The 72,089-nt window shown below is 37.7% G+C and overlaps 3 protein-coding genes and 1 long non-coding RNA gene across 5 annotated transcripts in view; 3 read left to right on the top strand and 1 right to left on the bottom strand.

The window, feature by feature from the left end:
- LOC125471067 (protein CPR-5) overlaps positions 1-4,155 on the bottom strand; it is a 5,417-nt gene extending 1,262 nt beyond the window's left edge. Inside the window, exons 1-4 of the mRNA XM_048570937.1 lie at positions 3,667-4,155; positions 2,477-2,533; positions 2,053-2,088; positions 1,167-1,916 (exon numbers count right to left, since the gene is read on the bottom strand). Of these exons, the coding sequence (XP_048426894.1) occupies positions 1,167-1,916; positions 2,053-2,088; positions 2,477-2,533; positions 3,667-4,041 (1,218 nt within the window). The 5' untranslated portion in view covers positions 4,042-4,155. The remainder of the gene's footprint in view (positions 1-1,166; positions 1,917-2,052; positions 2,089-2,476; positions 2,534-3,666) is intronic.
- Positions 4,156-14,169: 10,014 nt separating this feature from the next.
- Positions 14,170-24,381, top strand: LOC103934789 (protein ACTIVITY OF BC1 COMPLEX KINASE 8, chloroplastic). Its single transcript, XM_048570936.1, has 21 exons — positions 14,170-14,789; positions 15,032-15,167; positions 16,259-16,425; positions 17,266-17,386; positions 17,563-17,663; positions 17,935-18,033; positions 18,675-18,785; positions 18,872-18,951; positions 19,056-19,125; positions 19,612-19,685; positions 19,785-19,854; positions 20,014-20,102; positions 20,560-20,684; positions 21,374-21,454; positions 21,830-21,890; positions 22,006-22,060; positions 22,151-22,249; positions 22,348-22,437; positions 23,063-23,122; positions 23,225-23,348; positions 23,896-24,381. The coding sequence occupies exons 1-20, from the start codon at positions 14,301-14,303 to the stop codon at positions 23,339-23,341; spliced, it is 2,295 nt and encodes a 764-aa protein (XP_048426893.1). The 5' UTR covers positions 14,170-14,300; the 3' UTR covers positions 23,342-23,348; positions 23,896-24,381.
- A 16,114-nt stretch (positions 24,382-40,495) lies between these two features.
- On the top strand, positions 40,496-46,622 carry LOC125471049 (probable inactive receptor kinase At5g10020). Its single transcript, XM_048570916.1, has 3 exons — positions 40,496-41,754; positions 42,051-43,718; positions 45,781-46,622. The coding sequence occupies exons 1-3, from the start codon at positions 40,809-40,811 to the stop codon at positions 46,356-46,358; spliced, it is 3,192 nt and encodes a 1,063-aa protein (XP_048426873.1). The 5' UTR covers positions 40,496-40,808; the 3' UTR covers positions 46,359-46,622.
- Positions 46,623-56,148: 9,526 nt separating this feature from the next.
- On the top strand, positions 56,149-58,851 carry LOC125471078. 2 transcript variants are annotated; one of them, XR_007253355.1, is made up of 3 exons: positions 56,268-56,470; positions 56,643-58,081; positions 58,547-58,851. It is a non-coding gene; the product is annotated as an uncharacterized LOC125471078 (long non-coding RNA). The 2 variants fall into 2 exon arrangements; XR_007253354.1 differs by lacking the exon at positions 58,547-58,851 and having other exon boundaries at positions 56,149-56,470; positions 56,643-58,221.
- The last annotated feature ends 13,238 nt before the right edge of the window (positions 58,852-72,089 follow it).

Below are 72,089 nucleotides of genomic sequence, written 5' to 3'. Positions count from 1 at the left end.
TCACCAATTAAGCAAAACCGAACTTTATCATCACGAAAGCTTTTAGTTAATGTAATCTTAAAACTTCAGGTGTCAAATGCTAACATAATAACATCAAAAACCTTGTCGTCCATCTTGAAAGCCACCCGAAACCTTGGGGGGGAAAACGTAGTTTATCCTAAAAACCAATACAACAGAATGCAATAATAATCAAACTTGACTAACCAAATTCTTAAATTCTAAAGATTTAAAAAGCTACATAGCTGAACCCTGAAATTATAGCTTTAAAAGAATAAAACCAAATGAAGTGAACCTAATTTCTTAGCTTGCGTCGTCTAATAAGCCCAACTAATCATAATTTTCTTTAGTACTGGTCATCGGATTGTCTTCCCTCTATAGTAAAATTAAATCCTAAATATTTTCCTATGAGATTTTCTCACATAGAATCAATTGATGATGTAACTCTATGAACAGTCCAAAGATCCAAAAATCTGAAGCCAATGAATAGTTCTGGCTGTTCTTGAAGATCTTTCTATGAACGCGACCAAGAAAGAGGTTGCTGCTGATTTTTCATACATACAGCTTAGTATGAGAGATTTATTTTTCCTACATACTGTGTCTCAGTATTTTTCCTACATCAACATGTAAACAAAAAGAGTGTAGCGGAGATGAGAATGCTTCATTGGATGTGTCGGCACACGAGAAACGACAAGATTAGGAATGAGGATATCTGAGGTAAATTGGGAGTAGCCGAAATTGAAGACAAAATGAGAAAGAATCGGTTAAGGTGGTTTGGACATGTGAAACAAAGACCTTCAGACACTCTGGTTAGAAGATGTGATTACGAGACAGGGGCTCAAGGCCAAAGGGTTAAGGGAAGACCTAGGAAGACTTGGAAAGGAACCCTAAGAAAAGACTTGGACTACTTAGATCTAACAGAAGAAATGGCACAAAACCAAGTGCATTGGTGTTCCAGGATTCATATAGCCGACCCCACTTAGTGGGGTAAGGCTTTGTTGTTGTTGTTGTGAAATGTGTCTTCGTATTCTCTCACATTGTAAACAATTTGCAACATCTTGTCAACAGGGTTATGTGTACTTGTGTAGGAAAGCCAAGTCATAACAGCACTGACAAATAAGTGAACCTTGTACCAAATCAGATAAAGCCAGAGAGAAAAAACGAAATACCTTTGTTGAAGGAGATGTACAGGATGCAGTTCCTTCTGTAAGTCTTTCATATGAATAGACATAAACACCATACATCAGGAATCCAGCCATGACAAGCAAACCAAAAACTAGACAGTCATTACACCTTCGAAGCAGCTCAGCATGTCTGATGTCTTCTAATTGACTCTTAAACTTTTCAGCTTTAAACGATTGCTTTGATATGCCCATAGCAAATTTTGATCTCTCCAGTTGATTAGAATCATAGTGGAGATCCAGTTGTGTCTCTTTCATCTTCATTTTTTGTATTGTAAGATTAAGCTCCAATGTTTTGAGGTCATTTGCACGGGCTTGCTCCATGACAGATTTTCCAATAGTTTTAAGAATAGACTGGTTGGTTCCAGATTCAGAAATCCTTGGGAAAACACAAGCCAACTGGTTTGTTTGCCCATGCAAAGAGAGCTCCAGATTAAGAGAATCTGTTAACATATTCTGCTGTACTTCGTCTCTATAATTTAAATGACCCAGGGTTGCATTAGTGTGGGGAATCTCTTCTGAGTGACAATCTTCTATAACAGAACTGCTTTCTCTTCTTAAACAATCATCATGCTCGTCATGAGGCACACGCAGATTTGACCTGTCCATGTTTTGGTGGCTTGAGATATATCCCCTGTTTTCTGTAGATGATTCCTTGATCGATTTTAGAGTCCTCAAGGTGCTTCCAAATGATTCTTCAAAGTTCCTGATAAAACAATCAAATGTGTTCCCAAAATCCTGTTGGCACATGGGCATTCAAGGAAGATAAATACCAGTTTAGCATCTAGGACCTGTGGGGCGTTGATTATGAACGACAAGAAGGAACTTCTAAAACCACTTTCAATGGATGAATCAGCAGTTAGGTCTGGCTTACATTGGCTAAAGATTCTCTGACAGCTGAAGCACATATCTGCATTACAGAAAGATTATATTAGTTGATTCCCTATTATCTAAATTTAATTTGAGAAAAAACAAAAAAACACTATATGAAGGATGGAGAAAAGAAAAGTTCAACCCCACCATTACAGACAGGCTTCACTTTTTGTGTGACAACAATTTCATCAATTGAAGTAAAACACCTCATATCACAAGCCAGAATGTCACTATAAGGGTAACTTGGCCATATGAACATGCAGTTTTCTTTAGTAGTAAACAAGTAACGGTCAATTACATGTCCGATGGACTAACTATAAATAGTGAAGTTTGAAAATGAAAGAAATTAAATACAAACAGATAACTGATGGTGTAAGGTAAAGCTTATTGTTGATGTAGGTCGTCTAGGATGGAAAGAAGAATACCTTAGCAAGATGATCAGACGACATCCCTGCACCTAGCTCACCATTCCTTTCCAGAATCTGGAATGAGAAAGCATCAAACCCAAATTGTCATTGTTTAATACTTACTCAGAATTACAAAAACTGGAAATGAAGCATAGAAGTTATCTCTGAAAGAACCACAATTAGCCAGATAGGAATCACCACGTGAAAGTAACAGCTGGAGGAAGAATGACCACATGAAACTAACACCAGAAAAACCCAAGAGGCAAGACTAAAGAAAAGAAATTAAAGATGAAGACCAAATGAATTTTCAAAAACACGAAAAATAAAATAATACCATGTGAATAAAATACTGTTTCAGCCATAAAGTAATAAAGCTAGAATATGTAAAACAAACACCAAGCACCTTCAACTGACATAGGATTTCTACGTTCAGCATGGACCACATCTGTAATTACATCCTCACAAATCCATTTCGCTGAAGCTTTACAGGACCAACAACACGATATCCACATTCATACGCAGGAGCATATTACTTAAGAAATAGAAGACAAAGATAATATACTCATAATCTATAATTCGTAAACACCAAATCACGTTTAAACCAGAAAAAGAATCGCTACATAAACAAATACCAACAAGCCGCAACCCCAGGCTAACCCAAATATGTTCCATATTTCCTTAAAGAGCGACAATTAACAATATTTTGTACATATAAATCCCCACCAGCCAATACCTATTTAACCACTGCCCATCAATCCTTGTAAAGAAGCTCATTACTATTAAACATGAAATCAAAAGACACAAACTTCATATCAACACAACATTGTGAACTACAAAAATAACGCAGCGTCGGCCACCAAATCCAAATCATCCACGATTCAATTTCAGAAACTAACGACATAATTCTTTGAATTAAAGCATAAACTCAGCTCACAGTTACCTAGCTACGCAAACTTCAACTGCATTAAAGCCCATTCCAGAGTCCAATAACAAAAAAAAATAAACTTCGAGAGAGTTGAAGAAGCCAAATCACAAACAACTAATGCTTAAATGTCACAACTTTTCCACACACACCAAAAACGAATGCCGAAATTCAACTAAAGATATAAAATTTATATGAACATCAATTAATTATTCGAAACCCGCAATTTCGCAAATCAAACACAGAACAAATACCCACCAAACAACCAAAATAGAAAAAATGTGACCTGGGCAACAAAAGCTGCAATTGACATCCCCAGCCGAAACGCAATCTCGTCTGCATTAGGGTTTCTTCGAGACGCCGTGGAAACCAACTTAGGGGTTCGGCGCTTGCCCGCCACGCGTGTTCCTCTGACAGACGAACCCGAAGATATTGAAGCAGAAGAAGAGGAGGACGCTGCAGAAGGGTCTCTTAATACCCTCTTCTTCGCCTTCTTTTTGTTCCTGCCGATGGGTTTTTCTGGGCTTGCATCACCCGGCAAAGAGTTTGGGACCGCCGGATTTGAAGGGTTGGGGTTGGCATCAACGGTGGTTGTGGTGGTGGTGTTTTCATGGTCTGCGGCGTCGGGTTGATCAGCGGGAACGGAAGGAGTGGAGTCCATGGAACGCAAGGAAAGGTGGGAAAGGGAGCAACGTTTCCTTCATAAATATTTGAAAAGTAGTCAGACCTTTCGATACGGTTGTGGTTTTTATTGGTTTATTCAAGCTACTTTTCCTATTTTTCTCTCCTTTTTCTTTACTTTTGGGTTTTAATCGTATTATTCTTTTCTGTTTTATCAACTATCAGTTTATTCCAAACTGATCAATTTCATTCCTCGTTATGTCTTGTTTCACTTCTCAAATTTGTTCTCGTCATCCAACATCATTAAAAAAACCTGTTAGGCCATCTCCAACCGAAAGGTTCAGAGGGTTGAAAATAGCCCGAAAGTGAAACATCATTAAAAAACCTATTAGGTCATCCAACATCATTAAAAAACCCGTTAGGCCATCTCCCTAAGTGGCTGGTTTTAGCTTTGTTTTTGGGCTATTTTTCCATTTCGTTTTAGTTGTGACACAACATAAACTCAATGGGCCTTGTGGACCAAAAACCTTTTTGGGGTCCCGAAACCCAAAACTAACTTAAACAGCCCAACACAAACCTTTGTATAATTAATCAACTAATTAATTAATCTTGACCATTCTCAATTAAACCATTTAATTGATTATCCGTCTCTTTTATATCTTCACATCCATCCTTACTCGGTGTACGATCCATTAGGTTCCATTTAGTGAGGTAGTAGGCGATTGTTACTCTTAACGATCGATTGTGAATTGAAACAACATTTCAATTCTCCCTTTGATGAAGATTAGTGTTTGCTAATCTTCAAAGCTTCCACAAACCATAGGTGACATCTAGCAGTATGTCATGGCTACCCAAGCTAAGTAAAAGTGGTTGGAGAACCTATCCAGTTACAATTGCCATGCAATACGGTCATTCTCTAATACAATACTCCTAATCACATTGTTTGAGTGATAGTTTGTTTCATGTTTATTATCCAATGTGATACTTCTCTATATGATTCAATTGAATATGATTTGGAACAAACTTCCTAAGTCATATTCGTATGCTTTGGCCAAAGACTCCCAAATCATATCTCAGAGTATTCTTCCTCCACCATGGAAGGTTAGAGATCCTTTGTTGTGCATTCATATGCCTACATGACTAGATAGCTTGACCCCAACTATGTCGTGGACACTCTCGATGGAATGCCCTTAACATGATCAAAGATCAAGGACGTAACCATTAGATATCTATGATGCCTTAGGTCAAAAGACTACTTTACATATTGCAACTTACGAGTTCTTACATGAGATGTATGTTCAAACTCCTTTTTTATCGTTGTTCAGTGTACTTAATTACCTTTTGAGCACCTATGTGCTTGTCTCAGCGTCCAACACTAAATGACATGGGACTAGTCATACTTACGCTTGAGTTAACATAACACATACTAACCTTAGTGGATTGTCAATGCCCAATTGACAATCCTATGACTAGGAACGTTTTAGGAATGAACATAAAAGAAAGGTCTCGTTAATCTAACTTACTTACATCATTTCTCTCTTAGATTAAATGCATTCTTTGGATTCCCTTATTGCTTAAACACATAATACAATAAATAGTGATTAACAATAAGCTTTGCCCTTTATTAAACATATAATAGTTTAACACAATAGTATTCCAAAAGCTATTACATCAAATGAGTGGCTTTGTGGGCATACTTCCAACAATCTCCCACTTGCAATCAAAGCCATATTCCCATGTATCTAATACCTATCTTTTCCATATGGCGGTCAAGTTGGATTTGAGACATTGGCTTCATTAGTGGATCTGCTACGTTATCGGCTGAGGCAACCTTGAGTATGTTGACTTTCACCTTGGCGACATATCTTCTAATGATATTAAAGCATTTGTCAAAATGCCTATTCTTTTGATGAGCCTTGGGTTCCTTGCCTTGAGATATCGCTCCACTATTATCACAATACAAGTTACTGGTGATGTAATGGTTAGAACCACTCCAAGTTCAGTAATGAACTTCTTCATCCAGAACGCTTCTTTGCCGACTTCAGCTGCAGTGACATATTCAACCTTTGTCATGGAATCAACAATTACAACTTGTTTATTGCTTTTCTAACTAACAACCTCACCATTCAAAGGGAACACATATCCAGAGTTGGAACTTCTAGCATCGACTTTAGATTGGAAATATGTGTCTATATAGGCTTCCACTTGCAACTCTGTCGCTCTTCCATAAACGAGGAACATGTCCTTAGTTCTTCTTAAGTACTTAAGGACCATCTTGACAGCTACCCAATGTTCTGATCCTGGGTTAGATTGATATCGACTAGTAATGCTCACAACATATGCGATATTAGGCCTTGTGCATATCATGGCACACATAAGACTTCCTATGGCGGAAGCATAAGGAATAACACTCATCTGCCATCTTTCTTCAAGAGTCTTAGGTCCTATGGATTTAGAAAGGTGAATTCCATGTCTCACAGGAAGAAAAGCTTTCTTAGATTGTTCCATCTGGAACCTATTTATCACCTTATCTATGTACATAGATTGGGATAATCCAATCAATTTTCTAGATCTATCACGATAGAGCTTTATCCCAAGCACATAAGATGCATCTCCCAAATCTTTCATGTGGAAGGTTTTGGACAACCACACTTTTACAGAAGAAAGTATTGCAGTGTCATTCCCGAATAGTAATATGTCATCTATATATAACACTAGGAATACAACTGCATCCCCAACGACCTTTTGATAAACACAATTGTCGTCTTTGTTTTGAGTAAAATTAAACAATTTGATTTCAATATCAAAACGAATGTTCCAGCTCTTGGAGGCTTGCCATAAATGGACCTCTGAAGCTTGCATACCTTAGTCTTTTCAAACTTGGACATGAAACCTTCAGGTTGAGTCATATAGAGCTTTTCCTCTAGGTAACCGTTTAGAAATGCCATCTTCATGTCCATTTGCCATATCTCATAATCATGGTACGCAACTATAGCAAGCAAAATCCGAATTAACTTAATCATGGCTACAGGAGAGAAGGTTTCTTTGTAGTCAATCCCTTCTCCTTACCTGTAACCCTTGGCTACTAGTCTAGCCTTATAAGTCTCCACGTTCCCATCAGCGTTTATCTTTCTCTTAAAGACCCATTTGTTTCCAACAGGTATTATACCTTATGGAGGGTCTACAAGAGTCTAGACCTGATTTTGATACATGGAATCCATCTCGGATATCATGGCCTTTTGCCATCTCTTTGAATCAATGTTGAACATTACTTTAGTGTAGTCTCTAGGGTCCTCTTGTGTCATTGTCACCTAGAAGGTGCAAGTCCCCAAAGTCATTATCCAAGCTATACCTCTTAGGTGGCTTGTTGACCTGTTTAGATCTACGTGGAGTTAGGGGTCTAGGAACAGGGTTGTCCATTTGTTGATTGCTTGTTTGTGGCTTATCAAGAATCTCTTTCAATGCCATTATTCTTTTGCCAGTTCCATTGAGAACGAATTCATTCTCAAGGAATATAGCAGTTCTGGCGATAAAGACTTTATGGTCGTCATGGTGATATAATTCGTATCCATAGGTTTGTTTAGGATACCCACAAAATAACATTTAACAGATCTTGCTTCAAGCTTTCCTGCATCTTGTTTCTTAACGTATGCAGGACAAACCCAAATCTTAAGATGTTTAAGACTTGGCGTCTTCCCATACCATATCTCATATGGTGTTTGTGGAACAGATTTAGAAGGCACTGCATTTAGCAAATAAGCTACTGTGTATAGTGCATATCCCCAGAATGATATTGGTAGATTAGCGGAACTCATCATAGAACGAACCATATTCATCAAGGTTCAGTTTTTCCTCTCAGAAACTCCTTTATGTTGAGGAGTTCCTAGTGGAGTCCACTGTGATAATATTCCACACTCTTTGAGATAATCTAGGAATTCAGTACTCAGATACTCACCCCTTTGATCTAATCTTAGGGTCTTTACCTGTTTCCCAGTTTGCTTCTCTACTTCATTCTTGAATTCTTTGAACTTTTCAAAGGATTCTAACTTGTACTTCATAAGATACACATAGCCAAACTGAGAGTAATCGTCGGTGAATATGATATAGTAGGAGAAACCTCCCCTTGATGTGATGGACATAGGTCCACATACATCTGTGTGGATTAACGCTAGTATATATTTGACCCACTCTCCTTTCCCAGTGAATGGAGATTTAGACATCTTCCCTAGTAGACAATGTTCACAAGTGCCCATGTGGTCATTACCCAATGGGCTCAGATATCTGTCTTTCGACATCTTGCGAATCTTATCCTAGTTTACATGTCCAAGTTTAAGATGCCAAAGTCTAACTTGGTTAACTTCTTCTCTAGCCCTTTTGGGTTTTGAGGTATTGCCGCTCTCAGGGTTGGTTTGATATTGATGTGCTTTGAAAAAAGTTGTTTCTGCTGTGCTGTAAGAATAAGCAGCAAGGTGTTTGGTAAACTTTTTTGTAAAAGTACTTTTGGAAAAAAAAAAAAAAAAAAAAAAGTAGTATAATAGTGTTTGGTAAACTTTTATGTAAAACAGTTGTGACTGTGTGAAATGACCAAAAAGGGTATAATACTAGATGTACTATTAATTTAATTTTCTTAATAAATAAAGGTGAATTACTAAATATACTTTATTTTTAAAAGAAAAATATTTATAAATTTTATCTTAAATATTAATTAGTATGACAAACTAATTCAATTGAAATATTTTAGATTGAATAGCTATGATTCATTAGTACAATATTGTTAATGTACTTGAAAGTAGTCTAATTAGATGCATTTATCAAATCCAGTCCTACCAACCAAGCTTCAATTCCTTTCTCTGTCTCTCTCTCAATTTTCCCAGTTCTGTTTCCCGTCTCTATCTCTCTTTCAATTTTCCCGAGAAAATTCAACATCAATAACCAAATCATGGAAAAAATCACATTGTAGCTTTCAAATCAATCGCCAACGTCGACCACCACGACACCGCATCCACCGCCATAAACGACTACAACAATATCCATCACACACATGCCAACAACGACCACGACTAGCAGAAGGTCACCGCGAAGCGCCTGAGGAAGAAGAAAAAATCAAACACCAAAGTAATCAACAATCAGAGCAAGCTCGTCCTTGGCATCATGAGCGCCAACGGAAACAGCATTTTCCAGTAGCTGGAGAAACAATCTGAAAACCGGCGTCGATGGATTCTCGAAGCTAAGAGGGCCAATGTCGACCTCGACGATGTTGCTCCAGCGAGATCGAAGCTCAGGTTTGACGACGAGGATGGGGATAATAGCGATGATGAAGTTGCGGCGCAGAATGTGAAGGCCGAGGAGGCGAAGAAGGGTAGGATTGCCAAAAACTTTCATTAAAGGGTCACTGTTCACCCGCATTTAGGTTTGAGCAGAAGTTGAAAAGCTAGTTTTTCAAAGCTGCCTTTTGCTGCTTCTATTTTTTGGCTTTTTTTTCACCTAAAACTATGAAAAACAGCTGAAGTTGGGAGTTTACCAAACACTAAAAACTCTCCCAGCTTTTTTTAAAAGCACCTTAACCCTAAACTATACCTCAATACAGTGCATCCCACTACTTGTTTCTAGGTGAAAAAGTTCCTCTATCATATTACCATGAGAGCTAATATGACTGTTCAAGTATAAAGTGCAACTCATTTTGTCAAACAATACCGAGTTCCCATCTCGTAAAAGTATAGAGATGGAAATCAAATTCTTTATACATGAAGGAAAATATAAACAATTTTTAAGTTCCAAGACTTCCCCAGAGGGTAGTTTAAGCATGTAGGTGACTACTGCTTTTGCAGAGATTTTAGTGTCGTTCCCAACTCGCACAATCATCTCCCCATTACGCAGTGTCCTGCTCCCTGTTAGTCCCTACAACGAATTGCAGATATGTTGACTAACACTCGAATCAAATATCCAGGAATTGGAGCTTACTGTAAAAGCATTCTTTATGACAAAAATAGTCCCTTCAAAAGTTCGTGTCATAAGGCTTGCAATGTGCACCCTGTATTTCTTCTTCCAACGTTCATCCTTTCTACAATGAAAACATGTTCTTTTGGATTTTCTTGCCTTCTTCTTATGCAACCTTTTCCTTGTGATTGCATTGTCACTCCCACTGTCCTTTTTGAAACTTTGTTCAAACTCACAGCTCATGTCAATCATCTTGGTAAAAGTATGATCAAATCTACTCACTTTATAGTTTACTATAAACTTAGTGAAATCATCCAAGAGAGATGGAAGGAAAAAATCTTGGGCCATTTTCCCATCGATGCAAGTTCCTAAACTCTCAAGATCTTGAAAGATCTTTTCCATCTTTTGTCCATGTTTTTGGACTGATGTCCCCTTTGCCATTTTGGCATTCAATAGACTACAAACATTTGAGAATCGTATGTTACTTGTCTCAATGTCATGCATCTTACGCAAACTATCAATCATGGCACAAAAAGTGTCCATGTGCTCATATAGCTTCTTAAGCTCCTAACTAAGTGAAGTGAGGGTTAAGCATTTGGCTTGTAAGTCATTCTCATAGTGTTTAGCATAATTTTGACACTCCTCATTTGAAGCTAGTTTCGTAGGAGGTATATGAGGAGGGGATTGCTTAAGCACATACGATATGTCATTCATCTTTGAGACATTCTCAATGTGATGAAACCAAGCAAGGAAACATTGGCCTCTAAGGCCCATTTTGTCAAGTATAATGGTAGGTGTAATTTTAGGCATGTTGTTAACTACATAACATAATAGAAATCATATTAGATTGTTGATTTTAAAACTACTTGATTGGGTCTTAAATCAAATAGTACCACCCACTATTTTTGGCAAATTCCACATCCCTCAATGGAATCTAAGAGTTACGTTGAACTCTTAGCAGGGTATGAGAGACTCACCATTACCAAGCCCACCTCAGAATTATATCATTTTGGCTAGCAACAATAATGATGAGAGGATAACTCTTAGCCATTTACGACTTTTGTAATGACCCATTTGTTTTGGTCTCTAGAGAATGATTGCCTTAGAATTATATCATGTTGGCGTCATTGCACTTAGTTACGTCATACCCACCATGCTAGTTTATGTAGGGGTTCAAGCACAACCTCAGAATTATATCATGTTGGTCACACTCGTTGTCTACACTCACTTCATCATATGTGTTTATAGACTCCTCCTGGATGTAAGCACATACTTTGAACTTCCCCATTATAGGGTGAAGCCGGTGTATGAGTCACAAACGATTGGAGCCTACCACGGTGGAAGGCCCACAAAGAGATGTTCAAAGCATTTCTTGCTTATCAACTTAATATTCGTTGTGAGGGAGTAGTGTTGGGCTACATCAATTTCATTTTAGTCTTATTAAAAGAACTTGGGCCTATCACAACCATTGGTCCAAGTTTATATGAATTAATAATATATAATACTCCCACTATTTCGATGAAACAAGCGAGACTATATGGAACTACTAACGAATGCATTGCATCCTTATATGGACTATATAGTCATCTTAGGTCTTAGGATGATTATGAACCATTTGATTTGATCCAACACGAGCCTTGTGTTGGACCTTGGGTCTAAGCTAGGTAGTTGTTGATTTTAGTTACGCGTTTAATCTAATTAAACCGTTATTTCCGATTGGGCGTTGCCATGTTGGACCCAACTATTCCAATTTGCATGCAAATAAAGAAAAATGGAATACTTGAAATAAAGAGAAGGGCTTATGCCATTTTACAACACATTTGATGGACTTATGCCCATTTACAACACATTGGAACTAATCAAATTACATTCAAATCTAAACTACTTAACCCAAACATTCATAATGTAAATCGGCCAATCACATAGCTCAATTATCGAGGCCTTTGGTTCATAATCACCCTTTTCTTAATCAATCACATTAACTAAGAAAGCAACTTAAACTTTTGGACCACAATGCTAAAACATAAACTTTTGGGGTCACTTTGTAAAAACACAAGAGTCCACAACTTCATGTAATTACAACTAGAACCCAAAAAATTTCAACAATAACAAAAACTTCATTAAAGGAGCAAAACAATTTGTCCTTTAGTGATTTTGGGCCTTTACATTAAAATGTAAACTTTTAGGTCAAAGTGCAAATACACAAAAGTATCAAAACTTTATGTAATTGCATAAAAGCCCAAAAAGTGCCCCTATTATAGGGGTGGCTGGTTTTGGTAGTTGAGTGAAGGGTTAGTTTTTGTTGAAAATTCAAAATTTCATAATGTGTTGAAAAAGTGAAAGGTATGGGTTGAATAGTTGATTGGCATGGTTGAAAAGTTTGATTGGTATGTGTTGTAAGATGTAGGTTTGTCAAACAATAAAGACACCAATCATCCATCACCAATCAATAACAAACCAAAACTTTATGAAAAACAACAAACACATTGAATCAAAACACCAAACCTTTTTGTTCTTGGTAAGAACATCAAGAACATTGAAGAACACACATGAAAACTCATAAGAGCTCTATGAATGTTTTCACTCAATAAAACTCAAATTTTCACTACACAAAAGAGGGTTAATATCCTAGGGTACTTAGGGGTTCCTAATGTCACTTTAAAACAATTTTAACAAGACAAACATGAACCCAAAAATCCACCCTTTGGATTTGGTGGATTTGGCCGAATTTCCCCACATACATGACACCAAATTTTAGTTCCAATATTCATGCTTAAATGAACTACATCTACAACATTTGAGATGCTAAATTTTCAAGCAAAATTTATATTCAAAAAGCAAGAACAAAGCTTGTAACATTTACAACATTTAAATCACAAACCATGAAAAAAACAAAACCCAAAAGAATTCACCATACACTGTACCTAGACTCTTGATACCACTTGAAGGAAAAGTTTTATCTTAAACATGTGAGAAATTGGATCAACAAAAAGCATCGTAAACACAAAGATCGATATCCTTAGAGATCATCATAGGTATTTTGTTTCATTCATTGAATTTAAAAGTTTAGATGACATAGGTAAATAGTGTTAGAATTTAAAGTTACCTTCATGTATTAGAATTCTAGAATCTCTACTTTATGTTGACATGGGATAATTTGGGACATGCTTACTTGTTTGCGTTTTCTTTTCTGCTTGGGAAAATTATCATTAAATTGAAACAAATAGGTTAAATTTAATATCATTTAGGGCATTCTTTATAAACGTCTGCTATAGGTTGAGGGTTGGTATTTAGGAAATTATGGAGGGTTTAAATCTGAAGATAAAAATAAGGACTGACGGAAAATGTGGAAGGTGGTTGGAATGCAACATCACTTGGTGTTAAAATGCTTATGTTTGTGTCTCTAGGGTTTTTCTGGAAGAGAAATGCTAGAGATATTTGAAGGGTTTTTTGCTCACCATCTTTAAGTGGTGGATAACATTATCATCGCATTAATTATCGTTGGATGAGCGTGATGTAATTTACTTGCATGCTGAAATGTCATAAGTCATACTCATCCAATTGATTTAAAGCCCTTGCCGTATGGGTCAAAACTCGAGCACAATTCAATTACAAACTTGAACTACAACCCAATTGCAAACTTGAACGGCTTGATTTCAACCCCAAAAAACAAAAAAAACAAAAAAAAACCTTGAACTTGAAGTGCAAAACCAAATATTAGCATCTTCAAATAAACAATAAACTATATCTTGCTCCAAGCACCGGGAAGACCAATTGATGTTTATATGCACATGCATATTTAGTTCATTTAAATTGCAAAGAACAGAATTCAAAATCGAGTGGTGAGTACGTGCATATTTAATTCATTTAAATTAGAGAATTGTTATTGTTATTTCAAAATTTTCATTTTACACTTCAAATTTTTTAAAATGAGATTTTTAGAGTGTCAATAACACTTCCCTTAAATTATAAAGAAAGCAATTCGAACTGGAATAGAAGGGGTGGAGCACAGCAAGAACTCTATCTTTCCAGTCACAAAATTCTCGGACTGACACGTCAGCCAAAACAATCTCTGAGAGTCACAAGAAAACGAAAAGAAACGAAGCGTCTTTGTGGCGCGCGAGCCTCGTAGCCAATGAGAAGCCTCCTTCTTCAAAACACTCATCCACCTTATTTGCCACGTGTCCTCCCCAGCTCCACCCCTTTCCCTCCCTTTTCTTCTTCGTTTTCCTCGGTTGCATTTCCCTTGCTCACTTCCAAACAGACTCTCTGTCTGTCTGTCTTCTTCTTCTGCTTCTCTCTCTTCCGGGCATGAAAATTGGGGATTAGGGTTTTGATCAAATTCCCGATTCCTTCACCTCAATGGCTGCTTGTTCTCTACCGCTGCCGGAACTCACGTTTCTCTCACCACAAACCACTCCTAAACGTCGCCTTTCTAGTTCTGGAGTTTCTCTCTCTAAATTCTCTCGTAATGGATACCCGAGGTCTGGTGTTCGATCCCGAATAAGAGCGGTCAAAGAGGAAGGTGTTGTAGTTGAGGAGAGGATCAAGAAAGTCAATGGTGTCGAGTTGGGTGATAATGGAGCTGCTGCTGCTAGTACTAGTGGTAGCGGTTACGGGTCCAATGGCGCAGTCAACAGCTACTCCAATGGCAGTGCGGGTGTAATTCGTAGTAAGAATGGGGCTGTTAATGGGAGCTTGGTGGAGTTCGTGAGTGGCAATGGAGTGGCAGCGGAAGCGGTGCAAGGAGTTCAAGTGTTGGAGACGAAGGAGGAAGGAAGGAGGAAGAATATTGAGGAAATTGGAAGGGAAGATGCGTGGTTTAAGCAAAGCGGGCTGCCAAAAGTTGAGGTATGATTCCATGATGTTGATTGATTGGATTGTCTTTGTGGGAACTGCGTGTTTGAGCTAAGTTATGTTGAGAGTGTGAATCCCACATCGGGGAATTAAAGGTTTACGTAATAGTTTGAAGGCGTGCCTCTCTGTCTATTTCAATTGGTTTAGGGTTGGATGCTCACACCCTAACAAGTAACAAGTTAGTATTAAATCCGAGTCAGCCTGCCATAGTAATATGGTACTTTTGGTTTTTGCAGGTCTCCGTTGCTCCCGGTGGCCGTTGGAGTAGATTTAAAACTTACTCGACAATGCAGAGGACCTTGGAAATATGGGGATTTGTTCTAAAATTCATCATAAAGGCTTGGTTGGGCAATAAAAAATTCACTTATCGAGGTTAGTCACTTCCTGTAGAATGAAATTTCGTGAGTTCTTTGTTTTGGCTTTCCAAATGAGTAATTAACCAAAAATGTAAGAAACATTTCAAACTGGGAAGTCCTGGCAAAGCTCATGAAATAATAGTTTTAGAGCCTTATGTCCACTTCCCATGGAAATGCTTTCTAATTTTACAATCTAATAGTATGTTGTCAGTTTTGGAGATAATTAGCACAATTTGAAGTTAACCACAATGTACCTTGTAACTGGTACCAATTTGATATGGTGGTGGAAGACTCTTTGGTTTTGGTACCAGGTACCAATGTACTGTACATTGGTACCTGGTACCAATATACAGTACATTGCTTCCTGGTACCAGACAATCTATATACCTTTCAATAGTTAAGAAGAAGTGCTTGGCTTCCGTGTCACATGATTTTGAAGACTAGAGTACCGTACATGGTTTAAGTTATGATCTGGATTATAGCTCTGGAATAGTAAATCCTTGTAACATTATTCAAAGTAGGGGCCCTAAAAATGTTATTCAATGGTACAAGTAATAGTCAGTCTTGATTCTGTGCAAATGGGAGGTTGAAATTGCTCCATTCCTTTAAGCTTTGGCACAAGTTGTTAATGGGATGCGAATTTTGTTCGTTTTACTGTGGAAGTGAGTGATGCCTCGGTTTTTGTATGTATGAACAAAATATCAGGTTTTTATTTTAATTAATTTTTCACGGTAAGGAACCAGGAGTGTTTGTGGGATAAAGTTTGCATTTGGTCATCTTTGTGGTTTCCACTTTCTCTGGATTTTGGGATATACCTTTCTTTCTTATGAAGGCCGATTCACAATGTCCACCCGAACTTTCTCCGATATAGTTTTGTGAAAGTACATAAAGGACAATTATAGAAACTGAGGGTGCTGGTGCCATGGCAGTGTCCATGTCATCTGGGAATTTCCATGGGAAACACCCTCGAGAAAAAGGAAAAAGAAATTGGATGGGGTGCTGCCCCATGGCAGTGCCCCTTGAATTTTATTAGGCATCCCTTTGTAAGATAGCTAGACTGTGTAGTATTTGGCGCTTATATCTAATTTGAAGGAAACAAATGTTCAGGGGGAATGACAGAGGGGAAGAAAACCTTGAGGCGTAAGGCACTTGCGAAGTGGCTTAAGGAGAACATTTTGAGATTAGGTCCAACATTCATTAAAATTGGCCAGCAGTTCTCCACAAGGGTGGACATTCTTGCCCAAGAATATGTTGATCAATTGTCAGAACTTCAGGTTGGAAATTCTTTAATTCAATGTCAACAAGATTGCACATTCCTACTGTATGCTTCTGTTCTTATATCAGACTCCTAAATCTGTAGTTCTTCAAGTTCTTTCCTGTTCAACAATTATTTGTTGGAATTTCCTTGACTTGCAATGCGTCTTCTGTTATTGTTTTGTTTATCTTTTTCACACTTTTGTTATCATGTTTAAAATTTGGCTGTGCAAGAGGCTGGGATTTGTGAGATGACATCCTTTATGCTTATTATATTGTCTGGGTTGTTTCTCCCAGATGTTTTAATCTATTCTCTAACTTATCAAAAATTGAAAAGAAAAATAGAGTTTTTGAGAGGGTAGAAGAAGAAATACATTTTTATTTTCTTCTACTTCAAAACTCAAATTTTCTTATTAACTGAAAAAAAACCGCATTTTTTTAGTATGGGAATCTAATATTGCTGTATGTTTTAGTACTATACAATGCTGTTAGGGTAGCGGTTGTCTCTAAGCATGCTGAATATGTAAACAGCGGATGAAAGATTTGCCTTTTCTTTTAATCATGTAAGTTAGCTTAAGCCTCTGTCATTTATAGACACTTGCTCTGAGCACACCAAATATGCAAAAACATCATGAAATATATGTTTTTTATTAATAAAAAAAAATAAGGACCTAGCTTATTGAGCTTTGACTTTTAGTTTTCTTTTCTTCTACTTTCCATATTATACTGTTTATATCCAATCCGCTACTTAATGTAGAGCCAAATTTTGTTTGTCGTATCCTTTCTAAAAACTATCAGTTACCTATCTATTTTTAATTGGTAATTCCTAAGGCATAACTGAATCACGGTTTAATTTTCAGGATCAAGTTCCTCCTTTCCCATCAGATACAGCTGTTTCTATTGTTGAAGAAGAGCTGGGTGCTCCTGTGGGAGATATCTTTGATCGGTTTGATTATGAACCAATAGCTGCTGCTAGTCTTGGTACTCCTGATTGCATTTATACAGTTTCTGATAGCAAAATTTGTGCAAAAGAACGAGAAATCAGAAAATGAAACTAGCATAATTGTTTTTTTGTTTTTTGTTTTTTTTTTTTTTAAAGTTATAGTCCAGTTTTATAAGGGTCAAAATGTAAGAATATGGTATCATCCTTTATGCAGGTCAGGTTCACCGTGCAAGATTGAAGGGACAGGAAGTTGTTGTTAAAGTACAGAGGCCTGGACTCAAGGATCTTTTCAATATTGATCTTAAGAACCTGAGGGTTAGTTTCTCATATTGGCTTACAGTTCTACATTAGGACTATCAATTTTGGGATTTTTGGTACATGTTCACTTGATGCCTTTCTTGTTGAATGTGAATTCAACTGTATCATTAGATCTCATAACTTTCTCTCTATCCGTTTGGTTGTGTCTTGTGTATTATGTGCTTGTTTTACTATGTTGTACATGAAATACATGTGAAGGTTCCTCTTGATCTTGGGAAGGCAGTGGGAATTCTGATGAGCATCGTCATATTATCATTTTCTTTTCCAGGTAATTGCAGAATATCTTCAAAAAATTGACCCAAAGTCAGATGGTGCGAAGAGGGATTGGGTTGCTATCTATGATGAGTGTGCAAATGTCTTATATGAGGTATTGAGATCCACTTGCATTGTTTTAACCATTTTGACTAAATAGTGAGCCAAAAGGCACATAAATCTTGTGTTTTTTGTTTTTTTGTTTTGTTTTGTTTAGTGTAGGTAAAGGTCGCATTCTCCACAGTGGCTTCTGTTTCCCTCTACATAATATGTTGAACCATGCTTCATGGAATAAGATGTCATCCATTTCGAGTGTAATGCAAGGATATTGACTTGGATGAGTAAAGGTTTAGGAAGACATGGAGTAATAATTATGAACTCACGTGAGGGAACTTAGGTGATATAGATACAGGAAAAGAGGTCAATAATAGATGGTTCAAAGTCCAACAATGACAGAGCAAGGCAATTGAATGTTGAATTTTTGTTCTTGAAAAGAAACAAATTTTATTGTTCACAGCTTGACAGTATTCTTAAACTTTTTAAATATAGATTTTTTCTTTCTATTACATGGTAAAGATAATAATAGCAGATAGTTTATGCTCATTTGTCACGTGCAAAATTCTGTGTTTAGTAAATTGTTGATAACTTATTTTCATAAAATTCTGTGTTTATGCTCATTTTAAAAACTGCATTCTTAAAGACATTGTGTTTGTTACTATTCAGTAAATGATAGCTAATAATTATAAAGTTTTCCAGGAGATTGATTATACCAAGGAAGCTGCTAACGCTGAGCTATTTGCCAGTAACTTCAAAAACATGGATTATGTCAAAGTCCCAACAATAATATGGGAATACACTACACCACAGGTTTTAAGCTTTCACCGCTAAAGATTTTTGATCCTCTAGATGTTATTATGCTTATTAAATCCAACTACCGATAAAATAATTATCAGGTTCTGACAATGGAGTATGTCCCGGGGATCAAGATAAACAAGATACAAGCTATAGATCAATTGGGCCTTGATCGGCAAAGGTCAGTACAGTTTCCTGTCTCTTATATTCTGGGTAAAATCTTGTTAACTTGTGACCTCTTCTTATCACTCCTGTTGCTTCTAATATCAATTTGAATTTCCTCAGGCTGGGTCGATATGCTGTTGAATCGTACTTGGAACAAATTCTGTCTCATGGGTTTTTTCATGCTGATCCTGTGAGTTTTTGTTGTTTAATTCAGTTTTGGTTCTAAAGCATGATTTGGATGTCAAAACATAGAAAACTGGGAAAACCTCAGAAGTGTGGGTGTGGTATGAGAAAATACCTACTCCTCATTCATGGTCATCAAATTTAACAATATGGCCTCTTGTTTTTTAGTTCTCTTATACGTCATGTCTGTGATATTCTGTAGTTTAAGAGGCAATTTTTGAAACTATTGCTTCAGATGGCAAGAAATTTGCATAATTGCAGAAAGAAAATTGTCCTGCTCAGATGCATAAGCAATCGCTCATGGCTGTCAGATTGGGACTTCCACTGATTTCTGTGCTCTACCCTTTCAAAGTTTTAGGGATCAATATATCTGTTGCACTTGCACATAAGAAAGCTGTAGTCTTCATGTTTCTTGATTACAAATTTCGGGATTCCTGTCATTTAATATCCCCTGCCAATGTGTAACCACAATTTTCTTTTACTCTTAATGCAGCATCCTGGCAATATTGCCGTGGATGATGTCAATGGTGGAAGGTTGATTTTTTATGATTTTGGAATGATGGGAAGGTAAATCCTTGATTGTGTTGGCTAATCTACAATCTACCAACCACCACTCTCCAAGTTTTAATTTATTTTAATATGTATCTCAATATTTATACCTTACAGTATCAGCCCAAACATTAGAGAAGGTTTGCTGGAAACCTTTTACGGAGTTTATGAGAAGGATCCAGATAAGGTTTTTTTATCTTTTCCCCGCATTTTGGTTTACTAAGTACGGTTCATTATACCTTGGTGGTCAGGCAATCAGAATTACAGTTAGCTTACATTAATTATACTATGGTTCGAATGTCTGGTTATGATCTTCAAGTGACAGAAACTATTTTAACTGGTGCAGGTCCTTCAGGCAATGGTTCAGATGGGTGTTCTTGTGCCTACTGGAGATATGACAGCTGTCAGACGAACAGCACTATTTTTTCTTAACAGGTACTTCTGATAGAGAAGAATTAGCATGATTCCGTTGTTCATTCCTTAATTAATTTGTTGATTCGTTCTTTCTTTTTCTGTACAAAATTTAAATTCACTGTTATTGAGGAATTTCAGAGCTACTTGGGGTATAATGCCTCCGTAGCAAATTAGAATTATATCCACATGTCTGCTATATGTAACTTGCTAGATAAGGCACTATATCAGCTATGGTTACGAATGGAGTTATTTATACCAGTTCGAATGTAAGGAAGTATTTATAATGGTTTGAATGGAGTTATTTGTATAATTGTCAATTGTTTTACGAGCTGGGGTATAATTTACATTGACTGACAGCCTGCTCTCCTTGTTTTTGCAAGCAAGGTCTTAACTTAAACATACTGTGTTTACTTTGATTAGTAATTCCGTAATTTAAACTCTATATCTTGAGTTCTTTTCTAATGCTCAAATTTTGCAGTTTTGAAGAGCGACTTGCTGCACAGAGAAAGGAGAAAGAATTGGCAACAGCAGAGCTTGGGTTTAAAAAGCCATTGAGCAAGGAGGAAAAGATAATGAAAAAGAAAGAAAGGCTTGCTGCAATTGGTAATTTACCTTGTTTAAATCTTGTGTCTATGTTAGGGTTACCCTACATAGTTTTGGTCTTAACAACTCAATATTTAGGGTTACCCTAAATAAGAACCAGTGAGCTTTTTCATGGCTACATTCATACTGGAACCAGTTTCTGCCATGCCAAGTTTAGACAGGATTAACTGAAAATTAAAAGACTTCTCAGTCCACAGGGATGTATAAGTTAGTAGGTAGCGTTACTCTCGTACTTGAATTTGGTTTACAGTTGAACAAGTAATCAATGAACACCAGATCCAGTAATCATATGTCAAATATTTACTAATCTGGTTAACCATGTTCCTTATTATCATGTATTCTATATTGTCCAAAGAATATTTTGGGATTTCCTTGTGGCTACCTTACTGATATGAAACTTGGAATTATTTTTTTTGGTCTTTGGTTTAAGCTCAGCCACCTGAGCTACTTAAATTTGATGTCTAATTGGGGGTCTTTTAAATTAAACATGCTTATGCACCAAGTTTGATTATGCTAAATTTTCCAATTTAAATGATGTAAAATTTGAGTCTGGGCTCCAACTGTAATTAAGGTTACCAAGTTTCTGTCCAGTAGCTGGATTTCCAGGATTGGTTCGTTGTGAATAGTGTCTTGCATTCTTCCACTAAGCATTGATGTTTGATACTCAGTACCTTGCATTCTTTTAACAGGGGAAGATTTATTAGCCATTGCAGCAGACCAACCCTTCAGATTTCCTGCGACATTCACATTTGTTGTCAGAGCATTTTCAGGTACAGTAATAGAAACATGGTGGACATATTTTTGTTGGAAATATGTTTTCATTTTACATTGTTTATGTAATGTGTTTATATGTACTTACAGTCTTGCACACACAGAGATATATATTTATAGGGGGCGGGTCCGTGGCACCACTTTTTTTACACACGTTTTTGTGGGGCCTACTCCGTAATGTATTTAACAATCCGAACCGTCTATCTTTTAGTAGACATGATCTTTGATGGAAGACCTAAAAGATAGATAGTTCGGATTGCTGAAATACATTAGAAGTGGCCCCACAAAAACGTGTCAAAGTTGTGCAAAAGCGTGCCCCATATTTATATGTTTATATCATCCTAAAAGGACTTCTTTGTTTTCTGCCTTTTCAGTATTGGATGGCATTGGAAAGGGTCTTGATCCTCGATTTGACATTACTGAGATAGCCAAACCGTGAGTTTAATTTAGCTTTAAAACCATCCCAAAGTTGTTCCATAAATACCTTCAAAGATTTGGTAACTGTTCCTTCCCCTTATTTCTGACAAGTCTTGGACACTCTGCCTTGTAGCTACGCACTGGAATTGCTAAAATTTCGTGAAGCTGGAGTTGAAGTCATTATAAAGGCAAACTCTTGACCATCTATATTAAATGTCATATTGTACGATCTTTCTAATACAAACGCTATTCTTACACTAAACTTATAAATGTTCCAGGACCTCAGAAATAGGTGGGACAGGCAGTCGCTTGCATTCTATAACTTATTTAGACAGGCTGACAGAGTTGAAAAGCTTGCTGAAATTATCCAAAGATTGGTACCAACTGATTTTTTTATTTGTGTGCTATTAATATGAATACTTTGAATATCTTGTTATGATTTTCTCGGTTGTGGATGTCCCTTGTTTATTTATAGGAGCAAGGTGATCTGAAGCTTAGAGTTCGGACTTTGGAATCTGAGAGGGCATTCCAGCGGGTCGCAACTGTCCAAAAGACTGTAGGAAATGTGAGTTGAGCTTACTCATGATCTAGTGGCATATACATCATACTTATCTATGTTGGAATTTGTTTTGGTGTATCATATCCTGACAAGAGAGCTCTGATTTGAATTTTTTTTTCTTTATTAGGTTCCATTAGATATATACAAAATATACTTTGTTAAAGCCTTACTGAGCTTTGGCTCTATCCTACTCACATCCACAAGCATGGAAGGAGTTTATTTTAATGATTTATACACATTTTCTCATTAGTGTATGACACTGACATTATCTCTTCCTCATCAACAGTCGGGGTAACATATCTTGATATCAAATGAACCAGTTTTCACTGTAACATTATTGAATGGCATTCAAAAAAGTTCTTGTAGAACAAAAAAATAAAAAAGCAGAAGACCCACATTGACAGTTTGGGAAAAAGAGAAAACAGGTTTTGATTACTTTTCTGAGTCAACTTACTAGGTGCACGTGCACAGTTCCGTATCTCTCTTGTCTGCTAAAGCTTATATGAAAAATATCATATTGTACTGATATGTATTATTTACAGCTTAACTAGTTGAACGTCTCTCTTGTCTGCTAAATCTTGTAATGGCATGATGTCTACTTGGATTGATCTTTTCTTTGACTTACTTGCAGGTAGTTGCTGCTGGAAGCCTAATAAATCTCGCAACAATCTTGTATATTAATTCCATTCGAGTAAGCTATCAAGTTTACTTTTGGTATCTATGGCGTTGTGTGGACTCCCTGTTGTCTAATTTTATTCAGAGCTCGATTCTGATGCTACTTATTTATTTTCAGGTTCCTGCCATTGCAGCATATGTCTTTTGCGCATTTTTCAGTTTTCAGGTTCTCATTGGCCTCGTAAAGGTGAAAAGGTTTGATGAGCAGGAGAGGTTGATAACAGGAACTGCTTAAACAATTGGTGAGTGAAACTTGTTCTATTAATGTAATCTCTCTTTTTGGTTCTTCATCCTTGAGATAGAGAAACAAGGTCTCAAATGCAAATAGAGCCCGAGCTTCCATAAAGGGATGCTCCAAAATGCCTTTTCTGCTCAAGTAGATAAGTTTATTGATAAGTGATATCGTATTATTACTTTTCTTATGCTCATTGTTTTATGTCTTCGTGTTTGTAATGGATGGAAAAGTTTGGCAACGTGTTGAATGACTTATATTATCAAACCTTGTCTGGGATGATTACTTGGTCAAACCCACCGACATTTGTCTCTTATATTGTTAACGAATCTTACCGCATCACTAACAGGAAAAAGATATGATCCATATGATATAGTTGGGTCTTAGAGAAACCAAATGGGTGAGTACGGCTACCCGTTAATTGTTAGAAATTCTTTGTAGTCAGTCTGTTAATGTCCGTTAACTTACAAGAATACCTTATGTGATTGCTATTTGCAACTACAAGTACACCTATCGTCCGCTCTTTCTTATAAACGTATTATGTTGCATTTTTCAAGCGGAGGGAGATCCAGCGCGCATTGTTTTACAGGTCAACCTTCTGATTCTTGAAGAGAATTAGGATTGATCATGGGAATACAGACTACACCCCGGTTCTTACAGAAACAATATGGTCTGAACTTCCATCTCACAGGTTTGTTTAGAATGGATGTGTAGAAGCTGAACACGGGGGCTTATTCATCCAAATTTTAGTAAGAGTTAGATTTGTACGGCTGTTAGTGTTAGGTTAGGTTCGCCTGTGTCCCAAAATTACGTTCCTAAATGTGGTTATATTGAAGGCGTGTCGTCATTTTTCGGGTCGATGACTGTATAAGGCCAGCTTGTTGTAGTCCTAACATGGTGTCATTTGTAACAATCTTTTTAGCTTATGAAACTGACATTGTCTCCCATAAAAAATTGGCCTGGTGGGATCAGGGATGTGCATAATTCTTGTATAATGTTTGTATCGGACAGATTTTGTTTCGAATAAATTAAAGTTGGCCAAAGTGTGATATAAAGTTTATTTAACAAGTTTTCTACTTTAAATCAGTTGCCTTTGTAAAACTTACAAGTTTGTTGCTTGCCTTTTGGCTTTCAGCAACAAAATAGACACTAATGGTGTAATATTTGCACATATGGTAATCATCTACCGCACTGGTGATATTTGTTGCAAGAGTGTCGTAAACAATTTACATGATAAGGGTACATCTATGTGGACAAAACTTACGTCTTTCCTTCATAGGCACATGATGTTACTATATCGATGTACCCGTGCTACTAATAGTGTTGTACTCGTGCCATATTGGTCGTTGTCTTGCTCCTTTTTCTCTGTGGTTAATTGTCTTCACAAGCTGACAGAGCTGCTGACAAGGATCCTTGTCACTGTGATCCATCCATCCAGCCCAGCGGGGTTGCTTTGCTTTCCCCTGTTTTTAATTATTGTAAGTTAGGGTTTTGCTTTTGTGATTCAAAATCCCATCCCAAGTCAATCTGGCATCATCATTCTTTGCTGGAATATATTGTTCACATTTTAGCCGAGATCGCAAATATTCTCTCATTCTGCTGCCAACCAACCTCGCCCTCCATAGGTAATGAAAGAAAATATCACTCTTGTCCAACACTCTTTTGTTTCATTAACTTCTTGTTAGGAAGTAGTGCATAATGACTTTATTGGAGTGCTAATAGCTTGCTTTTTTTACCCTTCAAATTACAGTTCTGGCTCTTATAGTTTGAGTGAAGTTTCACTTCGATGGCAAAATTAAAAAAAATCTCCATTCTCAAACTACAACTTATAGGCCGTTTGAGTGAAGTTTCACTTCGTGAAAAGGCTAGCAAGATTGTCTTGTGAACGGATTTGCTTAACTTCAATCATCTAATGCTTTTGTTGCTGATGTGAAAAGAAGAATTTTGGTACAATATGTTGTTTCCTTTGATGTATCTGTTCTTGATTGGTCGATACATGCAGCATTCTCTTCATAAATCGTTATAGAGATGTCAATGACGGAAGAAAGCCTGTTAGTACTTTGAATATACTTAATAATAGCTCTCAAGCAGAAGCATTCATGAGTAGCTTTGTGTAGGGCAAGAATTTGGCATGGGTTGAAGAAGTTGCAACTAAGGTCTGCTTGGTTAACCTTTAAGATATTACGGTGTCTCCAACGGTAATGACATAAACCATTTGAGAACGTGCCTTATGCGATTTAAATAAACAACTTGAATCAACATAACCAACAAGGCGAGAATCAACTCAAGAACCAAAGGGGGTAACAGCTCCAATCGAAGACGTATACGGATAGAATAAGTCTAAATCCGTAGTACCTTTGAGGTAACAAAGATATCTTTAGCAACAATCCAGTGTCTACATGTAGGCACTCTTACCAAAAGATTAACATCGAAGGAGATGCCTAATCTAGTGCACTGAGCTAAGTACAATAAAGCACCAATTATACTCAGGTATGGAACTTCAGGCTACAAAATGTATTTCTCATCGTCTTTTAGACAAATGATCTCATTTTGCATCTAGTGTACGAACGACCATAGGAGCCTCAAAGGTTTCGCTTTATCCTCATTAAAGTGTCTAAACACCTTTTAGGTGTAGGTCGATTGATGAACCGGACACTACCATCCGAACAATGCTCAAGCTTCAGCCATGAATATTTCACAAATTCGGAATGTGACTTCTTAATAAACATGCATGGGCATAATTCATTATTCACATATCCCTTACTAATCAAATACTCACTCAGACGGTTATACCACATTCGCCTGGATTGTTTCAATCTGTAAAGTGAGCGCCTCAATCTAATCAAGAGGGTGTTTCGTGGTTTAACACTGTTTGATCCAATCAATGTAAGTCCTTGAGGAAATTTCATATATTTTTGTATCAAGATCCCCATAGAGATATGCGATTACCACATCCATAACCTACATATTCAGTTTTTCAAAAACTACCAAACTGACGAAGTAGCAAAACGTTGTAACGTTCATTACGAGGAGAATTACGTGGGAATATCTCTCCTCGTAATCAATCCTAAAGTGTTGAGAGAAGCCTAACGCCATAAGGCATGCCTTATATCACACTATTTCATTCTTCTTATTACGTTTCCCAATGAAAACTCACTTGTAGCCAATAGGCTTCACATGTAGAGGTGTAAGAACTACAAGTCCAAACAATATACGTTTTGCAAGTGAATCAAGTTTGACCTGGATTACTTGTTTCTAGTTTGACCAATTAGTTCTACGTCGACATTCATCAACGAAACGCGGGTTCAATGTCATCGCTCATTATGATATCATTAGCTACTATGTATGCAAATGCATCGCTTACTATCATCTCATTTCGATTCCAAACCTCATCCAAACTAGTATAATAGACAAAAATAACACAATTCTTGGGAGCAAATTCATCACATCAAGGATGCTTTCGTAATCTAGAATAACATTAGGCATTGGAATTGTTGAGTAAGCGATGGTTGGATTCAAACTAGTTTCACTAGATTGTTTTGTGGGCTTCCTCTTATGGGATTGTGAATCATTTGAACCAACAGCTCTACCATGCTTCAGGATATAAGTAGATGATTGGCTTGCCGCCAATGTACCAAGCCGAACAACATGTACGGCCAAACATCCTTCATAAGTGGCTTGTCCTTCGGGGGCGATGTTTCAACATATGTTAGGTACATTTATCCTTGCAAGCACATTTGCAGCTGGTATATTTGATATCGTCGCTTTCGCTAGATTAGTAAAAGCAACCGCCATGCTTTGAGCAACACTTTGTAGATCTAAAATACGTTGCACATCAGTTTTAGATTGTGTAGTGCGAGATCTAAATGAGACATAGTGAGACTAATCCAACAATTCGTGGCATTCTTGAAGAATGTTATTGTTCTTATCTCCCCCCTAACGATAGGAAGACTGTCTCATCAAAGTGAAAATCCATAAAACGTGCGTTAAAGAGATCGCATGTCAAGGGCTCTAAATAACGAATAATTGATGGCGAATCTTAATCGACATTAGATTCCCATTCTTCTTTGAGGATCCATTCTGGTACGTAGTGACGGTGTTATAGGCACATAAATTGCGCCACCTAAACATGTGTAATTGCGAGATGTTAGGCTTGTACCAGTAACCAATTTTAATGGTGAAAAAGATTGGGTGGTGGTGGGCTTCAAGCGGTCTAAGTTGCATGTAGAATTGTATGGCCCTAAGTAGAGACTGGAAACTTGGTGCACATGACCAAGGTCTGAAGGATCAATTAATGACACTTAATGAATGCTTCTGCTAGGCCATTTTGGGTGTGAACTGGGGAACATGATGTTCAACTTCAATCCCAACTAATCTATAATAATCGTTGAAAGTCTGCGACGTAAACTCTCCAACATTATCCAACCGAATCGACTTAGTCAGATAATCAAGGTGGTGAGCTCTAAACATAATAATTTAGGAGTTTTGCAAATACAACATTGTATGTGAACAGTAGGAAAACATTTGACAAACGTGTCCATGCATCAACCAACACCATAAACTATTTAAATAGTCAGAATGATGGTTAAATAGGTCCACTCGTATCCCATTAAATCCTTTTAAGAAACTTTGGGGGTCATGGGTAATCTTTGTATTTGAGGGTTGAGTTAACAATTGTTCCAAAGTAAGCAATTGCTTAGGAACTCGAACTCCTAGCCGGCCACATGGTGGGCCTCCACGGCTCATATGGTTGTAATAAACAATCCATTCGGGAGGCGTTCCATTTTCTAATGAATACACTTATGGACATATTCATATGAAGTGATACAAAGATATTCCAAACCATTCTCTTCAGTGGTTTCAACATGACAGTTATTCTCTCGAATATCCTTAAAGCTCAACAACGTTCTTCCGGAATGAAGTGAGTAAAAGACCTCTTTAATGGTTAATTCAGTACCATGAATAACATTATACGGGCAGTGCCATACCTCTCATTAGGTTGGATAGGCCTCAAATGGTTGTTAAAGGTGAATTTTTACCTACGAAGTTAGTAATATAGTGGCGTTCACGCAAGATGGTGTGCGTGATTGCACTATTTGTCTAACAACTAATATCCCCATAAGACATACCTAGAAATAAATTAATTGAATTGGTCACATGTATAAGGAAAATTTGAATTATATTCATTCAATTAAATATTCAAGAAATAATATCCATAAAGTAATTATCTAAAAATTTAAAACAAAACACCAAATAAATAATCCAAATATTGTTCAAAAAAAATTAAATCAATAATCCAAATACATAGGAAATTGTTCAAAAAAATTAAATCAATAATCCAAATACATAGGAAATTGTTCGAAAAAAAGTAAATCAAGAGAAAATAGGGGATTCAACCACTAAGGGGAACTCGAACAATATGTCTAAAAAAGCTTAATCTAATCTTTTATAGAAGTGGATTCCTCAAGAAAGTCTGAAATCTCCATGGCAATATCTCATGATTGACCACATGTACAAAGTTTGTCTCAATCTTCTAATGATGTGAATGATACTCAGCAATAGCTTGAGGAGAAGCTCGACAAACGCATGACCAATGTTCTTTTGAACCACAACGATAACACATATCAAGATCAGTAGAAGCTTGATTGGTTTGAGTTTTGCCCTTATTATTGAAGTTGGAAGCCTTGGAACCCAGTGAATTGTGCTTCGGGGTCAAATTCCTCCCTTGGAACCTAGGGATTCGGCCCTTTGTTAGGGCCATGATGCCTTTTGAGTCCTTTGTGACCTTGAGAAGTGGTGACTTGCGCTTCAGGCGTAGTGTTTGAGCCAATAGGTCTAACTCGATGAATCCACATCAAAAGCTATTTTTGTTTTTTAGCAAGTAGTAAGACAGATCAAATTTGAAAACTTAGTGAATTTATGTTGTTGCTACATGACAATATTGAAGGCATGGAAAGTTGAATAGGTCTTCTCCAAGATATCCTGTTCAGTCAAGTCTTCATTACTGAACTTGAAAAGTGATCAGATTCGACATACTTCAAAGTTGTACTCATGCACAGACTTGAAGTCTTGGAAACATAAATTATGTCAATTGTGTCTTGCTTCAGGCAAGAAAACATCTTTTTGGTGATTTAAGCGCTCTGCTGAGTGAGCTAGAGAGTGCGCAAATCCTCTTTAACGGCTTATTCGGTTTGCAGTGAATCATGCATATGTGTTTGGGTGAAGATCATATCAGTTGCTTTGTCACCTTCGCCAACCGGTACGTCTATAGCGTCTTCAATGGTGGCTTTGAAACTTTTGACCGTGAGATGGAGCTTCACATCTTGAACTCACTTTAGGTAGTTTCGACCAGAAACTTCTAAAGTGGTAGAGTCGAGTTTGTTCAAGTTTGACATGGCGCTACAATGAAGAGAACAAGATTGTGGTTAGTCTTATGAAAAGGTAAATATCTATAGACATAAAGTAGAATCTTTTGGTTCTACAGACATTTTTTTGTTTAACTTTCATGAATGCTTTAGGTTTCATGGTGTATGTTTTGTATGAAAATTTCGGGTTTCAAAGGCACTAAATTCAAAACTACCAGTTTGATTTTAAATGAACTTCATGTTCATAAAAAGGGTACCTGCAAGAATAGGGTTTCGAGTTGCTACGGTACTCAATGTGAGTAGTTTCGGGACTATGAAAGGCTGTCAACGGTTCAAGAAAAAATAATAAAATATTGAATCATTAATTTATAAAAGTGCACTATAGGCCAAATTTTTTTTTTTTTTTTCCGTATTGAAGGACTGTAGTCACTAAATTAATTCAATAATGGGCCCAAATAAGAGTCGGCAATGGAAGCAAGAAAAATAATGATTCGGCCTTTAATATGATTGTATGGCTGCGGGCTAAACAAGTGGGAAAGCCCAAAAATTGGTGTGGGTTGTGAATAGCGCACCCCAGCAAAAATTAGGCACGGATTGGAAGTAAGAGCAACCTATAAGGGGCTTGGACTGAGAGCAGGTGGCAACCCAGCAACACCAGGCTACAACTTTGCAAGGAAAAGGCCATACACAGGGGTTGGGCCAAGAAAATACCTCAGCAACTTGGCCAAAAGAAGAAGCCCAGAAACATTTGGCTTGGGCTCCATGCATAGCAGGCCTAAAAGGCTTGGATTGCAAGACCAAGACACCAAAATGGTGCTATTTTGGGGTACCTTAAAGTGCATTTGGCTAGGCGTAGCGCAGCTCGACTCGGCTCGGCTTCAGGTCGTGCGAAGTGCACATCAATGATTAGGGTTTTGAAAATAAAACTAAATTTACTATTTTCTTGTTTTTCCGTTGTACTCACACATTTCAAAATAGCAATATCGAATAATATAGTAAAATATAATATTACATTGCGAAATGAACATAATAAAATTATGCGCATGTATGAACAAAATATATATTAAGCAATACATGCCCTTTATCCAAAGGGATCCCTATTTTTGGGTAAAAATGGAGACTAATTGTAGGGCCCACTTCACATTGAACTTCAACAAAGTGAACCGTTTATTTTGTAGTCTCGATTCATAGATCATCCTTACAAAAATTCAATTTAATTCTAAACCATTTGCCTATTTAATTATCATGATGAAATTTCATTGTTTCTTATATAACAAAGTGTTCGTCAATTTCTTTGAACTCAATTAAATGTCTTAAGTATTTCCGATTTCGCTAATATTTTGCAAGGATAATCTATGTGGTGTTGAAGTTCGATGTGGTGTGGGTCCCACAATTAATTCCCATTCTTATAAAAAATAGGAATTCTTTCCCTGAAAGGCCTCGTTGAGCAATATAAGACAATATATAAAGCATAGGTAAATTTGAGGTTTCATGCATTATGGTGAATGTTTTCATGCAATTATGGCTTATAAAATATTGATTTCGTGTTTCTAGAAGAACTTGGATTGGATGGAAAAGATAAAAGCCCTTGAATGTTTGATGTCATGTTTCTAGAATAACTTGGATTGGATGGAAAAGATAAAAGCCTTTGAATGTTTGATGTAGAAAAACTCCTCGAAAAACCTTAAGTTTATTCGCGCAGTGGTGGGAGCATGTTGATAAAGTATTGTAAGCCTATTTTGGGTGCATGAAATAATGTCATAGACTCATAGATTCATTCAATATTGTATAAAGTTGAGTCTTGAGAGTTGAGACACATGGGTAGCACTAAGGTTAAGTTGAAGTTGGAAAACATTACTTATTATAATATTAATTTGGCACCAAGTCAAGCATTAGTTTATATGAATAATTAATAGTGCAATGAGTCGGTATATATGTTCAAAAATCTCATAATGGTCCAAAATAAATAATTAAATGCTTCTAAATTATCTTGTAAAGGTCATGTTCCCAGTCTCTCTATCTCTCTCTATCTTCCTTTCAATATAAAATCTTGACTTGGTCGAAGCTAGGTCATATGCACTCAGATTACAAGGCAAACATCACATTAATTAGTCTCTTAACTTCATCAATACAACAGGTATGTCCAAAATATATGTATGAGGACAAGATTTTACTTATAATCTCAATTATGAAATTAAAACATATATTATTTTACAATTTTTTTTTCCATGATATGTCACATCCCAACCCGGGGCGGATCACTTCCCGGGCTCGCTTCCACTACCGTAGCACGATATTGTCCGCTTTGGGCTTACCATTCCCTCACGGTTTTGTTTTTGGGAACTCACGAGCAACTTCCCAGAGGATCACCCATCCTGGGAGTGCTCTAGCCCTCTTCTCGCTTAACTTCGGAGTTCCTACGGAACCCGAAGCCAGTGAGCTCCCAAAAGGCCTCGTGCTAGGTAGAGATGTGAATATACATTTAAGGATCACTTCCCTGGGCGATGTGGGATGTCACAATCCACCCCCCTTAGGGGCCCGACGTCCTCGTCGGCACATTTCCGGCCAGGGATAGGCTCTGATACCAATGTCACATCCCAACCCGGGGCGGATCACTTCCCGGGCCCGCTTCCGCTACCGTAGCACGATATTGTCCGCTTTGGGCTTACCATTCCCTCACGGTTTTGTTTTTGGGAACTCACGAGCAACTTCCCAGAGGGTCACCCATCCTGGGAGTGCTCTAGCCCTCTTCTCGCTTAACTTCGGAGTTCCTACGGAACCCGAAGCCAGTGAGCTCCCAAAAGGCCTCGTGCTAGGTAGAGATGTGAATATACATTTAAGGATCACTTCCCTGGGCGATGTGGGATGTCACATGATATGTATTGTCGAGTCATCTAGAAAATTAACGGTTAGGTCTTACATAGAGAGATCTAATGAATTGTAATGATTGAATCTTACATAAAACTCGTTCCACTCAATGGTACGTACATTGTAGCAAGGCCCCTTACTGAGTGTTAATGATATAATTATAATTAATGACCATGGAATATAGTCACTCATCTTTAGTCACAAAATGACCAAGAGAACAGAATTCGCCAACTTCAAGAATGCATATCTAGTGTTGCAGTGCTTTAGGCAAAAGAAAATGAGAATTGTTTTTGTCATAGAATTAAGGACCTTCTAGTAGTTCGTCATACATTTTTGTACTGTTTTGTTTGAATAAAACTGTGTTTACATCCATTCTTGTTATGCTCACTAGTAAAAACAAAAACCCTTGTGTGATCAAAATTTTGCGCAACAATGTGTGTTTCGTCACCCAAAATTTTGCGTGATGAAAAACACATTGTCGAGCAAAGTCACTTTGCATGACGAAATTCTAAGCTTCGTTGCGCAAAGTCTTGTGCGACGAAAATTTAAACTTCGTCGCACAAAGTCTTTACAAAAATAAAAAAATTATTTTTTTAAATCTTTGTGCGACGTAATTCAAATATTTCGTCACCTAAACCAATTTATTTTCGTTTTTTTATTTTGTATGCATAACACTTAAGAAATTGAACGGTAAATATATTTATTAAGTAGCTTTAAATTTATTATTGTAGTTCAAATCGGGTTTTTGTTAGAAAAATATATTATTGTAGTTCGGATCGAATTTTTGTTAAAAAAATATATTTTGAATTGACGATCGAATTAGTTCATTATATTTATATAGGGTCAAAGACTGTAGCTGTAAAAAATCATCAAAATCGAAGTTGAAATAATCGTTAAATCGTGATTTTTCGTTTATAACCGTCGAAAAATTTTGTCCCGTTACTTGATCTCTGAATGTTTGTTTTTTGTGATTTTTGGTGTATATGATATCGAAGTATATACAAACAAGTTTGACGGTTGGATCATTGAAACTAGTTTCGTAGAATGCGTATCCCATCAAAACAATAGATTCACTAATACTTAAAGTTTATTTATATTTTCATTATGTATAACATAAGATTATCCACTAGTGTAAATATTTTAAATTGAAGATTGAATTTAGTCATTGTATTCACATAGGGTCAAGGAGTGTAGCTGTAAAAAATCATCAAAATCGGAGTTAAAATAACTGTTAAATCATGATTTTTCGTTTATAACCGTCGAAAAGTTTTGTCCTGTTACTTGATCTCTGAATGTTTGTTTTTTGTGATTTTTGGTGTATATGATCTCAAAATATATACAAACAAGTTTGACGGTTGGATCGTTAAAACTAGTTTCGTAGGATGCATATCCCATGAAAACAATAGATTCACTAACACTTAAAGAGTTTATTTATATTTTCATTAAGTATAACATAAGATTCATTAGCGTTTGTGGGACTAATTTTCTGGATTTTGGGCAGCTTGGTGAAGCGATCGCCAGTGCCATTCAGTCCACACTTCATCCTCCCCAAAGGACTACCTTGGAGACAATATCCCATCTCCACATTAATAATTTCTTGGGCAATGAAGGGCCTGAGAAATTTGAGGTTTGGATTGACCATGTTGAGAAGACTTTTTGAGTTATGCAGCAACAGAGGAATCTTCCAAAGGAGAGATAGGTTGAGACAGTGACTTGGTTCTTCCATCTAAGAGCTGGATCACGGTGGGCTTAGGAGTCATGCCCATTGTCTACTCAAGATCTGTTTGAGGCTAGGTTCACACGTCCGGAGTACAAGGACCGAAAGGGAGGAATTCACAGAGTTAAAACATGGAAAAATGTCAGTCACAGAGTACCACCGAAAGTTCATTAACTTATCTCGTTATTGTCCCGAGATCGTTAGGAATCCCAGAGAGATGCTCTGTTATTTTAAGAAGAGGATTCGTAAACGACTGTATTCTCTGGCGACTTCTACTCCCTGCTCGACCTACCAAGAATTCTTTGGGGTTCTGCTTCGTGTTGAAGATTCTGAGAATGCTCCTAATGATGACGATGAGGAAGAGGATAATAATAATAATGCTCAAAGGAATAATAACAAGGGGCAGTCATCTTTCGGCCTTTGAAAGACTTAGAATTTCAAGAGAAGTGGTAATAGTTCTGGATCGTCGAGCGGTGGTTCAAATTCCAATACGCCGCGAAGGGGTGGCAAGTTCACAAACAGTTCCCGCTTTCAGAATCAAAGGAACCCTAGCAATTCTGGTGCTCCGCACTGTCGTAGATGCAATAACCGTCATTTCAGTGAGTGTAAAAGGAGAAATAATCGGTGATATACTTGTAGTCAGGTAGGGCACAGAGCTAACCAGTGTCCGTAAAGTTAGCCAAATCAGCTTCCTACACTACCACCTACAATTCCTCTGCAGCATATTCAAATACCTGGTACATATTTACAGATAGGTTATAGTGGTACTTACCACTACCAAGGTGACATAACTCAGTATCTAGGAGGAGCATATCAGTACCCACCTAATCCTTATTACCAGGGCGGTTATCCATAGTACCAGGTAGGCCTGGCAATTTTTGACACGACCTGATAACCCGACACGACACGACACGAAATTAACAGGTGTTTGGGTCGACACGATAACGAATCGGGTCTTATCGGGTAACCCGATAAGCACCTGTTAAGATAACGGGTTGGTTCGGGTATACACGTGGGTAACACGATACACGATAAGCAGAATATTATTTTTATAATTTTATAACCCTAAAAAAATACTGTAATAATTATATACATTAATTTTACAATTTTATACCCCTAAAAATTATAATAAATATATATATATTAAATTAACTATAAAATTTATAATAATTATAATAATTATATATACTATAATAATTATACCCCCAAAATATTAAGTCTATCTATAATAATTATATATATATATATTAAATTTTATAAAAACTATAATAATTATTAATTAATAATTTAATATGCATGATCATGCATTGCATATTTGCATGATTTTGCATCCATTGAAATTTGATGCCTCAGATGTGATTTGTTTCCATTCAAATTTCAATAATCAATTTTTTGCCATTGCCATTTGCCAACTTGCCGCCCTTTTTGAAAAAAAAAAATGGAGGGAAAATGAAAATGTTAAGAAAAGTTGAAAATAAAACAAAAAAGTGAGGGAATTAGGGAAAGATGTTGGAGGGAAAAGTGAAAATGATAAGAAAAAGTTGAAAAGGTAACAAAAAAGAGAGGGAAAAATGAAAATTAATAGAAGTGGTGAGAATTTTTATTTTTTTTTTTTAAGTTATTAACTATCGTTTTACGAAAAGTGAGGGAATTAGTCAATCTATCGTTTTACGAATTCTCCAAAACTAATTTCAACGATCCAAACCGTCAAAATTGTTTGTATATGCTTGGAGATCACATCAGCAAAAAATCACAAAAGAAAAACATTCAGAGATCAAGTAACGGGACAAAGCTTTTCAACGGTTATAAACGAAAAATCACGATTTAACGGTTATTTTAACTCCGATTTTGATGATTTTTTATAACTACACTCCTTGACCCTATATGAATACAATGAATGAATTCGATCTTCAATTTAAAATATTTACACAAGTGGATACCACAAAATCTTATGTTATACTTAATGAAATTATAAATAAACTCTAAGTGTTAGTCAATCTATCGTTTTACGAATTCTCCAAAACTAATTTCAACGATCCAAACGTCAAAATTGTTTGTATATGCTTGGAGATCACATCAGCAAAAAATCACAAAAAAAAAACGTTCAGAGATCAAGTAACGGGACAAAGCTTTTCAACGGTTATAAACGAAAAATCACGATTTAACGGTTATTTTAACTCCGATTTTGATGATTTTTTATAACTACACTCATTGACCCTATATGAATACAATGAATGAATTCGATCTTCAATTTAAAATATTTACACAAGTGGATACCACAAAATCTTATGTTATACTTAATGAAATTATAAATAAACTCTAAGTGTTAGTCAATCTATCGTTTTACGAATTCTCCAAAACTAATTTCAACGATCCAAACCGTCAAAATTGTTTGTATATGCTTGGAGATCACATCAGCAAAAAATCACAAAAAAAAAAACATTCAGAGATCAAGTAACGGGACAAAGCTTTTCAACGGTTATAAACGAAAAATCACGATTTAACGGTTATTTTAACTCCGATTTTGATGATTTTTTATAACTACACTCCTTGACCCTATATGAATACAATGAATGAATTCGATCTTCAATTTAAAATATTTACACAAGTGGATACCACAAAATCTTATGTTATACTTAATGAAATTATAAATAAACTCTAAGTGTTAGTCAATCTATCGTTTTACGAATTCTCCAAAACTAATTTCAACGATCCAAACTGTCAAAATTGTTTGTATATGCTTGGAGATCACATCAGCAAAAAATCACAAAAAAAAAACGTTCAGAGATCAAGTAACGGGATAAAGCTTTTCAACGGTTATAAACGAAAAATCACGATTTAACGGTTATTTTAACTCCGATTTTGATGATTTTTTATAACTACACTCCTTGACCCTATATGAATACAATGAATGAATTCGATCTTCAATTTAAAATACTTACACAAGTGGATACCACAAAATCTTATGTTATACTTAATGAAATTATAAATAAACTCTAAGTGTTAGTCAATCTATCGTTTTACGAATTCTCCAAAACTAATTTCAACGATCCAAACCGTCAAAATTGTTTGTATATGCTTGGAGATCACATCGCAAAAAATCACAAAAAAAAAACATTTAGAGATCAAGTAACGGGACAAAGCTTTTCAACGGTTATAAACGAAAAATCACGATTTAACGGTTATTTTAACTCCGATTTTGATGATTTTTTATAACTACACTCCTTGACCCTATATGAATACAATGAATGAATTCAATCTTCAATTTAAAATATTTACACTAGTGGATGTGGATATCACAAAATCTTATGTTATAATTTATATACTTAATAAAAGTATGAATCAACTATAGTATTAATAATTATATACATTAATTTAATAATTTTATATCCCTAAAAAGTATTATTATATGGTATAGTATTATTCTTTTATTTCTTTTTATAATTATTTTGTTTAACTTTTCATAATTTGAATGATTTTTAATGTTTGGTTTTTCTATACTTTGTTTATGCGGAAGAGAGTTCTGACGTGGAAAACCTTACTGAAAACATCTTCAACATTAGTCTTGAAGGCAATAAATCAAGCCAAAGTTCTAATACAATTTCATGATGATCGATGTAAATTGAAGATTTTGTAAATGAAGGTGTAAACTTTTGAGAAAGACTTACAATCTTAAAAACAAAAACTCTTTATCCTTGCACATTTAATATTTGTAATAGATTAGTAGTGTATGTATTATTTTTTTATTAGGCTTTTATTTTTGAGTGTAGATATAGTACTTGAACGAGAAATGTTTTAATGTTTTGAAGTAATATTTACGTGGCAATGTGTGATATGTGCAAATTTAAAAAAAATATATTTTTTTCTTAACGGGTCATAACGGGTCATAACGGGTCGGGTCACTTTACCTGTTGGGTAAAGTGACACGACCTGTTAAGGACCCGTTAAGATAACGGGTGTGACACGACACGACCCGTTAAGATAACAGGTGTTACACGAAAACGACACGAACACGATAGACACGACCCGTTTGCCAGGCCTAGTACCAGGGGGGCTATACGCCACATACGCCATATCAGGGTGGCGGATCGCAGTGGTATGTCGGGGGTCAGTCCCAAAATCTTGAGGTAGCTTCTAGCAGCAGTGCATCGACCAGGTAGCCTAATCTAACAAATCAAGGTCAAGGTAACCAGGGACGCGACAATTAGGGAAACAGGGGTCGAGAAGGTCGACAATAGGCATAGGGTCGAGTCAATCACATCACCTTGCAGGATGCTCAGGGTAACCCGACTTGATTATGGGTACGTTGAATGTTCTTGGTCATTTTGCTAGAATATTAATTGAGTCTGGTCCTACTCATTTGGTTATCTTCCATATGTTTGCTTAAAAGACTCAACCTCACCCCACTCTCCTCAGTTATGAGTTGGAGTTCTAAATCCCTAGGGGTGAAATTTGCTATGTTAGTTGGGAGTATCGAGGATATCCCGTTCTCATCGAGGATGTCATAATGCCAACTAATCTTGTACCCTTAGACATCGTTAATTTCAATGTTATCTTGGGCATGGATTGGTTGGATTACAATCGTGCAATGTTGAATTGTCACTAGAAGATCGTTACCTTCCATCGACCGGGCATGCCTATGGTAACTTTTGTCGATGAACGTAGCAGTCTGACACATGGAGTTATCTCAGCCATAAGGGCGAAGCGGTTGTTGAGGAAGGGTTGTTAAGGCTACTTATCTAATGTAGTGGCGACTAAAGATAATCATACTCACGTGGAAGATGTTCGGGTAGTCATACACTTTCCTGATGTTTTTCCCAACAATTTCCCTGGCCTACCACCGGATCGTGAAGTGGAGTTCACCATCGACCTAATTCTAGGTACCGATCTTATTTCTCTAACTCTTTATCATATGACTCATGCAAAGTTAAGGGAATTAAAAACCCAGTTACAAGAACTTATTGAAAAATGGTTTATTCAGCCGAGCACTTCCCCCTTGGGGAGCTCTAGTCTTGTTTGTGAGGAAGAAAGACGGAACTTTGAGGCTACGTATCGATTACAGACAACTGAATCGGGTGACGATTAAAAATCGTTATTTGTTGCCTTGTATCAATGATTCTTTCGATCAACTTCGTGGTGCTTGTGTTTTCTTGAAAATCGATCTAGGGTTCGGTTATTATCAATTGAAGATTAGAAGTGATGATGTTTTGAAAACAACATTCCGAACTCGATATGGTCGTTCTGAGTTTCTTGTGATGTCATTCTGGTTAACTAATGCTCCGGCAGCTTTTACGGACCTAATGAATCAGGTATTCCGTCAGTACCTTGATAGGTTCATAATTGTCTTCATCGATGATATCCTGGTGTATTCTAAGAGCGAGGTTGACCATGCTAGACATCTACGTTTGGTTTTGAAGAAGCTAAGGGAGAATCAACTGTACACTAAGTTCAGTTAGTGCTAGCTCTGGCTGGATCATGTGGCTTTCTTGGGACACGTGATATCAACACAAGGTGTTCTCGTGGATCCTCATAAAGTCGCAGCAGTGGAAAATTTGGAGCAACCTCGGACTGTCATAGAAGTTCAGAGTTTTCTTGGTCTTATAGACACTTCGTGAAAGACTTCTCAACCATAGCCCTGCCTCTGACAAGGTTGACCAGGAAATGAGTTAAGCTTGAATGGAGTGATGATTGTGAACGGAGTTTCCAACAGTTGAAGTATTGTCTCACTCTTGTGCCTGTTTTGGCACTTCTCGATGATAGTGGGAATTTCGAGATCTACAGTGACGCCTTTCTGAATGGCCTACGCTGCGTGCTGATGCAGCATGGAAAGGTTATTGTGTATGCTGCGACAGTTAAAGCCCCATGAAATGAACTATCTTACTCATGATCTTGAATTGGCAACTATCGTTTTCGCCTTGAAAATTTAGCGGCACTATTTTAAGTCCTCCTTCCAAGCCCCATATATATTTTGAGACTTTAAACTCTGTATTTATAAGAGTCGAATCTAAAATCCCTGAATTACAAATAAATAGGTCTGCATAATTTTCTTGGTCGAAATACCCATGGGCTAACCACAAAAAGTTAAGCACACACATGTAACACAACTCACGCCTGGAGTGTTTTATGGTTGTCGTCTGGCTAACGGCGTGGAAAAAGCATGTGAGGTGAGCAGGGGCATATGGGTCTGCTCACTCTTTATTACTGAAGGATGTTTTAGTCCTTATGACCCTATGTAGCCTTGTTCTCCCTTTACAGACTGTAGTTACTCACCCTCACCAACCACCACTCTCCACCTGCCAAACCGCCATGTTTAACGGAATTTTCCTCTCAACCCTAGAAAACCAAATAATTAAAAAAAAAAAACCCCACGCAGTACACCCTTCTCTTTCTCCTCCTGTCTTAATTTTCCTCACAAATCTCAATCTAGGGTTTTGAAATCTCCTCCATTTCTCTCTCTCTCTCTCTCTCTCTCTCTCTCTCTCTCCCCCCCAGTCTTCAAGTCTTAAGCTTTGTCAAATGAATGATTAGGGTTTTTCTGGGTACAATGAACAATCTCACTCTCTCTCTCTACTTCTTCTTCCTTGTAATCCTCTCCGCTTCCTCCGCCTCCGACTCGGAGCTCCGATCCCTTTACGAATTCAAGAAAGGGATCCAAACCGACCCGCTCCGGAAAGTCCTTGACTCATGGACCCTCAGCTCTCTCTCCAACACTCACTCTTGTCCTCCCTGGACCGGCGTTTTCTGCGACACCACCGGCAATGTCGTTGCCTTAGCTCTCGACCATCTTGCCCTCGGCGGCGAGCTCAAGTTCAACACTCTCACTGGACTCACTGCATTGCAAAACCTCACCCTTTCTAACAACGACTTCACGGGTCGGGTCCCGCCGATTCTCGGCACAATGTCATCTCTCCAGCACCTGGATCTGTCTGGGAACCGCTTCTACGGCCCGATCCCGGCTCGGATATACGACTTGTGGGACTTGAATTATCTCAACCTGTCTGCCAATCACTTCAAAGGCGGGTTTCCGGATCGGTTGTGGAATCTCAATCAGCTCAAAGTGTTGGATTTGCATTCCAATCAGCTGTGGGGCGACATTGCTGATTTGTTCTCGCGATTGCACAATGTGGAATACGTTGACTTGAGCAGGAACGAGTTTTTCGGAGGGCTTTCGCTTGCTTCGGAGAATGTTTCGAGCTTATCCAACACAGTGCGGTACTTGAACTTGAGCTACAATAAGCTTGCTGGTGGGTTTTTTAAGTCTGATTCAATTGGGTTGTTTAGGAACTTGCAAGTTTTGGATTTAGGTGGTAACCATATCACAGGGAAGCTCCCTTCATTTGGGTTGTTACCGAATTTGCGGGTCTTGAGGCTCGGGAGTAATCAGTTGTTTGGGGAAATACCGGAGGAGTTGTTTGAGAGTTCCATGGCAGTGGAGGAATTGGATCTTAGTGGCAATGCTTTCACAGGTATGGACTTGAACTTCATTCACCATCTTGTCGTATCGTGCTATCTATTGAGTTCAATCATCAAACTGTAAATTTTTTCACGTTTTTCATGAGCACTAAAACATCATATGCATTAAAGGTAGTAGAGATCTGAAGTATACCTTTTCCACCACTCATTTTGCTAACCATGGCCTCACCGTTTTCAATCCTGTATATTTCGACTGTTTATTGTTGTCAATATTTGCATGTTTTCAAAGAAATCGGAAACCTTTGGAATTTAACATTGCACTCTGATTTATCACCATTTATGTGTACAGGTTCCATTCATGGAATTAACTCTACAACTTTGAAAGTCTTGAATCTTTCGTCAAATGGTTTGTCTGGCACATTGCAGAACGTGGATATGAGGAGTTGTGTAGTGGTGGATCTCAGTGGAAATAAGATCTCAGGTGACATATCCATTGTGCAGGATTTGGGGGCTGCTTTAGAATTGCTTGATTTGAGTTCAAATAAGTTTTATGGAAGCTTTCCATACTTGACATCACAGTTTGAGAAATTAAGTACGCTTAGTCTCAGAGATAATTTATTAGTTGGTCCTTTACCTTCAATCTTGAAGGCCTGTCCTAGACTCTCGACAGTTGACTTGAGCCTAAATGATTTCAGTGGGTCCATTCCTGGAAGTTTCCTCTCTTCAACGACCCTAAAGAGACTGAATCTTTCAGGGAATCATTTAATTGGGTCAATTCCTCTTGAAGGCGCACATGTAAAGGAATTGTTATCTCTACCTCCAAATTTGCCGATTGAGAGTCTTGATCTCTCCAGTAATACTTTATCTGGCAGCCTGCCTCGAGACTTAGGTAACATGGTGGAACTCAAATTGCTAAACCTTGCAAAGAATGGCTTTTCAGGAGAGCTGCCGAGTGAACTGAGCAAACTTAGTAAATTGGAGTACCTTGATTTATCAGACAACAAATTCGAAGGTGGAATTCCTGAGAAGCTTCCATCCAGCCTAAGTGTATTTAATGTTTCCAATAATGATCTATCAGGTTCTGTTCCCCAAAATTTAAAACACTTCCCTACAAGTTCATTTCGTCCTGGAAATGACATGCTAAACTTACAAGAGAATGGTCAGGCAACAACTTCAGTTCCGGGTCATATTTCGGATCAAGGGAAAAATCATAGTTCAAAAGGTCATATCAGAGTAGCAATCATTGTTGCTTCAGTTGGAGTTGCCTTGATGATAATCTTTGCTTTTTTGGCTTATCACCAAACACATATCAAAGAATTTAGCGGAAGAAGTGGGTTTGGTGGCCAAGATACAGGGAGAGATGTTAAGATAGGAAGATTTACACGGCCTTCACTTTTCAATTTTCATACAAATGTTCAGCCTCCACCAAGTGCATTGAGTTTTTCCAATGATCACTTGCTTACTTCACAATCAAAGTCATTATCAGGGCAGACGGAATTTGTAACTGAAATTGGTGAGCATGCTTTACATGGGCAAACAGCAACTAGTTCTGCACCTACAAATCTTCTAGATAATTATCCTACAACATCAGGAAGGAAGTCCTCCCCTGGTTCTCCTCTCTCTCCTTCACCTCGTTTTATGGAGACACGTGAACAACCTGTGATATTGGATGTATACTCACCAGATCGGTTGGCTGGTGAACTGTTTTTCCTGGATTCTTCTTTGCAGTTTACTGCTGAACAATTATCTCGAGCTCCTGCAGAAGTTCTAGGCAGAAGCAGCCACGGAACTCTTTACAAAGCTACTCTAGATAGTGGACATATGTTGACTGTGAAGTGGTTACGAGTGGGACTTGTCAAACACAAGAAAGAGTTTGCCAAGGAAGTTAAAAGAATTGGCTGTATAAGGCATGATAACATTGTTCCATTACGAGCATACTACTGGGGGCCCAGGGAACAAGAGAGGCTTCTTTTGGCAGACTATGTCCAGGGAGACAGCTTGGCCCTACATCTGTACGGTAAGAGCTCTATAAACCTTTTCTTGAACATATAAAACAAAACTAACTACTCCTGTTAAATTTTGGATGGATTGGGCTCTATAAACCTTCTTTTTTCTTAATAAAATAAAACTGGTTACCCTGTCAACCCATTATTTTGGCTGGTTTAGCTATAGAAGAATTAAACTTGTTGCAGAAGCATAATCAATACAAATTGGCTGTAATAATTTTACTTTAAATCAATAGGAAATTCACGATAAATTATTTACTCTTCAACCCATTACATTTTATGGTGTTTTACTTTAAAATGCACTAAATGAAGTAAATAGTTCAATCGTTGTAGTCAAATGAGTGGTAAGCTGAATACTTGGGTGTGAGCTATGCTCTGTCACCTGCTTGTGGGTGATGCTACTCTCCTTCCTTGTTATGAACATGGTAAGTGGGAAAATTTTCAGTTGCTGCCCCTTGGTTCATTTAATTATAGTGCTCTCTATCAGTCATCATCAGTTCCATTTGATTTTTAGACTTGCATCTTGAAGTGAAAGGGCGAGGTGTAGGCATTTATGCTAAGAGGTTCTTAAACGGTTGTAGTGTAACTTTTTGTTGGCATAGAGTCGAGGAAATTGAAAAACGTGTCAGAAATCTTTTAGGGGGATAGATTTCAATAACTTCTAGGCTGTTTAGAACTGCGATGGCTGGACGGAGCTTTTTATTTTTATCCCTAGTAAATCTCATTTTCAAATTCAACGTGGTACCTAATTTTGGAAAGGGTTTTAGAGGAAAATCTTCCTCGTGAGCCCATCCCCTTTTGGTTTCACTTCATAGGAGTAATTGGACTACGAAGTTAAAATGATGTTATGAGGATAACGGTTATGAATCTGACGAGATGATTGTTTTTCCTTACTTTGTGATTTAGACCTTTTCATCTGGCTGCTATTTATTCGATTATTGCCTTCAACTGTTGAACTTTCTTTATATTGAAGGACCAATCAGAAACAATTCAGTTTATGCATTGTTACAAAAAGACCACACTAAATAATATTATCTATTATAGAAAGAGCTTATTGTGAATTTTTCTTTTGGGATGTAAATGAAGATTCAAACATGAAGGCATGTGTCAGACGGACTTATATTGATGCTTACAAGAGATTTTAGCATGTGCTTACTTTAAATATTAGGCTTGTAGTCTCTGAAACATTCACATCTCTGAATGGTATTGAACGAAGAGAAAGAGTTAATAAATTAGAAGGTTAGCATTCCCAGTGCCCTTTCACTCTATGGTTCAAACCTTATCAAACAAGGCATTGACATTTCGTTAGTTGCCATTGAAAGGTACTTGCCGAAACATATAGCAACCACAACTGACCCATCTGAATACCTTTACCGTGAGGCATGAACAGCTCTGGGAATTTACTTTTGAGTCTTAACAGGATATATCATCATAAGTCTCTTGAACTTGATACAAAATGTGAGCTTACAGAGGAACAGATAGGATTCATAGGACTGGTCAAAGGTGTACATTTTGTGAAGTGAAAAAAAAAAGGAAATTGGTATTATAAGTGCGCTTATGATTTTTCTGCTCCGGATATAAGATTGGTGGGGTGGTTTCTGAAATTTGTTTCAACATGAGAGTTTTATAATTGTCATCTGTTTTCAACTTTTGAAGTGCTTGGGTGGCTTGATTGTTAATTGATTTCTTGTATATTTATTTGGAAATGGAAAGATAATAATACGTACATTAAAATGATAATATACGCACATTAAATTTATAATTATACGTACATATAAAGGAACAAGAATCTTTTTAATGAACTGAGGCCTTCGAAGACAAGTTTAGTGTTTATTTGTTGCCCTTTATTTTAGATTCGATTTGTTCTGTCTCAGATTGATGTTCACGAGAGTGGACTTCTGGATAAAGCTTGTTTCCTTTGTTCCGAATTGTCTGAGCGTGTCTAAATATTGGCGAGCAGTAATTGTTATTTTCTATGTTGTGCCAGTATTCAGGGTTTCATAGATATTAATGTCTTAAATCTTGGATTTTAATTTTTCTCTTATTTTCTAAGTATGCATCTGTATTATGCAGAGACCACACCTCGAAGGTACTCTCGATTATCGTTCAAGCAGAGGCTAAAGGTTGCTGTGGAGGTCGCTCAGTGTTTGCTTTACCTACACGATAGAGGCCTGCCCCACGGGAACCTAAAGCCAAGTAATGTGCTACTGGCAGGTCCTGATTACAGTGCTCACCTAACTGATTATAGTCTTCACCGTCTGATGACACCAGCTGGTATCGCGGAACAGATTTTAACTATGGGAGCACTTGGATACCGTGCTCCAGAGCTTGTCACCGCAACCAAACCAGTCCCTTCTTTCAAAGCTGATGTGTATGCTTTTGGGGTGATTTTGATGGAATTGTTAACCAGAAGAAGCGCAGGAGACATTATATCGGGACAGTCGGGGGCGGTTGACCTCACAGACTGGGTTCGGCTTTGTGATCGAGAAGGACGAGGAATGGATTGCATTGACAGAGACATTGCTGGTGGGGAAGAACCCTCAAAAGCAATGGATGAATTGCTAGCAATATCGCTCAGGTGTATTCTACCTGTAAATGAGAGGCCTAACATCAGACAAGTCTTTGAGGATGTCAATTCTATATCCAGTTGAAGTTTTTGTACATGCGTCTTGGAATTAGCCTTTTTTTTTTTTTTGTGTTCCTTGACCCCTTTTGTTTTCGGTTTTTTATTTTTTTCACCCCTTTATTATTTTTTCCTCCTTAATTGGTTTCTAGCCTTTTGACTTTGGGCTATTATTAATTGTCACATTTTTTCCTGTGAAATTTTTCTTGTAAAGGGATATTTAACCTATCCATTTATCACTTGATCGTGTTTTGATTTTGATATTTAATTGACAAATTCTTTTGTGTTGTCATATTCCCCTTCACTTTTTTTCTCATTTTTTCCTTTCCTCTATTAACTTTTGGTTTTGTTATTGTTGGACCTAAGAATTACAAAGTCTACTTGGTGACCATTGAGCTACTATGTTCTTTTGTGGTTGATTGTTGATGCGGGCGTGCTAATTCGTAACCGAGCTCGGTTGGGCGAATATATGGATGTGATGTACTGGTGAAATGCAATGTTGACTTCTGCACTGAGCGACTATGGTTGAGGGTTCTACTAACCTAAATACAAGGTTATATCTTTTTCTATGAAGTTCAATAATGGTTCGGCTTTCAATGTACAGTACACTAACACGGGTAACACCTCACTTTGCCAAGCAAGCTAATAAAGTGACCTCATTTAGCAGGAGAATCAAAGACTCCTCGCCGGCAGAGACTTGGATATAGGGTTCTACTAACCTAAATACAAGGTTATATCTTTTGCTGTGAAGTTCAATAATGGTTCGGCTTTCAATATATAGTGACTAACACGGGTAACACCTCACTTTGCCGGGAAAGCTAATAAAGTGACCTCATTTAGCAAGAGAATCAAAGACTCCTCGCCGGTAGAGACTTGGATATGTGACCAGTCGAAAGAAGGGTAAGTGTTGTTTAACCAAACTGAAGAAACTTCTTGACCGAATTGATTCTACGACTCCATTTATATTTAACCAAATTGAATTTTCACAAATTTGGCAACTGAATATATGTTGACGTGTTAGTAGAGCAATTAGTGTTTTTCTCAAAAGTGAGAGATTTTCGTGTAGAGTTGATTTGTGTGTTGAGTTAATGTCCTTTTTATGTTGCGTGGTGCTTTGTATTTAACCCTAGACCTCTCTGTATGTTTGTATTGACGCAACTTTATTGGAGGATATATCTGCCGGCTTTATCATGGTAACGTTGCATTCTCTTTCTTGACTAATGTTAACCAGTTAAGCAGATATATTTGCATAAATTTTCAAACGCCATCTTGCTTTCACGCAACATCAACCCATACGCATGTCCGTATATGTTATAAAGAATCCCAAACCTATTTGAATTGTGCTGCTCACCATGTCAATCTTCACAATCCTTTGAATTTATGGAATTGGAAAGCAATCACACGTGTCCACACCTCCTTTTCACGTATGAGGATATACCACTGTCAACGTTCTTAACTGGGAAGTCAACAAAGATCGGTATGGTTGACCTTTGGTGGAGTTGGGATAAAATCTATAAGAACTAGACAACAAAGATTGAGGGGTCTATCTCTAAAGACTGGGCTACATCCATTGTAGTACTCATAAATATTGAATAAAGGTTACAAGAAATGCTTAGTAATACTCTAATTTGTTGGAGCAATATTAGAAAATACGAAAATAATAAAAGAATTTCGATGATAATAATCATAAAAAAAATCACAATATCAATTGTGTAAAAACAATATAAACAATGTAGAGAGAAAGTAAGAAAGACTGACAAACTTAGAGAATGAGGCTTGCATAAATGCAATATCCTAAAGGTAGAATTTTGCTCCTACTTGTGTGCTTTTAGTTTGGTAAGTGTCCATCTCCCAGGATTTAACAATATATAATCTGAAGTCAAAGCACTGCAATCTTTAGACTCTGGCTCACCTAATATATTCCGTACTTTCATAACACGACTCATAATTGAACAATGAAGGATGAGAGAAATTGAGTAGGGAAACCCTATTTCTCAGGAGTAATAATTAACTCAAAATTTCAACTTTCAACAATAATAGTTTCATGGGTTTATATAGGATCTAGGACACTGATTGACGACAATACGCAATGTAGTGCCTTTTTTATAAGATGGCACCATTTGAATAATATATACTGTTTGATACTAACGGTTAAGAACTTTTCATTCAAATATTGAATTAAATTTTATAATTACTAATATTTGTTGAGGCCCAGAAATGTCACACACCAATTCAACCAAGTCTTCGTCATGCAAGCCTTCATTCAAGCCCAAACACATGCCAAGCTGCGGATCGATAAGGAAATATATTTACAAACATGCCACACCATGGTAATGAAGTCGGATATCTACACAAATCACGCCATGCTCATGCCTATTCATCATGCCAAGCTTCCTCACGCTAGTCACTATTCATGCTAAGCCCAAGTCACATGCTTGGGGCTTGTCAAGTGAATTATGGTGTGGATGGTTATGGAAGGTTATGGGGCTACTCAAAATCGGGGTTATGGAAGCTCATACCCTTTGCATTTCACACAGGCAAACATTGGGAGAGAACTAGCCTAGTTTACCTCTTTCCTTAGCAAGCTAACCCTCTTAGTTAGGACTAAACTGGATTCCTGCATTAAATGTATGTTAAACCTAGCAAGTGAGGCATTTAATGCTGACTTTCCCTTCCTAGCTTGCATGTAACGACTTGTTCCTAATTTTACGGTTTTTATAATTTTAATAAGTGAATTTACAAAAATGCCCTTCGAGGCAAATGCGTTGACTTTCGTTGAATGCCGTGTTGTGTCATGTAAGACTCGTTTTCTTAGTGTATTCTCGCAGTACTCGTCGCTACGGACGCGTTGGAGCAAATATAATGTAATTTGGAGTTATAACAAAGATTCAACCAACCTTTAAACGTCGGGGGCATTTTGGTAATTTTACATTTGAAACACATGTTGTATATGGAGTAGTGTGACATATGGGACCCACAGATTGGTCCCCAAAATATCTGGAACCTTCTCTCCTTCCTCTTCTTTCCCGCAACTCTTCACTCTCTCTAACTCTCTAACTCTCTCTTGGCTCTTCTTTTCTCCCATGAAACAAACCACCATCATCACCAAATCTTTCGCCTTGTTGAACATCAAAACCACCATTATTTGCATGTCTTCACCACCATAAACCCAATTTTGAGTTTTGTTTCATTGAAAACGAACCTGAAACACAAGTTCAAAGAACAAGGTTTTGGGCCGAGACTTCTAGGCGTGAAGACATGCAGATAATGGTGGTTTTGATGTTCAACAAGTCGAAAGATTTGGTGATGATGGTGGTTTGTTTCACGGGAGAAAGGAAGAGTTGAGAGAAAGTTAGAGAGTTAGAGAGAGTGAAGAGTTGTGGGAAAGAAGAGGAATGAAAGAAGGTTCCAAATATTTTGGGGACCAATCTATGGGTCCCATGTGTCACACTACTGCAAATACAACATGTGTTTCAAATGGAAAATTACTAAAATGCCCTCGACGTTTAAAGGTTTGTAGAATCTTCGTTATAACTTCAAATTACATTCTGTTTGTGCCCACGCGTTTGAAGTGATGAGTACTACGAGGATACACCAAGAAAACGAGTTTTAAGTGACACGACACGGCATTCAACGAAAGTCAATGCATGTGCCTTGAAGGGCATTTTTGTAAATTCACTTATTAAAATTATAAAAACTGTAAAATTGGGAACGGGTTGTTACATTGCATAGACAACCAATGCGCGAAAAGCCATGAGGCACGCTACTAGAAGTAGCGCTTGCATTGGCCTGGGAAAGCTGCGCCTCTAGAAGACGCATAATGCAGGTTTCAATAGTGCAACTACCTTACACCAAAAGGGAAATAGTAGGAGGGCTAGGGAGAAAGGAAGAGGAAGACCAAGCCACAAAGGGAGATTCCTTTGAAGCCTAGTGAAGAACCCTTCATTTATAAAAGGAGGGAGAAAACCATTATGCAGAAGACAGAGAGAATGAAGAGAGGGAGAACCAAGAAACTTCAAGCATGAAGTAAACTTAGTGAGCTCCATTTAGCCTAAAAACATCCTTCAAACCTTAAGAATCATCGTTCATGCTACCTTAGTAATTCCCACAGTCTTCCATTAAGGATCCCAGCCATTAGAAACCTTATTATCACCCTAGGAAAGCCTAAATTATCCAACCAAGAATGCCATGCAATCATGCAAACCCCTTCTCTCTCATGTTAAACCAGTAATCTTCTAGCTTTCACACCACACTTCACTTGAGCAAGTCATTATCTTGATCAATCATGCTATCTTCGAGTCATTGATATTACTGTGGTATTTCCTAAGACAAGCTAACTCTTTCGAGATATTTCAGGACTTGGTACGAATCCGAACCAAGAAAGACAAGAAGACGTTCTCAAAGCCCAAGTCCACCTCGACCTAAAAGTCCCCGAACAATATTATAATATTTAAATTCCAACAATCCCCACATCAATGAAACATTAGGAAGAATTCGGAAGAGATGTTTTTTGGACTTGAAGCTACCCTAGTGAACACTTATCGAATTCACCGATGACGCAGTGTGTATAGGAGACATTGAATTGTTCACCATATATAGTAAACCAAGACAATAAGTAACACACATCTCTTATCCTGATATATTGTGGTTCATATGGTTGTATTCATTTGGTCCTGAACAAATCCCGAATTCATGAGAGCTTTAGATAATTTAGCCATCTTATTCTCATAAAAGTGACCCCACTTCTACTCTCATATAGGTGACCACTGATTAAGATTACTCTGCAATATTCCTCTTATTTATAATAAGATGTTAGTTTCATTAAGTATATACACCCTAAATCTTCTGTAGACAACACATTTCTCCCACCATAAGAATGAGGTGTATAATGTGTTAATTTCTTTGAATCATGCCTCACTAGTTTGCCTATTGAATTTAGACAATGGGATCTCCAATCAACCAAGTTAGGTTCTGTCCGGTTGATTCATTAGTTATGTTTAGCCTCTTTTCCCTCAATGATAAAACTTACTCTCTAATCAGTCTTTTATAATTGGTGCCACTAGGTTGACTACTAAGTAATTTGCTAACACTTGGGGGCAAACTCCCCACATTTAAGTTATTTTCCAAGAGGTCTCCAACCTTTCAATACCTTAAAAACACTATTTTAAGAGATAATATTTCTCTTCTAAAAGAAAATTACTTGTATACATCTATTTCACAAAGATAAGCGAGTTACACCCCACAATTCCCTTATATTGTGCTTTAGTACTATCAATATATCATTCTCCATACTTAAGAATTAGGAAACTATATGTTCTCTTAATCTATCTTCATTTCCCATGCCATTTACTAGTAACTCATGCTCATTAAAACTTTGCCTTTCTTCTTTCATAAAATTTGAATGTGATATAAATATGCAATCTCTAATATCAAATGCTTGACCAATTTTCCATGGAAGGAAAAATAAAAAGGGGCAGTCGGTGAGGAAAATTGTGGGTGAGAAAAATAATAAAATATTATGAGGTATGGATTGCTCTTTCTAGGTTTCCAAGTTTGGAGACTAATTTGGATGTTTGATGAATTATCCTTTTAAATGTTTGGAGTTTATTAAAATCAATTGGAACTTGGAGTTTATTTTTAATTGTTGTGTCCATGTCGTATCATGTCTTCGTTTTTAGAAATTTGACATATTTGTGTCTTTTTATGTAGTATTCATGTGTTTGTGTCTGTGTTTATGCATTATAGAAAATAATGGTCTACCCAAATTTAATTTGCAAAATTTTCTCATCTGTGAAAGAGCTTCAATACTTTCTAAAGAAGACCTACATGAGTGCAAGCTTGAAGAATGGCAAGAAATGTCAAGTGGTTTTGTTTCAAGCCTAGCTCCACCATAGATTGAGGGCTAGTTTGGTATTGTTGTGCTTTATAAAAAAAGTTGCTTCTATACTGTGAGAATAAACAACTATAAAATAAAGCAGTGGAGTGTTTGTTAAATTTTATTTTGTTTTTGTTTTTGTAAAAGTGCTCTTAGCAACAAAATTAAGTGTACGAGTGTTTGGTATCATTTTATATAAACTGATGTGATTATGTTAAATGACTAAAAATGATATGATGGAAATGATTTAATAATTTATGAATGCTGATAAACTCATCCCACTGCCTTATCTCCTGACCCACTTTTCAATAAAAAATTTGACGCCAGTATTAAACGTAAATAACATCTAAGGACCAAAGCTAAAAAGAAAAAGAAAGGGTAAATTACACAAAGCTACCTCAATTATGGGTCGAACCATAATCTCATACCTCATGTTTTAAACATTACAATGTCATACCTCAACGTATGAATTCGTTGCAATATCAAATCTCCGTTAAATATTCTGTCAATTTCGTTGTTAAGTGATGACGTGACATGGGCGGGGTCCAGTCCTCACCTAACTGAATTTAAAAATTAATAAATTATTAATTTTTTATGGGCAAAAGACTGTTTACCATCCTGAAGTTTCGTGGTTTTCAATATTTAGTACATCAAGTTTTTTTCGTCCCAGAGTCATACCTAAAGTGTAAATTTTGGGACAGTCTCATACATCCGTTAGTCCAACTGTTAAGTCTACCGTTAACTTGTGACGTCACGCCATGTGGACAATGACTGGGTGCCACGTGTCATTAAAAAAAATAAAAATATTAAACTATTAAAATAATTAATTAAATAAAAGTAAAAAAGAAAAAAAAAAAAAAAAAAACCAAGAACACGTTTGTCTTCCCCACCCCGACCCCCCCTCCATTCTCCTTCCCTTCTACCTCCCTTCTTCTGTGCTTGCTTGCTTCTTCCCAGGCCCCGTGTCCAAACCTATTTCCGTCAATCTCATCCTACAAACCCCTCATCCGACCACCATTCTAAACACATCCCCTCCTTTGTGGATCCACCCCCATCCCCTCCTTTGTAGATCCACTCCATTCCTAATCCCACAAACATGGAGAAAGGAAGACCCATCCCCACCGTCGTCCGAGCACTTTTCTCCCTTCGCCGGAGACCTCGTCGGCTCCATCCTTGATCTAGAAATATACGGCTTCTCTCTCTCTCTCTCTCTCTCTCTATGGCTCTCTATCTCTCTCGCAAAGCTCCCAGAGGCATCTCCAATGGCGGTTATCAAACCCTAACCAGGTATCGTTGTTGCACATATATATTATTCCACTTCTCAATCAGCAGAAAAAATCACAATTTTCAAATCTGAATGTTTTTTTTTTTTTTTGGAACTTAGTTCAAACAATTTTATATTCAATCCTCTATTGTTTTTGTTTTTTGGTTTGATAGTATCTGCCTGAACACACTTGGATTTTGGAGCATTTTGGATGAATTGTTATCCAAATCTTGCTGCTTAGCAATAGTGCTTGAAACTTGCTGTGATTTTGGGTTGAAGGTTGCAGAGTGAGTGGGGTCGGTGATGGGAAGAGTTTCTGCAAATTGAAGCTACGAACCCTGCAAAGGAGGCGAAGGGGTCGGAGATCTCAGATCAGGTGTGGCAAATGGAGGACTGGAGGGCGGCAACGGAGGATCGGATGGTGGAGAGGGCGTGATCAGAGTGGTGGAAGGAAGAGAGCTGGGCGAGGAGGTCGGAGTGGGAGAGAAGGGAGGGTATGGGTTGTACAGGAAAGAAGGGAGGGAGGGGGTTGAGGGAGGTAGAAGGATTGTTTTTTTTTTTTTTTTTTTAACTTTTATTTAATTAATTATTTTAATAGTTTAATTTTTGTAATTTTTTTAATGACATGTGGCGCCCAGTCATTGTCCACATGAGCGCCACATCATTAGTTAATGGAAGATTTAACAGTTTGACTAACGGATGTATAAGATTGTCTCAAAATTAACACTTAGGTATGACTCTGGGACGGAAAAAATTTGATGTTCCAAATGTTGAAAACCACGAAACTTAAAGGTAGTAAACTGATATTTACCCATTTTTTTATTTAACAATTGTTATATTTTTTATTTAACAATTTATTAATAAATTGGTAGCAAACTAACAATTCAATTGGTCTATACACTATCCGCAATTTACCATATCATAGATGGCGTCACTGTTCATAGGATACTTGACTAGGAAAGTCGGCATCGAAAGACTTTCCACCATGTTCTTCAAAACAGCAACCTGCGTCGTGGTAAGTGGCACCACGGTTAAGAGAGGAATTAGACGCGAGGCTGCAACAGAAAACTTGGGTGGAGCAGCGGTTACCGGAGTGGGATCGGCTTTGTTGAGTCTCGTATGCTTGACAATTCCGACAGCTACCTCCACATCAGCAGGCATAATTTGGCCACATGGGCCGGTGCCTACTACGATCTCGTCTTCCTCGATGAAGATGGCGGCGAGGATGCTGTCGTAGAAGGTCTGGACGTCCATGTCGGCCTTGTCGGACATGACAGCAGAGTAGACGAAGAAGAGAAGACGGAGAGAAACGTGAGGAGGGAGAGAGCAAAAAATTAATATTTAATTAATTTTTAAAGTCAATTAGGTGATGAGTAGACCCTGTGCCTGCCACGTCATCACTTAATAGTAAAATTGACAGAATATTTAACAAAGGTTTGACATTGCAACGAATTCATAAGTTGAGGTATGACATTGCAATGTTGAAAACATGAGGTATGAGATTGTGGTTCGACCTGCAGTTGAGATAGTTTTGTGTAATTTACTCAAAAAAAAAAAAAAAAAGGCTTTTCTCTATTCAATATCTCTTTGCAACTATCTCAATTCCTTCAAATAAATATTTTCTTTTGTCAAGATGTGAAGGCAAAGAGTCTCACATAGGTGAAAGAAGCTTATAAGAAGTTGATTTTTCCCAAGTTGCCAATTAGTTTTATGGTGGAACTTCAAATTTCTTCATTTTTTGTTCTTAGAGTTGAATCATATATAATAGTTGGTCAAAACATTTTACTAATGAAATAATTATTAAAAATTAAAAAAAAAATGGGAGACCAAAAGCAAAAATTGACAGTAGTTGTTCAAAACATTTTACTAATGAAATAATTATTTAAAAATTTGAAAAACAAAAAGGGTGATGAGAAAAAGGAATTGGGGTTGTTTGGAAGTGGGGGAATGGGTTGTCGCAGATGCGAGAATGGTGAGGATAAATTTTGAAAACGCGGCATGAGATTTAGTCCTGGAATTTGGAAAGAGGAGGTGAGGGGCTTGAGTTAAGGGCTTGGAGAGATGGAAGGAAAGTTGCAATCGGTTGGAGAGTTGGAAAGTGGTTGACTTTGGAATTCTAACTGAAATTAAAAAGGGAAGTGAGGTCTTGGCATGAGTGAATGCTTGGCTGAGCTTATCAGCACTCTAATATTTTATTTTTTATATATTTATAATCGCTCTCTTCTCTTTCTTGTTTCTCCGTATATTTTTTTAACTTTTTAGCCAAATGATCTTAAAAATTAGGATAATTTTCACTTTGAGTTTAAAATTGATAGAACTAATCTCTGAGTTTGTCTACCAATAATCACTTTGGACATTTTGTGAAAAACCAACATTAAATAAGGAGAAAATGACTAAATAACTTTACTTTTTGTCAAATTATTTTATCTCATTGTTTATTAAATTAAGAGTATATTTGTCATTTTGGTCTTTATGTAACATAGATTTTTTCACAAAATAACCAAAATAATTAACGGTGGACAAACTCATAGATCAATTTCAATTTTAAACTAAATTTTGTAAACCAAATTTGCAAATCAAAGGATGTGTCACCAATTAAAAATAAACACGCGTTAATCAATACTTAATAATAAATAAAACCTAATGAAAAAGATTTGAATTTAACAATAACGACAAAATAAAAGTTAAAATTAATAATACCAAAATTGACTTTTAGTATAAAAATATAATTTTTCGTTAAAATGAACGGTAGTTAAGTTTTTATTAAAATTCCTAATAATATTCCAATCGTTAACGCTGACTTTATTTGGTTTACAACTTTTTTTTTTTTTTGTTTTCTTTTTTATGTCTGGTTCATCTTCTTCTTCTTCTTCATCCGTCTGATATGACGAAACCCACTCATATCTCAAATCTGAATCTTCTCGGTTCCGTTCCCAGACTGAGTCCAAATTCACCACAGCAACCTCCAGCCGCATCTCTCCTCCTCCGATTTGTGTTTCATGTAAGAATCCCTAAATTTATTCACCTCTCTCTTTCCATTTTCTCTGATTCTTCTGATAATCCAATTGATGAATATTATATAAAAGATTACAACTTTATTTTATTTGGATTAATAATTGTTGAACAAGTCTATCTGGGTCATTGAGTTTGATTAAATTGATTTGTCATTTCAGTAAGTTGTGTGTTGTTACGAGAAATCGGCAATGGTGTTGTACTTGTAGTGTTTCAGAGGGAGTCATTGAAAAATATGGAGTGGGTATTGGAATTGGATGTACTTGCATGCATATGGCTATAGATGCAAATGCAAGCTTTGAAACCACTTGTGTTCTCTCGCTCGCCTCTGTATTTCCAGTACCTTCCCTGCAGTGCAGCCCAACTTTCCATCTCGCTTTTCTCATCTCTATCTTCACCCACCAGAATTCCAAATCCAAACGGAAACTCTCACATCGCCGATTACCATGTCAATACCTTCGAATTCACCAAAACCCAAGCCTCCTCAATCTCAATTCGATTCTCATGGGTCATATCCCCTGAAAAGCCCCAATCTGTGCATAGCTTTCTTCGATAACTTGGATTCTCTGATACCCATGTCCAATCCGCTGTGCGTGTCTCGCCCCAGTTTTTGTTTTCTAATATTGACAAAACCTTGAGTCCTAAGCTCGAGTTCCTCCAACAATTGGGTCTTTTTGGTTCTCATCTTCCTAGGTTCATTTCCAAGAATTTCACACTTTTGACTATTAGTTTGGACAGAAAGTTAGTACCCTGCATTGAAATTCTAAAGAAAATCTTGGGGATTGATGAGAATGGTTAAAATTTGATTCGGGTTTTATGCATATGCAATTGGGTAGTTGCAAAGGACCCAGAATCGAGATTGTTAAGAAATAGTGCCTATATGGAGAGTTGTGGAATTGTTGGTTCTCAGCTTTCCATGCTGTTGAAGAGGCAGCCATGGCTTTTCATTGTTCAAGAATCTGTACTTAGATGCCTTGTTGCGCGGGTAGTGGAAATGGGTTTCTCGTTGAATTCTGGGATGTTTGTTCATGCTCTGTATACTGTTAGCTGTATGTGAAATGGGACAATTAGTAGAAAATTGGACTTGCTTTGTGATTTTGGCTTCTCAAAGGATGAATGCATGGAAATGTTTAGAAGAACACCAGGTTTGCTTAGGACCTCAGAGGAGAAGTTAAAGTTTGGAATTGATTTCTTCTTGAATACGATTAAGTTCAAAAAGTCGGTATTAATTCATACACCTTGGATTTTGATGTATAGCATGGAGAACCGAGTGAGTGCTCGATATGGGGTTTTAGAGGTTATAAAGTCAAAACAGTTATTGAAGAGAGATCCAACTTTTTATGATGCACTTATTTTGCCGGAGGATGAATTTTTTGACAAGTTTATATCAAGATTTAGAGGTGATGCAGAGAATTGTTGGTTATTTACAAGACTCATCTGCTTGATTCTACTGACGAAGAAGATTCTTAGTACAATCCAAATTTTCATCTTCCCAGGTGGTGGTTTTGTGCCCACTGCCCAGACAGATCTGAAAAATTCATTTACGCCTTGTCTGGAGAATGAGGTGTCAGCTCAGCTTGAAGCGTGAAAAGGCGACAGTGTAAGACAAACTTTCTATGTTCTGGATTACCATGATGTACCTAAAGTTTTGGATATTCTATTTCTGCATTCTTTAACTCTCTTATGCTGCATTGAGAAAACAAGTAAGATATGCTATCCAAAGGTATATTTTTTCCTTTACTAGTTTTCTGATTGTGTACCGCGGGTCTCTGAGTAATGTGGCTGTTATTTCGGCTTAGTTGCGTTGTGTTGTATGTAGTCTTGTACGGATTTTATCATCTTTGATGCTTGTTGGCAGCATCTAGTCTCGATTGTTTGTTGGGATGAGGAGGAAAGAAATACCAAAAATACAGAAAGGTTAAGGAGGAAAGAAATTAAGAAACTTCCTTATCATATCGTTTAGCATGAGAAGACTTATTGATACAGTAACCTATTTCTTTTTGTTTATGTTGGAGCTACATTACACGAGTTTCATTAATTGGTGAACGGGATCACGGCGTAATAGGTTTATAGGAAAGAGAGGGCAGGCTGGGAAGTTGCTCTGCCTCTGCATCGGTGGGAGCTTGGCGGTCTCCGTGGCAGGTATGCATACAGAGGCAAAATTCAGCAATGCAGAATCCAAAGCCTCCGGCTCCGGGGTGCGACTTTGCACACGACTGGCTACAGTCCGGTAGCTTGCACAAAGTGGGAGGGTTGGAAACTTCCTTGCTCTTGCAAAGATGCCATGGCTTAACTATGTGGCTTTTACCTGTGGAAAATTGGACAATTGTACAAAAAGTAAATTGAAAAATAGAACATCTCTATGTTGCCCGCGCGCATCCTTCTAAACAAATAGAAACTTGACAGCTCTTTATTATATATATTTTTTTTAATTTTAAAAAATTGCCACATGTATCCCCATCAGAATTTTGTGACACGCCATATTATTGTACCCTCCACACCAAGCACCCGCCGGACCAACAACAGCCCACCCCAGGTGGCGGCGGCGGCGATTTCATCGCCAACGCCCCATCTCCACACTTTTAAAAATTTTGCATTATTGAGCAATAATCTAGGATTTGCTATGGTGCTCCGGATTTTTTTACTGTTATATCCTTAATTTCAAAAATCAAAATCAGAATCTAATGATTGAAAACTCTGCTGAATATGTTATAACATTATTGAATATAAATTCCTATGGGAATAGTGCACGCTTACCCTGAAAAGAAAAGAGGAGGATGGAGAGGATAATTAGGGTTCCAGCAAAGCGGTTCATCTTGATAAATAGAAATTGTTACAAAGGAATAAGGGAGAAATTCATTTTATATAAAGGGGAAGTATAAAGAGGAAGCAGATTATATACAACATGATCCATATGATCCATCCAAACCCTTCAACATAGAAGCTAACTATTTCCATGACCTAACTACTCGGCCAGTCAGTTGTTCCATGCAAATTGGGGCACTTGAAATAACCCAATATGAAGTTTACATTTTTTTTTTTTGGGGTAAATTACATTTTACTTTCTCAAGTTTAGGATCAATTTCAATTTTATATATCTTTAAAACATTTCAATTTCATACATTTACTTATCATTTTATTTCAATTTTATACATTCGTTAGAAAATCTGTTAAGTTAACCGTTAAGTGATGACGTGACAAATATGAGATTCCCATTTGTGCTGACGTGGCTGACACATTTGTGCCATGTGGCTAAAACTTAATAAAAAAAAATTTAAAATATTAAAATAATTAAAAAAAAAAAAAAACAAAAGAAACCTAGAAATCCCATTCCCCCTTCATCTTCCCCACCCCCCAAATCAGACACACTCCCTCTCTCTCTCTCTAATCACCCTCTTCCTCCTCTCCCTTTACCTCACCTCCCGCCACCACTCCCGGGCCTAGAAGGCCCAGACCAAGTCCATCGCCTCCGTCTAGCCGGGTCGCCATGGCCTGCAACAATCTCTCCCTTCTCACCTTCATCTTCACCTTCTTGGCGACGGGAATAATGAAGAACTTCCATCGCCATCGGATTTGATAGGAATTTGAGGTAAACTTGATCGGAATTTACCTCGGGGGGCTCGTTGATGATGGTTTTGAGATCGAACATGAGCCGGAGCTGCGCCAACGATGCCATCTCAGTTGCAAATTGTGGAGCAGAGAAGGGAGTTGTGAACACGAAAGTTCCTTGAAACAAGAAACAAGAAATAACGTGTACAAAATAATATTTTTGTGTTTAATGATTTTGGGGTTACGATCTCTTTGTAATTTGATCCTCTGATTCTATCTCCGTAAGATGTAGATTTGTTGATCCAAGGGCCGTCGAGGCTTGATCTTGGATGAACAGTTGTAAGTTTCTTCAAGGGCCTTCGTGGCTTTGATCTTGAAGGTTGATGGAAGTTTCTTCAAGGGCCTTCGGGGCTTGATCTTGAATGTTGATGGATGAGCGGATCTTCAAGGGCTTTTGGGCTTGATCTTGAAGAACGGTTGGTTTTCTTCAAGGGCCGTTGACGCTTAATCTTGAATGTTGATGGATGAGCGGATCTTCAAGGGCTTTTGGGCTTGATCTTGAAGAACGGTTGGTTTTCTTCAAGGGCCGTCGACGCTTGATCTTGAATGAACAGTTGGTTTTCTTCAAGGGCTTTTGGGCTTGATCTTGAAGAATGGGTTGGTTTTCTTCAAGGGCTTTTGGGCTTGATCTTGAAGAATGGGTGTATGGGTTTGTTGAGGTTGTTGATCCAAAGGGCCGTTGGGGCTTGATCTTAGGATGAACGGATGATGAATGATGAACGCTTTCTTCAAGGGCCGTTGGGGCTTGATCTTGAATAATGGTGGGAGTTCTTCAAGGGCCGTTGGGGCTTGATCTTGAAGGTTGATGGATGAGCGGATCTTCAAGGGTTTTTGGGCTTAATCTTGAAGAACGATTGGATGTGTGGATTTGTTGAGGTTGTTGATCCAAAGGGCCGTTGGGGGCTTATGCTTAGGATGAACGGATGAACACTTTCTTCAAGGGCCGTCGGGGCTTGATCTTGAAAGAGGATTTAACGAAGAACGAAGAGAGCTTTCTTGATCCTTCGGAATTCTTGGGAATTTGGATGGTTGGAAGCTTTGGAGTTTCAAAGCTTCAAGGATTTGGGGAATTCCTCTTCTAATTTTGGAGTAGAGAAATGTATTTGTGAATTCCTTGATGCTTGATACCTTGATGGAGAAACCTATTTATAGGCTTTGAGAATGAATCACCACCACAAAAATATTTTTTTCCTTTCCAAGCACCATTGCCTAATTTTCCCACTTAATGCAATATTGAAATTGAAGTGGTGTAACTTATGGCCTAATTTCCCACTTAATACCATTTTAAACTTGAAGTGGTGTAACTTATGGCCTAATTTCCCACTTAATACCATTTTAAACTTGAAGTGGTGTAACTTATGGCCTAATTTCCCACTTAACACCATTTTAAACTTGAAATGTGTATGCTTTGTCATTGCCCAAATGAGAAAAACTTGCTTTGATCCGTAATGGATTGAAGTGTGCTTGCCTTGTCATTGCCCAACATGAGAAGAAAAACTTGTTTTGATCCTCAATGGATTGAAATGTGCTTGCCTTGTCATTGCCCAAAAATGAGAAGAAAAACTTGTTTAATCCTTCAAGGGTATTTCTTCCTATTTTGTTGAGTCACACGCCATGTGTACAATTTGTACAACACGTGGCGTATGCCATGTATGCCTTGACACGTCAAAACTTTAATTCATTGGTGAACATTTGTTTCACCGAAATTTCGATGTCTACAGGAGTGTAGGAGGGAAGGAAAAGGTTGATCTGGGGAGAGAGAAGGAAAGGAAGGTGAAGAGAGTGGAGGAGAGGGAGAAGGTGGGTCGGGGAGGTGAAGAGGGAGAAGTGAATCAGAGAAGGGGTGGCTTGGGTGGCAAAGGGTGGGTGATGGGGGATTGGAGAAGGGGTGCTTTGGGTGGGTAAGACGAAGGGGGTGGAGGGGGTGGAAGGGATGGAGAGGTCCTCAGTGAGGAAGACGAAGTCTAGGTTTCTGTTTTATTTATTTATTTATAATTATTTAATGTTTTAAAATTTTTATTAAGTGTTTAGCCATGTGGCACACATGTGGAGGTCATGTCAGCATAAATGGGTACTCTATATTTGCCACATCATCACTTAACGGTTAACTTAACAGATTTTCTAACGGATGTATGAAATTGAAATAAAATGATAAGTAAATGTATGAAATTGAAATATTCTAAAGATGTTGTAAGAAATTGAAATTGACCCCAAACCTGAGGGGTAAAATTTAATTTACCCTTTTTTTTTCTTTGATAAATGGTAAGACTTCAGGGACTGATTGAGAGGTCAAAAGACGTTTATTTTATTCCTCTAATCAGCTTGGCTAACTCTCTCTCTCTCTCTCTCTCTCTCTATATATATATATATAGATATTATATAATATTTTATTTTATAAATTGTAGAGCTCCAAATGGTCAAAATTCGGAAAAATTTATAAAATACCCTCACTTAATAATAATGTGCAAAACAAGGATTTAATATTAAAAAAAAAATCATAAAAAGCCATTTAGTACTATGGTCTAATAGTATTCCTCTTCACTTGTAAGTGAGTCTCAGTTCCAATTCTTACCAAAGGTAAATTTGAATCACATTATTGCTAGCTCATTGTAAGGCTAAGCTCACCCCCTCTCCTAGTGTAGATAATATCGTCTATTAAAAAAAATAATTATTAAAAAAGGGATGAGGAGGATTTAATCTCTCTCTCTCTCTCTCTTCTCTCCTCTCTCTACTCTCGTCCTCTTATATAGATATAAACGAAGAAGACAAAAAAATTGAAGCTTTCATAACACCAAATTGCCCTTCTCTTATTAGATATCAAAAACAAATTAAAAAAAAAAAACATGTTGAGTGGTTAGTAAGTTCAATAGAGAGAAGACAAAAAAGATGAAGCTTTCATAATACTCAAATTGCTACTCTCTTATTAGATTTCAAAAATAAAAACTAATAATATCTAAAATAAGTAAAATAAAAACAAAAAACAAAAAAGTAAAATAATAAAAAAAGCCAATTGACACATGTTTAATATTAACTATTAAAAGAGGAGAAGGAAAACAACATACAATTCATACTATCTAGTTTTCAGTTCTGTCTCAATTTCCCATGATTTGAATAAGTGAGCAGTTTTATCCACAACCGATTCCCACGATCTGAGTTCAATGGGAGGTTCAACAATAACTACCACATACCACCAGTGTTTAAAGGATTGTCACATAAGAGTATTAAGTTCTTTTTCTTTCCTTGTAAATAAGGACTTTTAGTTTATAATCTTGTATGTTTAGAAAGGAGGGGTTTAGATCCCTTTAAACCACACTTTTGATCCCATGTTACTCTTAGTGAACAAAGATCTATTGAGTTCATTAGATTCGGATGCAAATGAGACTCTTAAGTAGGAAATAATTGGAAATAAGTTGTAGACATGCTAAAAAATACATTTAGGTGACAGATCTACTAATTTAGAGGACAAACAAAGGGACTCAGGCAAAATTTCACCTTGTAGGGCAAGGTTGAACCTTTTGCAACCACTTCTCTTTGAGTTTACAGGGGTTGTGATATAAAGACATGGATGGTAAATAGTTTTTACATGAGGAAATTGATACTACAATACTAGGGAAGGTAGCATAGCTTTTAAACTAAGCAAAATATGGCTTTTCTAAGGGGATTATGACTAAAAAGACTGAATCTAACTTGGTTTCAGCTTTTCTGGATGCAAATCTGGCTTGAGATCAGAGTTTGTATGTTGTTTGTTTGATTGGTTGAGTGTCTTTGTCTTTGATGCTTGCTTCCCCTTTTATAGACAATCTGGCCTGACTGCTTTTAGCTTTGCTCTTGCCCGAAAGCTTTTGGAGGGTAGCGAGTCATCATGTATTTACACCTTTATGCCATTAGAAAGTGATTTTTGGATGATAGTAGGTTGGTCTCCATCACTTATCACTTCAGTTATAGACACGTGGCTTATGTCTCCATCCGCATCAGGCTTCAAGGTTGGGCTTCAAGCAAATGCAACTTGTTTTAGCGCCTTTGGGCTTCCTTTCTACTAAGCTCAATATTCAAATATTAACCCAAAAAGTGCCCCTTTTAATCATTATTAAGTCTGCAATCCGAGGCATTAATGATGATTAAACGAACTGAATTTTTCTACTCGGGACTTGTACCATTTTAAACAACCGTTTTCGCATAAACCCTTGCACTAACCAAACCTTTGCACTAACCCATGAATTCAAACGTTAACTAACTGCTTACTATATAATCTCCACTTAAATCTCTCGGCCAACACCTTAGTAATTCTAATCCTTTGAATTTCTAGAATCTCCAGATTTTCCCAAAACCCTATTGTTCTTTGTTTTTTCTTGCTTTCTGCCTATAATTTTCTTCTATCCTCTCTTCAAAATCATTCAATGGCACCCAAAACTACTCGCCCTGCATATGAGTCTGGCAAAGGCATTGTCAACATGCGCCGCCTCCTTAAAGGCCTTCATCGCCCTCGGACAAGCTTGTACACTTCACTTTTCTTTGAAGAGGGGGAAGTACCCTCCCTCGGGCCTTCCTGGACCTCTAGAGTCCCAATTTCCATAGAGAACAACATGCCTAAGCCGAACTGGTTCACGCCCAACCCATTTTTTGTCGAAGTAGGCATCTCCTCCTCCAAATGGTCTACCTATCGAAGAGGCTTCCCTTTGATGAAAAATGAGGGTTGGGCGTAATGGGTGAATGAACTCGAGCCTATTTTCAAGAAGAAGTGGATAAACAATGGCATCTATGAGTTAATAATGCTCTCCAAGACCATAGTGATTGCTAAGCCCGAGCTCCTGACCACAACTGTTTTATTTAGTGAGATTAAAAAATGATGCTTCCTTGGCCGTGTGGAACATGGATTAGCATTATGTCATTCACCAACATATTCGATTTCAGGATGGGTCCTATGTCTCCAATCATCCTTGATATGGACCAAGTCTTCGGTCTAAGGCCCTTGGGCAGGTGCGTGGATATAACCCACGACTGGTCTTCCTTATCTAGCCTGAATGCTGAAGGCTTAGATGCTTCTAACTCCATCACTCGATTGGAGTATAATCCCTCAACTTTAAAGAGTTATGGAACTTAATTCACGGGTTTTATCCCATTTTTTAAGAAAAGCTTTGGTTCGTCTTTTGCCATTGCAAACAGGGACCAGGAGCACATGTACTTCCTTTTGTACTAGCTCAACAGAAATATCCTCCCCAAAAGGTCTAAGAGGGTAAAGCTGGAGTGGGTCCTATTAGTGGAAGCCTTCCATTCTTTTGATGATGTGGCTACAGGGCTATTTCTTCTTGCTTATCTTTGTCACCTCCTCTTCGAGATGACCAAGCGTGAACCTTTTGAAACTAACCTTAACGGGCCAACTTGGGTGGTCCAGTTGTGGTTGCAGTGGTATTTCCTTGAGCTACGGGCACCTAACCTAGAGTTCTTCGAAGGAGTTTCTCTTGCTCGCATCTTAGCCGAGACATCTCTTACCAACCACTCCACCTTTTTTTGCCTTTATTTCTTTAGAGTCTGCTGGACTCGGGCGGACTTGGAATGGGGAGCCTCTGGTCTGCGAAGATACATATAGTTCTTGGACCAGATCTTCCAGAATGCCTTTGGGGAAGATGCTAGCCCACTTTGCAAGGAAAAGTTCATACGCTGCATTCTGCAGCGATATCTGACCTGGGGGGTATGCAGCGACCGCACTGGATACGAGTGCGGGCTAGAGGTCTACCACCTCAACTTCTGCGGCAGGCAGCTGGGGTTCAGGCAGGCCATTATATTGCCGTTCTTCGACTCAGTGAATTTTGGAACCTTCTACTGCCTCCGTTCTCCTCAGAAGGTGACATTTCGGGTAACTCTGAGTAGTTTGGAGGTGATAAGTAAGATCACCCACAAGCCCATAGCACTGAACTTTAAGTGTACTCCTTTCTTCTCCACTTGGTGGGAAGCCAAATGGACCAAAAAGTACGAAGGGGATATTAGGGAGTCTCACGACCGTCTCTTCGGGTAACTTACCATCAAGTCCTATCCTAAGTCGAGTGAGCTTGAAAGCTAGAAGGAGATGGTCCACCAGAAGAACCAGCTTCTTTTAATAGGTATCCTCTATTGCCTTAACTTGTACTTTATGATGCTTTTATAATCTATCTTCCACTAACCTTTCTCTTGGTTATTTTGATGCAGCCCAAGGCAACACTGTAGAAGTAGATGTCAGGTTGGATGAAGAAGATGTAGATGCTTTGGTTGGTCAGGAGGCTGTGACTAAGGCTGCCAAATAGGAAGCTGGGGATGTCTCTGAGTTATTTGAGACATTAAGGATGAAGTCGAGCCTGCAGTGGAGACTCGGGCAACTCGGCGAGCAAGGGCGACTATGGCCGAGTTCTCTGAGTTCGAGCCCGAGGAGCAGCTTCAGCCTCAACTCTCTAAATTAGGTCCCTGGGCAACCCCTATGAAGAAGAGAACTAGGGCCCAAACCTCCAAAGCCTCCCCTGACCCTTAAGTTAAAGCTGGTAAGAAAAAGCAGAAGTCTTCTAGTAAGTATTCTTTTTTTTTTTTTCCTCAGTTGTTTCTCAATTTTTCTTGGGTTATGAGCTAATACCGTATTCTATCTCATAACTAGGACCTCAAGTAATCGAAAGGCCTACTTTTGCAAGAGAGGAACCATTGGGTGTTAAGATGCATCAGAGGGACAAGGATCTTCTTGATACTATCCTTGAGGAGCTGAAGGTATGGCCTGCATTCTTTTGAGCACTAAGTCACCGTTTTGAAGTTCACCTACATTTCCTTTGCATTAATCCTTTGCCCAATTGCTTGAAATATGACTTTAGGGAAGAAGGGATCCCTCAACCCGAGACTTCTTATCCTCTTGCCCGAGCTGCTCAACTTTCACCTCATCGGGCCAAGCCCTCAAAGGTATATTTAGGTATATTTCTATTTTAACTTTGGCTCAGTTGGTGACTTCACAAATTTTGAAGTTATGACAATTTCCTATTCCTCTATAGGCAAAGATTGGAAAACCTGCACCTTCAGTCGGGCAAGGCTCTGTTCCTACTTCTTCGACTTTTCCTTTTACACTGGCGGTGACTCCAACTTCCCATTTTGATCCAAGAACTGAGGAAATGCTACATTTCGTGGAGGACGACAATAACTCGGTGAGGACCTCTAGCTTAAACCTTTTACGCTTAAAGTTCTCCTTATATTTATACTTATACTCTACTTTGCTCTTTTCAGTAATCTCCAACACATAAGATCAATCAACCACCACCAACTTCATTTGGGGAGCCAATAGTCCCTGAGATCCCTGTGGTCTCAGAGGTAACTAGTCTACGGGCTTCTTAGGCTGCTGTTCGGCCGACCCATCTTCTTCTCCCAAAGCAATTGTGGTAACAGAAGTGCTTCACCAATAGTCTCAAGTCTCATCTCAGGTATACTAGTTTTTCCACTTTTGTCTTCTGCCTTGTACAAATTACCTTGTTGACACTTGTCTTTTCCTTGATGTTTATAAGCCTCTGGTGAGGGCTCGGGCAGTTCTATTCCCTCTTCAGCAAGCGAAGCCAATCCTCCATAGCCGTTAAAGGTAACAACAACCTCTTCCCATTCTTCCCAGATTCTAAGCTCAATCCAGGTACATCAACTTTACTTCTTTCTTTTTCTTTCTCTTAATTTTAATTATAGACTATCTTCCTAATCCATTTTCCTTTCGTTTTGCAACAAGGTTCTGGCGAGGGCTCGGGCCAATCTCCTCCACCCTTAGTGCATAAAGTGGCTCTTCCCAAGCCTCACTTGGCTTTTGAGGTCACGTGGATCCTTATTCCTCGGCCAAAGAAGAAAGCCAAGATTGATGCTGCCTCTACTCCTAGGCCTTCTCCACCTGCTGAGATTGCCTTCACCGTTATGGTTTCTGAAGGAGTTAAAGTAATGCCCTCACCCCTTGCATCCATCTCTGCAACAACATCTTTGCCCAAGCTCTTCAAAGAGTTCGGGCAACTTAAGCCAAGGCTAAGGTCTTCAAGGCATCCCTCCGAGCCTCAAAGTTTTTAGGATCAGCATCGGATTTTCCAAGAGTGGTCTAGGAATGACTTTTCAGCTTCATTTAGTCTTAAGGCTCTCCACGATGTAGAGAAGGCTATTACTAAATTGTACAAAGCCAATCAACTGTCAAAGGTTCAGTACGAGTTCCTTTCATATTTTGAGAACTTGAGGGCTCTTAGGGATCAGCATTAGCGGGCTGATAGGCAAGCCAATCAAGTGAAGTGCTTTAAGGAGAAACATTCCAAAACTTTGGCCTTTATACAACAACTGGTGGATGAAGGCTCAGCCACGGAAGATAGGATCAAGGTGGTGGCTTCTGAGATCCAGAAGTTAGAGGAACAACTTTATGTGCTGAAGGCTAAACAAATGACCCTTTCCAGTAAACTTCACCAACAAATTAAAGAGGTGAAAAAGGCGAATCTAGAGATAGAGGATGCCAAATCTCAACTGACTAGTAGCAGTACTGTCTTAGCTATACCTACCAAAATCTTTACAATTATGCAAACTTATTATTCTAGAATAATCACTTTGGGTGAAAATGTAAATTTGTTAGGCTAGGGTCATTGTAACTTCCCCTTTTTAATGAAATGACTTCCTTCTTCAACTTCCACCTTGACTCACTTTTTACTTTACTTTGAAGTTTAACCTGTGGTGACTGCACAGGTTAACCTCAACCCTTTTCTAACATGCTTATGCTTCTTCAATATAACAATCTCTAACATCCCACAGAGTTGGGCAATATTTCTTCAACAATTTAGCATTGACTGGATACCTTTGCAAGGTTCCTTCTAAACTTGCCAAGTAATATCCTCCTCTATCCAACACTTGGTGGATAATGAAAGGACCTTCCTAAGTAGGACTCTATTTCCTAAAGCCTCTAACTTGAGCTCCTAAGGGCAGAATTGCCTTCCATACTAATTCTCCCTCCTTGAAGGTTTTCAACTTTACTTTCTTGTTGTACGCTCGAGCAACAACTTTCTTCCTTTCTTGAATCTTATTCAAGGTTTCAATTTGGGCTACATCCAAATCTTTGACCCCTTGACACATAGCCTAGATATATTCTTCACTGTGTAGACCATACTGGTTTTGAAGTTTAATCAAACTCACATTGATCTCCATAGGAAGCACAACATCTTGCCCGAAGGTTAAGGCATAAGGTGTAGTTCCAGTTCCTGTTCTTTTAGAGGTTATGTCGGCCCAAAAAGTGTCTCCCAAGTTCTTATGCCATTTCTCTAGACTATCTACCACCATTCTCTTAATAATATTTACCAAGATCTTATTGTTAGCATCTGCTTGACAATTTGACTATGGGTAATAAGGACTAAATCGGTTCATCTTTATCTTGAACTTGTTTGCAAATTCCTTTACTTCTTTTGAGACAAAAGATGGCCCATGATCTGTAACAATTGTCTCGGGCACCCCATATCTGTGTAAGATCTTAGTTTCAATGAACCTTTTGACAGCAATTGAAGTGATAATCTTCACACCTAAAGCTTCTACCCACTTGGTAAAATAATCTGTTGCCATAATTATGAAAGTGTGCCCCTTGCTCGAAGCTAAATAAATTTGCCTGATGAAGTCTATTGCCCATCCTTTGAAAGGCCAAGGCTTCACCACTGGATTTAAGGGTACTGAGGGCATATGCTGGATAGGTCCATACCCTTTACACTCTTCACACCTTCAGGCATAAGCCTTGCAATCTTTTTCCATCTCGGGCCAGAAATAGCCATACCTTCTGAACAACCACCTCATCTTAGTTCCAGCTTGGTGTGCTTCACAAATTCCTTTATGTACTTCGGCCATCACTGTCATTGATTCTTCTCGACCCAAGAACTTCAATAGAAGTCTATCTGGGGTTTTTCTTAGCAGATCTTCCTCCCATATGACATACTTATGGGAATGGAATAATCCTTCAGGTACTGAGTAATAGATGTCATCCAGTCATTGAGTAATAGATATCCTCCAGTCTTCTATCTCTTGGTCTTTAGTAATCACATCTAGGCTGAACTCTCTTTCAAAGATAGAAGGTAGATTTATCATTTGTACTTCCACATCTACTTCGAACCTTCTTTCTTAGATCTATGCTCTAGAGGCCAACTGCGCCATCTCATTGGCAATTGAATTTGATTCTCTAGGGATATGGTTGACTGATATTTTAGTGCTTCAATAGCTCAATAGCTGTGTTGTTGCCAAAATAATAACCAGCCGGTGATGTGTCTGCACTTGTACTCTTCATTTAACTAATTGATCACCAATTCTAAATCACCAAACACCAAAACTTCAGTTTTCCCCAACTCTGTCAAGATTTCTAGGCCAATTATTAGTGCCTCGTACTCTGCCCGATTGTTGGTAGTATCTTGATAATCCAGAAAAAATGAATAACAATGTTGAACACCTTTTGGATCAATAATGACAATCCCAACCCTAGCAACATGTTGAGTGCAAGATCCATCAAAATACAACTTCAAAGGGGTGATCCAGAGGCTGGTTATTCTCTTTATCTCTTGTTGAATCCATTATTTTTTGCCCGAGAAGGTTTTGCTTAGTGGGATCCAGAGGCTGGCCACTTCTAAAGTCCCTGGGATATTGATAAGTTCATCATGTGATTCTTGGTGCTCGACCAAGAAGTCTGTAATTGCTTGCCCCTTTATTGCCTTTTGAGGCATATATTGAAAACTGAATTCTGATAGTGCTAGAATCCATTTTCCAATTCTTTTAGTTAGCAATGGTTTTGACAACAAGTATTTGATTACATTTGTCTTGGCAATAATGTGAATGTGGCAGGGCAACATATAATGCCTTAGTTTGCAAGCAGTGAAGTACATAGCCAAACACAACTTCTCAACTGAGGTATATCTTGTTTCAACCTTCGTAACGATTCTACTGAGGTAATATATTGCTTGCTCTTTCCCACCTTCATTGTTTTGGGCCAACATGCTTTCTATTGATTTTTCAGAGGCAGAAATATAAAGCTTTAAAGGCTTCCCCGTTTGAGGTGGCATAAGCACTGGTGGAGAGGCCAAGTAAGCCTTTATTCTGTCAAAGGCCTCTTGGTGTGGTGGGCCCCACTTAAACTCTTCTTGGCCCTTTAACCTTAATAGAGGAGTCAATGGCTGAATCTTGCCTGCCAAGTTAGCAATGAATCTCCTCAAGAAGTTGATTTTTCCCAGTAGCCTTTGCAATTGCACTTTATTGGTGGATGGAGGTGATTTCATTATTGCCTGAGCTTTGTTTTTGTCTACCTTTACTCCTTTTTGATGAATAAGAAATCCCAAAAAGTTATCCGATCTCACCCCAAAAGAACATTTCCTAGGATTCATTTTTAACTTATGGGTCTTCATTCTTGCTAAGGCTTGTCTGAGGTCTACTAAGTGTTGTTCCTCAGTTTTAGACTTCACCACAATGTCATCAATGTATACTTCCATGCTATGGCCAATTAAATCATGAAAAATGGCATTCATTGCTTTTTGATAAGTTGCCCAAGCATTCTTGAGCCTGAATGGCATTACCAAGTATTCATATGCCCCGATATGCTCGGGGCATCTAAAAGCTGTCTTATGTATATCCTCTTTAGCCATTTTAGCTGATTATAACCAGCATTCCCATCCATGCATGATAGAACTTTGTGTTTTGCAACTACGTCTATGGATAGGTCAGCCATGGGCATGGGGTATTCATCTTTAGGCATGGCCCTATTAATGTATCTATAGTCAATGCAACATTGAACTGCATTAGTTATAACTTTTAATATTGGTACAATGTTGGCCAATTACTCGACATATTTGGTAGGCCTAATAAATCCAGCTTTTACCAGCCTCTCAAATTCTTCTTTGGCCTTCTCCTCAATCTCCTTTGACATTCTTCTCGGAGCTTCTTTCACAGGTTTATACCCCTGTTTGATAGGCATTCTGTGTTCTACCAAGGTTGAATCTAAACATGGCATCTAAGTGTAATGCCAAGCAAAACAG

Source organism: the organism of the source record quoted next, unplaced genomic scaffold (genome assembly GCF_019419815.1).
Source record: "Pyrus x bretschneideri cultivar Hongxiangsu unplaced genomic scaffold, Pyrus_bretschneideri_v1 Contig56, whole genome shotgun sequence".
Lineage (NCBI taxonomy): Eukaryota > Viridiplantae > Streptophyta > Magnoliopsida > Rosales > Rosaceae > Pyrus > Pyrus x bretschneideri.
Note: the sequence above shows the minus strand (reverse complement) of the source record. Positions and strands in the feature narration are given on the sequence as shown.

Bases quoted from the DNA above. Each gene is read 5' to 3' on its own strand.
- LOC103934789 (XM_048570936.1), top strand. From the start codon at position 14,301: ATGGCTGCTTGTTCTCTACCGCTGCCGGAACTCACGTTTCTCTCACCA. The intron at 17,664-17,934 runs GTTAGTTTCTCA...TTTCTTTTCCAG, and splicing joins TTGATCTTAAGAACCTGAGG to GTAATTGCAGAATATCTTCA. The intron at 23,123-23,224 runs GTAAGCTATCAA...ATTTATTTTCAG, and splicing joins TGTATATTAATTCCATTCGA to GTTCCTGCCATTGCAGCATA.
- LOC125471049 (XM_048570916.1), top strand. From the start codon at position 40,809: ATGATTAGGGTTTTTCTGGGTACAATGAACAATCTCACTCTCTCTCTC. The intron at 41,755-42,050 runs GTATGGACTTGA...TTATGTGTACAG, and splicing joins TAGTGGCAATGCTTTCACAG to GTTCCATTCATGGAATTAAC. The intron at 43,719-45,780 runs GTAAGAGCTCTA...TGTATTATGCAG, and splicing joins CTTGGCCCTACATCTGTACG to AGACCACACCTCGAAGGTAC.